General features: G+C 40.4%; 1 protein-coding gene across 1 annotated transcript; it reads right to left on the reverse strand.

The window, feature by feature from the left end:
* Nucleotides 1–8,563: 8,563 nt before the first annotated feature.
* On the reverse strand, nucleotides 8,564–57,773 carry LOC108708763 (NADPH oxidase 4-like). The gene is made up of 9 exons (XM_041581308.1): nucleotides 57,403–57,773; nucleotides 56,513–56,608; nucleotides 38,228–38,338; nucleotides 36,890–36,974; nucleotides 27,490–27,587; nucleotides 21,468–21,495; nucleotides 9,912–9,984; nucleotides 8,906–8,988; nucleotides 8,564–8,577 (listed from the first exon to the last, which is right to left on the reverse strand). The coding sequence occupies exons 1-9, from the start codon at nucleotides 57,457–57,459 to the stop codon at nucleotides 8,564–8,566; spliced, it is 645 nt and encodes a 214-aa protein (XP_041437242.1). The 5' UTR covers nucleotides 57,460–57,773.
* Between the last annotated feature and the right edge of the window lie 460 nt (nucleotides 57,774–58,233).

The following is a 58,233-nucleotide window of genomic DNA, read 5'->3' on the forward strand; positions in this document are numbered from 1 at the left end:
AACTGCAAACGTGCTCATTGATTCGTTAGGCACATACAACACAAATAATTAAACTGATTACGGAATTGGTAGATGCAATGTTTAAGAATTATTCCAGTAGGAACCCAACTTCCATAGCATCATAGAGAAAACTAGCATTTGATACAACCTACACATCCCATATATGCCAATGTCAATGGGGTAAATTCACTTGAGTAGAGTATATTCCTTGCACTGATCCTTGTAGTCAACCTTCCATGGTTCTTCAAAGGCCATTGTTCCAGTGTTGTAGTAAAACTACTCATAATGAAACCATCTTATTTGTAAGTTTAAGATGCAACTTTGGGTTGCAAGTTTGCATCCGATTCAATGGGCGCAAGTCTCCTGCACGTAGTGATTCAATCCACTGTGGGAACTCTGGAGCTACCAGGGCAGTGGTAACTCCAGGGTTGCGAAGGGTCAGTAGCCACCATTGTGCTCCATTAATCAGAAGAGGCAGGATGGAGGTATGAGCAACCATGTTGAGGTGCAGCAACATGAGGCAGCAACATGGAGGCAGCAACATGGAGGCAAATACCTTAATAAACGGTGTTTTTGGAGCATCCATTCTAGCTATTGCTTCTGTAATCATAGACATACCACCTCAAGCTCACATCATTGCCCTTCATCTCCATTAGGCAGAAAACCCCCACTCTGAATCATCCACAAGAGTATGATAGTTTCCCTTAAATTGTTACGGACATGTCAATATGAGGGTATAAAATAGGCAAAATTGGCAGAATACCCCTTATATGGAAAGGTACTTAAACAGAAAAGATCCCATATCCAAAAAAAAACCAAAAACCCAGGTCCGAAGAATTCTGGGGAATAGATCTTATACCTGTATTTTGTTTCGGAGGTATTTTTATTTGATGAATAATTACGCTGAAATGTACAGCTGTGCCTCTGGAGGTTGCTACAGGAAAAGTGTGGCCCTTTACTTTCTAGACATGGTATGGTCCATTAGACTGATAGTATTTAACAACTGTAAATATCATTAAAGGTCTCCTTGTCTCACCTAATAACTAATTAAATATTTTTTGACTAGTTGATTACTTTACCCCTGGCCTTTTTGTTTCCTTTTTGATCTCTACCAAACAAGAAGTAGAGTACAGATTGGTTAGCCTATGACTAAGTGTTGGAAACACGAAACGCGTAAGGCTGTGTATCTATATGTGACATAATAAACTATTTAACCTATATCTACTGCCTGGAGAATGATTGCCTTTACTTGAGTGCCTGCTCTTCTATATTCTGTTTTGAACAGATTGAGGAGTAACCCGGAAACAGAAATTCCTGCAAATAGCTCTGAAGCTCTGCTTATGCTTTGTTTAGATCTAAATGAACTGAAGATGGCCATACAAGGTTAGATCTGCTTGTTTGAGGGAGATCGCCACCAAAAGAACAGATTTCAGTCTGGGCCAATATGATCATTGGCCGAGGGGATAATATAGGTAGGTCTATGGCAAACTGTTGAAGGAGGACCACATTGATGGGCTAGTATGGTCCTTGAGTGCTAATATGGTCCTTGAGTGCTAATGTGGTCCTTGGAGCTGCACAGTTTGCTTGATGGCTTCCATGTTTAGCCATGTCACATGCTGTTAAAAGTGATCACCAACCAGGAGGGGCACTTAAAGCTACAACTTTAGTAAAGTTGATGTGACATGGCCAACTCAATGTGTAGCCCCTACATTGAGTCCTCGAGTATGGGGTGCCATTTGGGAGTATGGGTGATGTGGCTTAGGCCTTGTGAGGGGGGGGGGTTATTTTAATACTCCTTTAATATTGTGGGAGGTGAGGAGGGCAATTTAGTTCTCCTTTAATGAAAAACTTGAAATTCTAATGCCCTCAGATATTCTTCTACCCTTCAGCGTTTAAATGTTCCTTTAATACTCTTCACGTCTCCAGCCTACCTCTAACATCTTTTTCCTGGGTCTTTAATTAAGCCTTTACCTCTCATAAGGAAAGCTGTAACGTCAAATACTGTATCACTACTCCCCTTTGGGTGGTTAGAGGTCCCCATTAACTAACGTCTGTCTCAGTGTCAGTTGTACTGCTGAGTCTGCTGTATCACAGAGGCCTATAAATCATAAGAGCTACCCTTTGGCACTAATGACTATATCTTGTATTACATTTACAACTTTCAGCCTTCTGTATGGATAAACCCAAAGTACAGCACTGAGCCCTATGCTGGGGCTTTTAAAATATAAATAAAAGAACTGTGGATATACCTAAAGAATGTGCTGTGAATAAATCAAAGTTACTGAGGAGTTTTCATGATCATATAAAAACACGAGACTCTGAGGTGACTTCTAATATCCTCATATTTTGCAACTGGGGGTACTTTATTTATTATAATACAACAAGTTTCAGTGAGTCATGTGACAGAAATGACATCAGAACTCACACGTTTATAACCGATGACAATCACTACTCACCGTTTATAACTGATGACATCAGAACTCACCGTTTATAACTGATGACATCAGAACTCACCGTTTATAAGGATATCATTTACAAGATATTCATAGCTTTTGTTTATTATATATATATATATATGGAGGTTTTCTTACCATTGTGAGAGTAAACGGATGGGCTTCCAGAGTGGACACACTTGGGCACAGCAGAGTGATGTACTTAAAAGGAAACAATAGAAACATGTTTGAATGAATCTGCAGATCCCAGCTGGGCACCAGTACATTTGCTAATAAAGGATGGTCCAAGTTAACTTTTAGCATTTATAGAATGACTAAACCTAAGCAACATTTCAATTGGCCTTTATTTATTTATTTTTTTTCAATTTCTTCTGACTCTATTCTGCTTTCACTGACCCCATCCAAAAAAACAAATGCTATGTAAAGCTAACTGTATTGTTATTGTTACTTTTTATTACTCATCTTTCTATTCAGGCCTTTCCTATTCATATTCCAGTCTCTTATTCAAATCATTGCATGGTTGCTAGGGTAATTTGCATCCTTAGCAACCAGATGGCTGAAATTGCAAACTGGAGAGCTGCTAAATAAAATGCTCAAAAACTACAAATAATAAAAAACGAAAAAAACGAATTGAAACTTGTATCAGAATATCACTCTCTTCATCATACTAAGGGGTAGATTCACTAACGGGCGAATTTTCGCAAGTGTCAGCTTCGCACAGTCATCCCACTTCACCAGGCGCAAATGAGCTACGACTACGTCAATTCACTAAAATGCAAAGTTGCATCCTTGGCGGCCGAATGCTGGCGACTACTTCTCCAGTATGAGCCATTTCATAGCGAAGATGCGCTAGCGTTTGTTTGTGCGCCTAGCGAAAATTCACTAGTGATCTTGTGCTTAGGTCAATTTGCATACGGCGGGTAATTTAAAGTTGTAATGGACGTCTTTATTATAATGTTGGTGCAAACGCTTGAAGTTACCATTTTTTATTACAAATGTCCAGGGAACCTTAATAAAGACAAGAGAGTTAATATAATGCCCTACACATGAGCCCACTGTAAAATGAATGTTCCATATGTTATAAAATGTCTGGAGAAAACTGGTTACCCAAAAAATGTTTTAGGACTTTTGCAGCCAATCCCGCTTCAAAAAAGGAAAAGTCGCCAGCGTGTTTTGGAGCTTTAATGCATTTTCGCACACAGAATATGGGGTCAGATTTATCAAGGGTCGAATTTCGAAGTGGAAAATACTTTAAAATTCGACCATCAAATAGAATCCTCCAACATTCGAAGTCGGAGGATTTTATTCATCGTACGATCATACGATTTTCCTTCAAATATAAAAACCATAGAAACTTGCTCTGGAAGGTCCCCATAGGCTAACATAGCGAATCGAAGTCGAAGTAAATTCGAAGTCATAGTATCCTTTTCGATGGTCGAAGTATTCAAAAAATTACTTCGAAATTCGAACTTTTTGTACTTCGAAGATTCCCTCGAACCTTAGTAAATCTGCCCCATGATGTAAGTGACAGAAGATTGAGGAAGATCCAGCTGCATTATAGCACTTTGTCTGATCTGAGGTGGCAAAGACAACTCTGGAGAAAGAGGTAACGTTCAGTGAGTAACAACCTTTCTCCAGAGCGAAAAGTTGCCAGACGATAGAGTGCGAACGAACGCTAGCGACAGTCTCATTCGCTAGTGAATTGGCGCCTGCGCCTGTTAGTGAATTGGCGAATTGCCGCTAGCATTAGCCACTTCGCCCTTTAGTGAATCTGCCCCTAAAAGTTAATTTAAAGGTGAACGACTCCTTAAAGAATAGTTGTTGGAGGCTCTGGGGCCACAGAAAACAGAGGGAGACGTTGGTTGTTAGTTGATGTAGAAATAAAGACAATAGGAAAACAGGACTAAATATAATACAATAGACAATATACAGACAATAAAAATAATAGAATAATAATATACAATAAATAATAAATAAATAGTAAATAAAAATTATAAATAAATAATGAATAATAAAATAAATAAATAAATATAATAAAAAATAATAGACAATAGGACAAAATATTAACTCAATAGCTGTAGGTTAGGGGGGTACTAATCTCACAGCAGGAAAAGAAATCTGTTCTATTTGTAGTTTGGTGCTCCTTTTATTAATCAGTATTTTATTACTGATGCTACTAAGCACTTACCTGGCCGGCCTTGCGCTGAATTTCTCTTTGACCATACGGATTTCGAGCACATGACAAGGGTGAGTGATTACAGCGGCAATGGTCACAGCTTTACTGCTCCTGATATATCGGTACAATCTTTCTGCGCAGTATAAACACAAGGGACCCGATATCCACAGCCATGTCTGCAACACACAAACACGCAACTGTCACAGGAGAGCGATTATGAACGGGAAATGATTGTGAATTGATGACAGGGATAAGTGCAGAGGCAGAAGGTGAGTATGATTTGCTGATCCCGTTTAATAAGATACCGTTGGTGGAGCAGGGGAGAAAAGGAAGAAGAGCTCAACCCGCCCCGCGCGCCACCCACAAATGGAGGTGCGGGGTCGGCCTGAACCCGCCCGACCCACGTTTATCAGGCCTACCCGCTCATCACTAATTCCAGACACTGGAATATAAATAGGAGAGGCCTGAATAGAAAGATGAGGAATAAAAAGTAGCAATAACAATACATTTGTAGCCTTACAGAGCATTTGTTTTTCAGATGGGGTCAGCGACCCCCATTTGAAGCTGGGAAGAGTCAGAAGAAAGAATGCAAATAATGCAAAAACTATGTAAAATAAATAATGAAGATCAGTTATTGGAATCCATGGCACTACTAGGAGGATGCTCCAAGTGCAAAAGTAGGTCATAAGCACACTCCTTAGGGTTCATTAAAACAAAACAGGGTCCAGGCACTGGACTGGCAATGCCAGTGGGTGTAAGGCAGGTCTGTTCTTACTGCCAGCTTTATGGAGCAGGGCTATATTGCTGCCTGTGGCCAAACAAAACTCCCTAAGCTGTGCATTAAGGGGCATTAATGGTGCCTATGCCAATGTGCCTCCAAATTCCAACGAGCCACCATCCCCGCCAAGCCCTCATGAATACAGCACTGCCAAAATCAGGGAGCACTGTATCCATGATGCAAATGCAGGTCTCTGTACTCAACTTTGTAGCAGACAGCATTTCTTCTACTTGCACTGCAGCGTATGAAGTGTAAAAAACATGGAAAATAATGACCATTTTTTCTCTACACAAAGTAAATGATCCCCTTTCTCTTCTCCCCGTGTCTACGTGGTTTGTTCTCCGAGTGCTCCAGTTTCCTCCCACACTCCAAATACAGGCAAGGTAAAGGGGTTGTTTACCTTTAAGATAACTTTTAGTTTTATTTAGAGAGTAATATTCTGAGACAATTTGCAATTTGTTTTCACTGTTTTTATTTGTGGTTTTTGAGTTATTTAGCCTTTTATTCAGCAGCTCTCCAGTTTGCAGTTTCACCAATTCAGATGCGAGGGTCCAAATTCCCCTAGCAACCATGCACTGATATGAATAAGAGACTGGAATATGAATAGGAGAGGCCTGAATAGAAAGATGAGTAATAAAAAGTAGCATTAACAATAAGGGGCCGATTCACTAAATTCGAGTGAAGGATTCGAAGTAAAAAAACTTCGAATTTCGAAGTGCTTTTTGGGCTACTTCGACCATCGAATGGGCTAGTTCGACCTTCGACTACGACTTCGAATCGAAGGATTCGAAGTAAAAATCGTTCAACTATTCGACCATTCGATAGTCGAAGTACTGTCTCTTTAAAAAAAAACTTCGACCCCCTAGTTCGGCAGATAAAAGCTACCGAAGTCAATGTTAGCCTATGGGGAAGGTCCCCATAGGCTTGCCTAAGTTTTTTTGATCTAAGGATATTCCTTCGATCGTTGGATTCAAATCCTTCGAATCGTTCGATTCGAAGGATTTAATCGTTCGATCAAAGGAATAATCCTTCGATCGTACGATCGCAGAATTTGCCGCTAAATCCTTCGACTTCGATATTCGAAGTCGAAGGATTTCAATTCCTAGTCGAATATCGAGGGTTAATTAACCCTCGATATTCGACCCTTGAATGAATCGGCCCTTAATGTGTAGCCTTACAGAGTATTTGCCATTCGAAAGCTGGAGAAAAAGGCAAATAAATGCAAAACGATCAAAAACAAATGAAGACCGATTGAAAAGTATCTTAGAATTGCCCGTTCTATAACATAGTCAGAAAAAAATGCAAGTAATTCAAAAAGTATAAAAAAATGAAGACCAATTGAAAAGTTGCTAAGAATTGCCCGTTCTATAACATACTAAGAGTTAAGTTAAAGGTGAACCATCCCTTTAATTGGCTCCTGATAAAATGCCCCTATTGTGTGTGTGTAGATTGTAAATTCCATGGGGCAGGGACTGGTGTCAGCTATGTAACAATATAATCTGTAGAACATGTGGGATTAATAAACGATAATAATAAATTATAATTAAAATGAATCACTTAGTGAGTTTATCCAAACAATATTCAGTCTGACCATGAGTGTTACTAGGTGTATGAATAAAATACCTCTGGGAAATGTGGCCGAAACGTAGGTCCTTGGTGCATATCTTTTCGGAGTTATTTCTTATGAACATGTCCCGTGAGCAAAAAGCTTCCTGTCTCCGTCCTCGGGAATCTGCCTGGAAACACTTCGCCATCAGCCGCCGGCAGGGGTACATAATCCTGAGCGCTTCTGTTTAGATAGAGACAGCCAGGAGGGTGCTCCTCTAAATTACTCTGGTATTTCAGGACACCTCTAGAAGAGAAATGAGACTGGATAAGTGTCGCCATCCGCGGGGTAAAGTGCTAATTAACTTGACTCGAGAGAACTTCAACTGCTGGTTATGTGGCTGATTATAAGGGCTTGTACTGCCGAGCGGTTGAAGCTGCGCTCCCCTGCATTCCGTATTTCTGCGTTCAGCCGCAGGGGAGAGCAGGAATAGACGCATTGTTTTCTTTCAATGGGGCTGTACTCACACAGGCGCATGTAGACGCCGAACTCAGGAAAAATGCAGCATGTTTGCATCTCAATCTGCATTCGGCGCCTACATGCGCCTGTGTGTCTATTCCTGCGCTCCCCTGCGGCTGAACGCAGAAAAACGGAATGCAGGGGAGCGCAGCTTCAACCACTCGTCAGTAAGAGCCCTTAAGCAAGTGCTTCTGTGTGTGTATATATATATATATATATGTGTGTGTGTGTGTGTGTGGTGTGTATATAGATGTGTGTTTGTGTGAGTGTGAGTGTGAGTGTGTGTGTGTATATATGTGTTTGTGTGAGTGTATGTGTATATATATATATATATATGTGTGTGTGTGTGTTTGTGTGAGTGTACCTTGCAACTAAGTTGCCTCTGTATTTTCTAACATAATCTATCATAATAATTTTTCTACTTACACTACAGCCCCTATTCCTATCATTATTACAGTTATGGGATCCATTATCCGGAAACCCGTTATCCAGTAATCTCGGAATTACTGGAAGGCCAACTCCATAGACTCCATTTTAATCAAATAATTCAGATTTATAAAATTGATTTTATTTTTCTCTGTAATAACAAAACAGTACCTTGTACTTGATCTTAACTAAGTGTGAATGATCAAAGAAGAGTGTCAGCAGGTGACGTTTGCCTTTAATTTCTCCCCAGTTGGACAGGAAAGTGCAAAGTAAAAGTTATTAAAAAGGTTTCTCTGTTTAAAGGATATTGCTGTCTGGCCCTGGAAGCTAAAACAACACAGAGATGTGTTTAAAACTTTTCATAACCTGCCAAATTTTGTAAAATGGACATGGTAATTAGGGGGTGTGGTCACAAAAATGGGCGCGCTCACATATTTTTGCTGCACGGCAAAACTTTTTTTATTTTCCAAATGTTGGGAGGTATGTTATAGTGTTTCTGGAAGGAACAGGTGATCCATTCCAGTGATCCAGTTCACATGTTGGAGCTCATTTCCATAGGAAAGCTGTCCTGTGTAAAGGTATTTAATAGTAGTGAATAGTTGGGAATATGTCTCAGAGCAGGGTGTAGGAAGGTTACCTGTCTGTTTTAGGAACTCCCAGAGGATCTACTGCCTGAAAACTGCGAGGAACAGAGGGATATGTGACCAGGGGACTTAATGAATGCAGATCCACATTATGAAAAGATCCCTTGTCAGGAAAACCCCAGGTCCAGAGCATTCTGGATAATAAGTCCCATACCTGTATTAATTATTAATATTGATTTTTAAGCATTTGTTAAAGTTTTCCACTTCATTCTACTAATTAAGGGCAATACACAGCATTCTGATAAATTATTCCCAGCAATAACAATGGGCCAAAGTGATCCCCGCTTCAGTAACTGCCTGCATCATATATATCTAGAGTTTGTAAAAATGACATCATAAGACATCAATACTGAATGTACTTACGCACAAGCAATGAACCAGCAGCAAACAGGTAGAAGATGAAGAAAAGGTTGTGGGTGTGCAAAAAGATGCTATAATTGGAGCTCCTGTAAAAGAAAAGAAACACTATTTTATAATATTTAAATATATATATATATATATATATATATATATATATATATATATATATATATATATATATATATATATTTATATCATTTGAAGAGGTCTCCACTCACAGGTGAAAATAAAAAAAACTTGCATCACAGCAGTAAAGCGTGACTGAAGGAAGTTTATCAGAGCAAAAGTCACATGGCTAAGGGCACCTGGGGACTGACAACATGTTGTAACAACAACAGAACAATGGTAAGGTAACCAGATAGCAGCTCCCTAACACAAGATAACATCTGCCTGGTAGATCTAAGAACAGCACTCAATAGTAAAATCCAGGTCCCACTGAGATACATTCAGTTACATTGAGTAGGAGAAACAACAGCCTGCCAGAAAGCAGTTCCATCCTAAAGTGCTGGCTCTTTCTGAAAGCACATGACCAGGCAAAATGACCTGAGATGCACCTACACACCAATATTACAACTAAATACACTTGTTGGTTCAGGAATGACATTTTATATTGTAGAGTGAATTATCTGCATTGTAAACAGTGTCATTTAGAAATAAAAAGGACACCATAAAAATCATGACAGAATCCCTATAATTTTACAGGGGGTACACTATTCCCTCTATAACAGCTTTACTGCATATATCAGAGGATTCCCAATGTAAATGGTGCCCAATAGTTTGGAATAAATAATAAATACGCCTGTGTTTAGGGCAGAACACTAGTAAGAGACTCTTTCTTTAATGCAAAGCACATCCCTTGGACACTTTGATTCAATGACATTGTTACTGTTTCTCTTTGATGTTTATATTTGAATAAAGTTCATTATGCTGCAGCTATTGATATTCTGAGACAAGAAACATTGGTTTCTCTGGTTTTTCTTGGTGGAACATGGAACAAGCAATGGATTACCTGATTGAAGAAGTAGAAGCTGTACACATGAGAAATAGAATCAACACCATGAGGACGCCGGTCACTCCAGGAACTGGAAATAAACACAAATAAACATGAAAATCCCTGGAAATGTTGTTTTGTATTTGACACTGAGGGCTGTACATAATGTAATAGATCTCTTATCCTGGGTCATAATATTGGGACTAAGATCTTAGGGTCCCTGTTACTCGCTCCCCAATCCAGGACTTGGACAAGTGCTTTTTTTATTTAGTTATTTGAATATAGTGCAGGTATGGGATCCGTGATCTGGAAACCCGTTATCCAGAAAGCTCCGAATTACAGAAAGGCCATCTGCCATCCATTTCATTTTATCCAAATAATCCCATTTTTTAAAACTGATTTCCTTTTTCTGTGTAATAATAAAACAGTAGCTTGTACTTGATCCCAACTAAGATATAATTAATACTTATTGGAGGCAAAACCAGCCTATTGGGTTTATTTAGGGGCCGATTCACTAACTTCGAGTGAAGGATTCGAAGTTAAAAAACTTCGAATTTCGAATTTTTTTTTGGGCTACTTCGACCATCGAATGGGCTACTTCGACCTTCGACTACAACTTCGACTTCGAATTGAATGATTCGAACTAAAAATCGCTCGACTATTCGACCATTCGATAGTCGAAGTACTGTCTCTTTAAAAAAAACTTCGACCCCCTAGTTCGCCATCTAAAAGCTACCGAAGTCAATGTTAGCCTATGGGGAAGGTCCCCATAGGCTTGGCTAACTTTTTTTGATCGAAGGATATTCCTTCGATCGTTGGATATAAATCCTTAGAATCGTTCTATTCGAAGGATTTAATCGTTCAATCGAACTATCTGCGCTAAATCCTTCGACTTCGATATTCGAAGTCGAAGGATTTTAATTCCTAGTCGAATATCGAGGGTTAATTAACCCTCGATATTCGACCCTTAGTGAATCGGCCCCTTAATGTTTACATGATATTATAGTAGACTTAAGGTATGAAGATCCAAATTACAGAAAGATCCGTTATCCAGAAAACCCCAGGTCCAGAGCATTCTGTATAACAGGTCCCATACCTGTAGCATGGAATGCAAGCAATGCCTGTCGGTGCCAGAGAGGGCTATTATAACATGAATTCATATACAATTATGGTAGGATCGGTTGTCTGGAAATCCGTTATCCAGAAGGCTCCTAATCACAGGAAGAACATCTCCCATAGAGTCCATTTTATCCAAATAATTAAAATTTTTAAAAATGATTTCCTTTTTCTCTGTAATAATAAAACAGTCGCTTGTACTTGATCCCAACTAAAATATAATTAATCCTTATTGGAAGCAAAACCAGCCTATTGGGTTTATTTAGTGTTTAAATTAATATTAAGTAGACATAATGTGTAATGATCCAAATTATGGAAAGATCCCTTATCCACAAAACCCCAGGTGCCAAGAATTCTGGATAACAGATCCCATACCTGTATATACATTTAGGGGCAGATTTATCATTGGTCGAATTTCGAATTTAAAAAACTTCAAAATTCGAATTAAAAAAGACCAACCAAAATAGAAGTTTTGTTGTTTGTGTCTGAATAGTTCAGTTTTTGATCAAATTTGAATTGTATAAAGTACATCCGTATTGTACGAATCAAAGTTTTTCCCAAAAAAAAACCCTTCGATATTTCAAGGTCCACCAATTGACTCCAAATAGGTTCTAGGAGGTCCCCCATAGGCTAAAACTGCAATTGGGCAGGTTTTAGATGGCGAATAGTCGAAGTTGAGACAGTACAATACAATTAAAAAAAATTTCAAATTCGAATCGAATTTGTTCTATTCCCTAGTCGAAGTACATAAAAATTAGCTTGAAATTCAATTTTTTTTAATTAGAATTTTCACTTCGACCTTTGCTAAATCCGCCCCTTAGTGTTTATCATGAATGCTATCATTTTATTTGTACTACTGAGAATGATAAATACTCAGAGCACATTGGCTGATTATGCAGACATCGCTTTTCCCCAGGGAGTGCCTATCTGTAAATTCCCTGCATATTGGAAGAAAAATTAATAAAAGGAGGAAAATAGAACAATTAGCCTCTGTGCTGTTGCATGCGGAAACCCTGGAGCGTTGAGCTCTGTTTCAAGCCATATGCGGATATTAACTTGACCTTGGAAAACACCAGGTTTTTGCAGTTGTAGAATTAGAAAATCTCTGTTGCTAGGATATGCGCTCCATGGCGATCTGTGGCTGCTACGTGCCGTTTCCCACTTCCAGCACAGAGAAGCCGGATTCATCCCTCGCTCTGCCTCTCCTGCTAATTCCCATGCCCTTTCTTCTGAATGGGAGATGTGCCGAGACTGGCTGATCTATGTCTCTCCGGCTGAACGGCACCAGGTGCCAGATGCATCACTCAAGTCCATTTCTATTTAGCTCATTACTTCATGTTGTTTCAGTTACTGATAAATGTATTCTTTGTAAGGGAACCTTTCACTTTGGCATTATCTTTCCAGTGCAAAATGTATACAGCTAATTTATTGAGTACAGGCTGCTGCAAAATACCAGAACTAACAGCTCCATGCACTCCTTCTAGCAATGCAATCTGCTCTCTGTGCCTTGTGCCAGTTTAAAAAGCCAGTGCACAAGAAATTGTCCCATGTGTCAGTTGTCTAGGGGGTCCATTTACATGGCAGCATAGGTATTCCCCTGTACTAAGCTCAATAGAGCAGGAACAGCCCCTAGGTTTGCTCATAGTCTGTACAGAGAGATCCCATAAAACTATGGCAGCATAGGTATCCCCTGTACTAAGCTCAATAGAGCAGGAACAGCCCCTAAGTTTGCTCATAGTCTGTACAGAGAGATCCCATAAAACTATGGCAGCATAGGTATTCCCCTGTACTAAGCTCAATAGAGCAGGAACAGCCCCTAAGTTTGCTCATAGTCTGTACAGAGAGATCCCATAAAACTATGACAGCATAGGTATTCCCCTGTACTAAGCTCAATTCAGCAGGAACAGCCCCTAAGTTTGCTCATAGTCTGTACAGAGAGATCCCATAAAACTATGGCAGCATAGGTATTCCCCTGTACTAAGCACAATTCAGCAGGAACAGTCCCCTAAGTTTGCTCATAGTCTGTACAGAGAGATCCCATAAAACTATGACAGCATAGGTATTCCCCTGTACTAAGCACAATTCAGCAGGAACAGCCCCTAAGTTTGCTCATAGTCTGTACAGAGAGATCCCATAAAACTATGGCAGCATAGGTATTCCCCTGTACTAAGCACAATTCAGCAGGAACAGTCCCCTAAGTTTGCTCATAGTCTGTACAGAGAGATCCCATAAAACTATAGCAGCATAGGTATTCCCCTGTACTAAGCACAATTCAGCAGGAACAGTCCCTAAGTTTGCTCATAGTCTGTACAGAGAGATCCCATAAAACTATGGCAGCATAGGTATTCCCTGTACTAAGAACAATTCAGTAGGAACAGTCTCCTAAGTTTGCTCATAGTCTGTACAGAGAGATACCATAAAACTATGGCAGCATAGGTATTCCCTGTACTAAGCACAATTCAGCAGGAACAGTCCCCTAAGTTTGCTAATATCCTGTACAGAGTTGCAGTATACATCTGAAGCACACATTTCAGCAAGAAAATGTTAGGCCTTTTAATCTTGTTTGCTCCATTTGACAATAAAGTGTCATTTTAACAGATGAGATAAACAGAGAAGTCAAAGTAATTTGATGTGACAGTTGCAAAACAACCTCACGGGAGACAGATCCAAACCTCATGAACCAGCTCGCTTATCTCTAAGAGCAACGCAGAATATTAATAGGCCCTAATGCAGTTCCTAATTAATACAATAGCGCATTGCATTAACATGTTCATCTTTATATTCCTGTTGTTCTTAATGGCTTTGAACTCAGAAATAATGAATTCTCTTCCCTCACAACTTACAGTAATTATAGATGACTGGGAAACAGGAACGTTACAAGGCACGGCCTGATATGAATGGAGAGAACGACATTGTGCAGCAAGGAGACCATGAAGAAGTGGAGGTTAGTGGTTGGTGAATTTCTCCCATTTCGCTTTGCCGAAAAATTCACGCATTTCCCACGAAATTCGAGAAATTCGAGAAATGGCAACAAATTAGCGAAACTCAAAAAATTATGCTTGCTTCAATTTTGACGCTGGCGTTTAAGTCAATGGGCATCCAAATAGTGTTTATACACAACGGTTTTGATACGAGCGACTTTTACGACGCGCATCTAAATCTTTTTGACTCCGAAACACAGAAATCTGGAAATTCGACTTTTGAGCTATTTTTTGTGTACTTCGACTAGGCAATAGTCCAAATTCGATTCTAATTTGAAAAAAAATACAAAATTCGAATATCTAAATTTATCATGTACTGTCTCTTTAAAAATTCAACTTTGACCATCTAAAACCTGCTATAGGCCTATGGGGGACCTCCTAGAACCTATTTGGAGTCAATTGGTGGACTTTGAAGTATATAAGCTTTTTTTAAGAAAAAACTTCGAATCGAAACGCTCGAATGTGACTTCAATTCGTACAATTCGAATTTGAACGAAAACGGCCTATTCACCTGAAAAGAAAACTTGGTCTTTTTTTAATTCGAATTTCGAAGTTTTTTTTTATTTGAAATTCAACTTTTGTTAAATCTGCCCCATAAATGTGTAGCCTTACAGAGCCTTTTTTTTTTTTTAGTTTTCAAAGCTGGAAAGAGTCATAAGAAGAAGGCAGATGATTAAAAGAAAACTATAGGGAATAAATAATGAAGACCAATGGTGCATCTTAAAAAATCTCTAAGACTAGAGACTAGCTTTCCCCTTGGTGGGATACCCTTGTAATAAAATCCCAACAATGAAGATGATCCAACGATATCGGCCACTAACCAACACTTGTCAATTTAGACGAGTACCGCTAGTTGGATCTTTGGTTTCTTTCTTTCTAATATTTATCAAGGCAGATTTATCAAGGGTCAAGTTGAAAATTCTACATTTTGAATTCTAATTTTCGCGGTTTTTTTCATGGCCAAAACTGTCAAATTCATCTAGGAAATTGTTAAAACTAGATTCAAGTTTTTTTTAAAATTCAAATTCGATTTTCGAAATTTATCATACACTGGCCGTATAAGAATTTGAATGCGACTATTTGCCACCTTAAACCTGCTGAATTGCTGTTTTAGCCTATGGAACACGTCCTGGGATCAATTTGGAGTTCAAGGATCTTTGGTTTCTTTCGTTCTAATATTTAAATTTAAGGGGCAGATTTATCAAAGGTCGAGGTGAATGTTTTCTAATGAAAAAAATTCAAATTTCGAGCTATTTTTTGTGTACTTCAACTAGGGAATAGTCCAAATTAGTGTGAAAATTTGAATATTGAAATTGTTCTATCTCTTTAAAAATTCGACTTTGACCAGTCCCCATCTAAAATTCCCCTTTAGGGCATATTTATCAAGGGTCGAATTTCGAATTGAAAAAGCTTCGAAATTTGAATTCAAAAAGACCAACCAAAATTAAGTTGAAGTTTTCTTTGGGTCAAATAGGTCCGTTTACAATCGAATAGGCCTGTATTCGGCTGAATTCGAATCGTATGAATCAAAGGAATAGTGTATTCGATCAAATTCGATTCAAAGTTTTTCCCAAAAAAAACTTTGAATTTTCAGAGTCCACCAATTGACTCCAAATAGGTTCTAGGAGGTGCACCATAGGCTAAAACAGCAATTCGGCAGGTTTTAGATGGCAAATGGTCGAATTTTTAAAGAGACAGTACATGATTAATTTCAATATTCAAATTTTTTTAATTTTTTTCAAATTAGAATCAAATTTGGACTAATCCCTAGTCGAAGTACACAAAAAATAGCTCGAAATTCGAATTTTTTTCATTCGAAAATTCCCCTCGACCTTTGATAAATCTGCCCCTTAATGTAGAAAGAGTTGGGGAGCATCCCAAGCATGAAAAAAGTTCCAAATAAAGGATATGATTGGCTATTCAGTTGACCGATGAGGACTGGCAGCATACAAGAGTCTCTCTTTGGCCATAAACCTGGTTTTTATAAAACCAAAACTTGCCTCCAAGCCTGGAATTGAAAAATAATCACCTGCTTTGAGGCCACTGGGAGCAACATCCAAGGGGTTGGTGAGTGACATGTTACTCATGAGCCACTGGTTGGGGATCACTAGGAAAAAGACTCCTAAGCACTTGCAATATTTTCAAATAAGAGTCAGTAAAAGAAGTGTGGAGAATTCTAGGAGCAATTTATCTGTACTGGGAATGTCTATCGTTGCACTCAATGGCTGGCGCGTCTCCCCGCTGTGTGTGGATGGAATCCAAGGCCCATTGGAGCTACTAATAAGAAGTTAATAAGAGGCAAAGTGACACGTCCCCTGCAGTAACCAGTGAGATCATTCCCAGCGTGATCTTCTCCTGTGATTTGCTTCTGAAAACATGGCTGGGGCTCATCAACAACATGAACAAGTGTCTCATTTCCTACCAGTCAAGAGCAGTAAAAATAACCCATGCCCGTGTGCAACAGGCGGAAGGACAAAAAAAACACTCTCTGCATTCCGACGCCCTTGCGTGGGGCATTGGTTGGAATGATTCGGATACTTACTATTAAATGGACGGGAACAAAAAAACAAAAAGCTGCATGTTTTCAGTTCCAGATTATATAATGAATAGGGGAAGCTTTGGGGAATATTTAATAGTAATTCAACAGCTTGAACTATTTTCATTCATTCAGTAGGTCCTGCCTAGAAACCAACAGATACAGTCTTACTGAATGAATGAATCCGGAAAATAGTCAGAACCTAGAAACCAACAGATATTATAGTATATATATATTAATATATTATAGTATTTGCCATTTTATTAAAGGGGAAGTAAAGTCTAAAATAGAATAAGGCTTGATTTTTCTCATCCTTCACTTTTTTGTGTGTGTTATTTTTTCATTTTTAATTTTTTCTCTTTATTTTATATTTATATATATTTTTCCTATTTTCCATTTCTCGACTTTTCTATTTCCTATCTTACATTCTCTCTTCTTCAGTCAAGGTACCCCGAAGCTCTTACAATTAATTATTAGCCAACTTTGTTATAATTAAGGACTTGATATACAGCCTGAATACATAAACCCTTTGTCTTGTTTCCGTTCCTACTTATCTAGCCTTTCCTTTTGCTACCCCCAGTCCTACAACACTCGCTTGCAACATAAAGATTAGGGATGCACCGAATCCACTATTTTGGATTCGGCCGAACCCCCGAATCCACTATTTTGGATTCGGCCGAATACCGAATCCGAACCCTAATTTGCATATGTAAATTAGGGGTGGGAAGGGGAAAACATTTTTACTTCCTTGTTTTCTGACAAAAAGTCACACAATTTCCCTCCCCGTCCCTAATTTGCATATGTAAATTAGGATTTGGATTCGGTTCGGCCGGGCAAAAGGATTCGGCCGAATCCGAATCCTGCTGAAAAAGGCCGAATCCTGGCCGAATCCCGAACAGAATCCTGGATTCGGTGCATCCCTAATAAAGATATAATGTGTAACCCCAGATGAGATGCATTATGAGATACCGACTCTAAATTTGTTACACAATAACATACGATACTGACTCAGTAGCGATTTAACGTATGAACACACTATAGTATATATATTAATATATTATAGTATATGCCATTTTATTAAAGGGGAAGTAAAGTCTAAAATAGAATAAGGCTAGAAATGCTGTATTTTGTATACTAAACTTAAACATGAACTTACTGCACCACAAGCCTAATCAAACAAATGATTTATGCTTTCAAAGTTGGCCACAGGGGGTCACCATCTTGTAACTTTATCTCTGCAAGACCAAGACTGTGCACATGCTCAGTGTGTTCTGGGCTGCTTAGGGATCATCATAAATTATCAAAACAGCACAAATCAAATAATATCTGACAGAAGCCGATACAGCAAGACTGATTAATAATCAGAATATACAGACTGCACTGGGTCCTGTGTTGTCATGTGATCTAATCGGGATTTTATAGTTTCTCCAACTCTGCAGAACCAGTGGCTGCAGCAAAATAATCCTCCAAATAGAATCCCAGTTTATCTTTTTAAATCTGGCTCCATGATCTTTGTCCCTGCAGCTGGAGTTGGAAACAGTAAAGAGGATGTAAAGGCAAAAATAAAATCCAATACAAATCTCTACACAGTCACCAACTGCTCTACAGGGAAACAAACAAAGCTGCTTGAGTTCTGCATGGCTGGGAAGTAAGGCGGGGGCTCCCCCTGCTGTTCATAAGTATGATTGTTTCCCTGCAGAGCAGTTAGGGACCGTCTGACAATTCCTATCCACAGCAGTAAATAAAGGGAGAATTTCACTGCATACAGTCAGGTTTCTTATAAAAATTGTACACATTTTTTAATTAAAGTATATTGGAGATAGGTTGCTTTTTCATTAAAGAAAGTAAAAATAGGAATTTTTTTTTTGCCTTTGCATGCCCTTTAAGGCTTGTGTTTCAGGGTCCTAGTATATTGCCCCTATGCTAGTGTTTACCATGACATTGACTTGGCAGTAATGAAACTATAGATATAGGTAATAGAACCGTAAGTTATCCCCAAACCTGGATTTGTTGGAAGGCCACAAAGACCCTGGTCTAGGACGGTAGAATTCTGCACCAGCCTAGGGTCATCCAAGCATCAAATATGGATCTACTTCCCCAACCACCCACCTTCACACTAGTACCCACGATCCTCCTTACCTAAAAGCCAGTTTAGAGAGCACCCTATCCCTAGTGGGGATAGTCATACCCTCTGCTCCATTGGTAGTTACACCAATGTGTCTTGGCCATTATAAAATAAATAATTTCTGCCTGAAAGTAGTTTTCTGACACATTTTTTTTTAAATGCTGGATGACTGGCTACAATGCTTCTATAGGTTACAATGGCAATGACAAAGGTTTTAGGTGTTCTGAGCCCATTTCACATTACAACTGCAACTCTTACTGAGATTCTAAGGCAGAGGTCCCGAACCTTTTTCACCCGTGAGCCACATTCAAATGTAAAAGCAGTTGGGGAGCAAGATGAAAAAAAGTTCCTGGGGTGCGAAATTAAGGCTGTGATTGGCTATTTGTTAGCCCCTTAGTGGACTGTAGCCTACAGGATGCTCTGTTTGGCAGAACACATTTTTAATGTAACCAAAACTTGCCTCCAAGCTACGAATTCAAAAATAAGCACCTGCTTTGAGGCCACTGGTAGCAACATCCAACGGGTTGGTGAGCAACATGTTGTTTTCTGAGCCACTGGTGGGGGATCACTGGTCTACCTCAATTGGAGGAGTGACCAAGCCTAATAAAGTAGTCGACATGTGCTCTTTGAAATATAGTATGTAACATAACCAGATAGAAAGAACTTTAGGCTCAAGCAAAGATAATAAAGCCATCACGGAAAGGGGGAAGAAACCAAATGGCGAGATCATTAGTGCATCAACACACTCAACAACGAGCCAATTAAAGATCATTGAACTACTTTATCTTCAGAAACAGAAGCTCATACAGAGACCACTTTGTGGTGCCATGATTCCCATGATTGTGGTAGAACTTTTTCCAAATAAAAGTCAGTGCCCATAATGGCTCTTTTACATGACCTTTATCGTCAGGGTTGCTGATCCTTTCTACCATTATACTGAAGCAAAGTTCAGGATCAGGAAATCAGTCAGGACAATATGGCATCAGGTTTTTCAGGCATCCTTGAGAAGTCATTCAATTCATGCTATACCAATGACTAGGAACAACCAGGAGAAGTGCAGTACAAACCCCACTATCCTAACTAATCCTCCCTTGCGGATGCCAAACTCTGTATCTGCGCTCAACCCAGTGATCAGGTAAGTGATTATGTAAGTGTCCTGTGTGCCCAGCTTGTAGAGCAGTAAGAGGTAGATCTGTAGACAATGCCCACTTGCATTCCTAGATATGGAGACCCAGCTTGAAGGTCACATTAGGTTAGATTTCAGATTAACATATATTTATTGCCCTAGATACTTTTGGAACGATCACTGTATGACTAATACTGAAGTGATTTCATATGTCTGTAACCTCTAATAAGTGGTTTTAGACCACTTTAAATGTTTTTTGCACCTTAAATGAGGCTTAAACAAAAATTTGCTTATCTGTGAACTTGTTTGCACCCTAAAAAAGTCATGACTCTATATTTTTTACTCACAGTCATAATTTAATTCTAATCCACTAAATTATTCATTATCCAGTTTTAGAATGCGTTATTAAAAGATATTGTCGAGTACCACCCGTCTGTTACATACAATGCTGTTCTAACATCTTCACCTCTGCGTTTTCACAAAACTTCACATCTCCATTCATGCAACTCTCACAAGTAATTCGACTGGCACGAATTTGCAGCGAATTTCCGCGTTTCGCCGAATCTGCCGTGAAAATTCTATTCCGATTTTCATGATTTTTTTGTGAAAACGTTCGAATTGCTAGATTTTTTCGTGAAAATGTTCGAATTGCTCGATTTTTTTGGTGAAAACATTCAAATTGCTCGATTTGCTTGTAAAAACATTTGAATTGCATGATTTTTTTGTGAAAACTTTAGAATTTCACGTTTTTTTCCTGAACTTTCAGATTTCGTGATTTTCTGCTAATTTTTCAGGAAATTTGGGAATTTTTCATCGAAGCAAAACGGGAGAAATTCGCCCATCTCTACTCACAAGTAACACCAGTGTCTTTGAGTGGCATGACACATGGGTAACTATTGCACTAACTACACAGCATTCACAACCTCTGTAAGTTTTAGTTGTCACCTCTATGCACCATTGTGATTATTGGAAGAGTTTGTATGCCCAGGATTTCCCATACCAGTCAGTTAAACTGAAGATGCTGCCCAGATGAGTAGTGAAACGTCTTGCATGATTGACTTCTACTAGATATACCAAGACCTGGATGAGCAAAACCCTTCATAGACACCCTCAGGTCTGTTCCATCATTTGATGAAGGATCAGTTTGCTGACCTGAAATATTGTGTTGTGTGTTCCATTATGGGCATTTTCCCTATTTCTGAATAATCTGTTTTTGGTCAGGGCAGAGAGGGCTTGCGAACAGTATAAAAGTGCAACCCTCCGTGTCTAACCCCTCTTGACCAAGTTGGCTTCTTACTGGCCTTGGAACTTCCTGTATGATTGATATCTGGCTGAAAATTGGCCAGATATCTATTGGGCAGGCTTGAAATTGTGAGTAAGGACTGCATTGGTGTGTTGATGCCCCCACACATTGGTAGAACTTTCCTGATTTTCCCAGCAGACCAATAAACGCTACATGTTGATTGGTTGCTACGTGTAACTGGACCTGAGACTGTCTCTCTACTTGTCATGAAAACATTCCATTAAAAAAAGGTGGTCTTTTAATGGAAGACCAAAAGACCAAGACCAAGGTGGTCTATATGCAAAACAGAAGGTTTCCATTAAAATGAACAGCCAAATGGGGAAAGTGATTCTCCCACCCAAGAGCACAAGGTCTCTGTAATGTTATTTAGAAAAGATTTAGACTTACCAGAAGTGAAGATGATTTTTCTGGGATCCTGAAATGAAAACACATGAAATATATTCAAATGAAGAAGCAAGTCTTGAATTCTTTAAACGGCCTGAACAAAATGACTAAGGCACAACAACACTCTAGTGAACGACAAATGACTCATTTCAGCTTATGAATCTTCATTTATCTGACACTCGGGAATTCAATCTTCCATCAGTTCAGGGATAAAGAATGTGACGAGAGTTGTTTTTTCCATGAGCCTCCTGAAAAAGGAGTGTTAAGAGGAGCGTTGAGCTCAGTTGCAGTAATAAGGAAAAGGAACAGCCACCAATTTAGCACTTTTATTTAATATTCCGATTATGTGATGCTGTAAATCGTATCTGTCCTGCCTTTCAGACGGGGGCTTGTGAAGGATTCTGCTTTACAGTTTAGCATCGCTAAATGCTGTTCTGTACGGTGGAAACATGCGGTGTAGATTTTTTTTAAAAGGCACAGGTATAGGATCCATTATGCAGAAAACTGCTATATAGAAAGCTCCAAACTACTGTCTCAATTTTATCAACATTTTAAAAAACAATTTCCTTTTTCTGTGTAATAATAAAACAGTACCTTTTACTTGATCCCAACTAAGATATAATTAATCCTTATTGAAAGCAAAACCAGCCTATTGGGTTTATTTAATGTTAACATGATTTTCTAGTAGACTTAGGGGCCGATTCACTAACTTCGAGTGAAGGATTCGAAGTAAAAAACTTCGAATTTCGAAGTGTTTTTTGGGCTACTTCGTAGGTGGTGGCTACTTCGACCTTCGACTACGACTTCGAATCGAAGGATTCGAACTAAAAATCGTTCGACTATTCGACCATTCGATAGTCGAAGTACTGTCTCTTTAAGAAAAAACTTCGACCCCCTAGTTCGCCAACTAAAACCTACCGAACTCAATGTTAGCCTATGGGGAAGGTCCCCATAGGCTTTCCTACGTTTTTTTGATCGAAGGATATTCCTTCGATCGTTGGATTAAAATCCTTTGAATCGTTCGATTCGAAGGATTTTATCGTTCGATCAAAGGAATAATCGTTCGATCGTTCGATCGCACTATTTGCGCTAAAATCCTTCGACTTCGATGTTCCCAGTCGAATATCGAGGGTTAATTAACCCTCGATATTCGACCCTTTGTGAATCGGCCCCTTAAGGTATAAAGATCCAAATTATGGTAAGATTCCTTATCTGGAAAACCCCAGGTTCTGAGCATTCTGTATGACAGGTCCCATACCTGTATTCATATTGCTATTTTGTGGACACTATACTTTTTTCAAAAAAAATTTTAATTATTTTTATTTTATTTTGAGCTATGGCACATGGGCTTTGGGTGGGATGTTTGTTATCAGGTCCCATACCTGTACCCAATGGGCCTGAACTTTTACTATACAGCGGTAGTGCTTTCAGGCAGTTGCAGTTTAAATATATGGGAGGTGGTGGTCTGATTTTAGGGCACAGTAGGCCTAAAGTCATGCAGCATAAGCCTTACAGGTGAACGTGCCATTGACTATCTGGCAGGAGGATCATGAGCTTCCTGGTCATTGCTATTTAGTCTCCTATTGTGATGTGATGGGGTTGTTTTCTCTGGAAAAAAGGCGCTTGCGAGGGGACATGATTACACGTTACAAGTACATTAGAGGACATTATAGACAAATAGCAGGGGACCTTTTTACCCATAAAGTGGATCACCGTACCAGAGGCCTCCCCTTTAGACTAGAAGAAAAGAACTTTCATTTGAAGCAACGTAGGGGGTTAATCACAGTCAGGACAGTGAGGTTGTGAGGTTGTGGTTGTGATGCGGATTCAGTTAATGACTATAAGAGGGACTTGGATGATTTTTTGGACAGACATAATATCAAAGGCTATTGTGATACTAAACTCTATAATTAGTATAGGTATGGGTATATAGAATTTAATTAAAAGTAGGGTTGGGTGTGTGTATGGATGCTGGGTTTTCATTTGGAGGGGTTGAACTTGATGGACTTTGTCTTTTTTCAACCCAATTTAACTATGAAACTATAACTATGTAATAGGAACCAGTATCATGAAAATGTGAAACTTTTTTTTTTTTTACAAGTATCAGTTTTTAGTAACCTCCCAGGGATTAGCCTTGCTCATTCAGTTGCAAGTAAAACAATGAAATCAAAAATATGATGATTGTTATGGGTCACTGCTCAGGAGCAAGTTTGCCAGTGTAAACAAACCGGTCCCCTGGATTTTTTTAGTGCAGACAGATACTGAGCTGAAATTTCAGTCATCCAATCACAATTCTGTATCCTCCAACTCTTATCTCCTGACTCCATGTACTGTCTTCCTCATTAGCACCAATGCCAACAGCAAAATACTAGTCCAGCCAACACCAGAGTAGCAGACACAGAAAATCAGGAGGGAATGCAGCTCACTGGCCCAGACAGCAGCACTTCCAATGGTAAATTTCGTTGCCACAGGAATATGTGTCCAATGTAAGGTTGCCAGCTGTCAGCTTTTGACCTGGACAGAAGAGCTGTTTAGCTTAAAACTGCCTGCCCAGTTTTCCAAATTTGAAAGACCAGGCAGGATTTGCCTAGATTGACACTGTAATTGACCAATCACCCATTGCCACACCATAGCCCTGCCCCATGATATCACTGGACCACCCTTGTGATGTCACAGCCCTGCCCCATGACGTAGTTGCCTGCCCTCCTTTCCTATAACAGAAAGCTGGAGACCCTAATCCAATGTCAGACCATCAAGCACTAAACAAGCTAATTTTCTATATAAGGGAAACTTGGATCCAGACATCGAAAGAATGAAGCAAGTGCCAAAGGTAGTGATGATTAACTTTTCATCCAAAGTATTATCACTGGGTAAGCTAAGTGCGTTCAATAAGGGTCCTTCCGTTGGAAAATATGATCCTAAGTAATCACTGAACCCATGTAAATTAAGAAGTGGCTTTGTCAGGACTGATGAGAAAGGAAACCAAAGCCTCCAACTCTGAGTCTCAAGCTTTAAATGATTAAGTGAAGCATGTGCAATTGCTGCAATTGATTATTAGAGCGGTCCCTTCTGTATTATGGTTACCTGGTAGTGAACTTATTAATATTAGGCCCCCCTAAGCTCCAGAAATGCATTGCAAATACTCCCTTTAAATCTGCATGGGTTCATTTACCCATAGTACAAGTGCTAGAGCCTTTTGCAATTTTGCACCACTTAGGGTCCATGCTGTGCACATACTATTGGTGCAAGCAGTGCTTTGATGCAAGGTGCAGAACATTGCTCACGTGGGTTAAAGGTAACCCTGCATTTATATCACTATGTGTTCCCCAGTTTGTGCATTCTAAAAGAAAACCAGCTCCATTCTAGGGAATGCCAATGTGCCGCCAACCTCCCCCTTCCGCAAACAGTGAACATGTATCTCCAACCAATGAGTGTGAACAGTGTAAAGTTCTGTTTCTAAAATGTTTTAAATGAAATTTCAAAAGGTCTTGAGAGAAGTAGCATCTCACTACATGAACCCCAGTCTACGGGTTGTCAAAGTTAGAAAAATCATTATGGTATGGAGACCAATAACAGTGAAAACAGTAGCAAAAGTATTTATAAAAATGATAAGTTGTTTATTAGGACATGTTAAGCCTAACGCGTTTCATGCCAATGGGAACTATAAGTAAGTACCCATTGGCACGAAATGCATGAGGCTTAACATGTCCTAATAAACAACTTATCATTTTTATAAATACTTTTGCTACTGTTTTCTCTGTTATTGGTCTCCATCTATAATGATTTTTCGACATGTTCCTGTATCTCCGCTGCACCTGCTCCATTCTAGGAGAATCAAGGGAGCAAGTTCTTCAACCTCTTTCATGGAGACCATCTATGTAGCTCTGACTCTAATTATTTAGATGGAAAGAAATTGTTGCGATGAGAAGATAGAAGACATGACCCCCAGGTTTCTTACTAGAAAGGATGACCCTGGATGCAAACAAAGATGTTTTAAAGGGAGCCCAAAGGGAAGTTCTTTTTTAATTTAGGGCTCCAGGTTCCCTATGAATATTTATGTTTGTTTGTATACAAGTCAATGGGAGGGTTCCCGATCTTATTTGGAAGTTTCTGTGGTCTGCGCTGGAATTAGCCCGAGAATCCGACTATTTTGAGCTCTTCAGACAAAATCTGAAAAAATTTTGGGAAAAAGTCCAGAAAAATCAAGGGATTCGGGGGAAAAAGTCCGAAAAAAACCTAGCGTATCGGGGAAATAATCTGAAAAAATTGTACGATTCGAATTTTCACTTGATTTTTTTCTGTGTTTGTCCCCAAACCGATAAAATTAATAACAAATATGGTCCAATGGTTTGGTCGGACTTTTTTCATTAAAATAGTCAGAGGTGTTGCAAACTATATTTTATATTGTTGTGTTCTGTCTTTTGCACTTTTGACCCAAACCCAGATGCAATTTGCAGGTTGCAACCTGATTCATGATTTCTACAATGGTTTGGAAAAGGTTGCACCACACTTTAAATGCATCACTGTCTATGTTCTGCAGCACTGCATAGAGAAGGGGCAGGAGGTGGGTGGCACGTAAGTGAATACCGTAGGCTTGGGAATCATTAATGCATAAGGAATACAAGGGTACAAAAATAGATACTGCTCATGGTAGTGAAACATAAATAGTTATAAGGACCTACCCATGTGCAGGTATGAAACCTGTTATCCAGAATGCTTGGAACCTGAGGTTTTCCGGATTATGGATCTTTCTGTAATTTTGATATTCATAGTCTACTAGAAAATCATTTAAATAAACCCAATAGGTTTGCCTCCCATAAGGATTAATTATATCTTAGTTATGTTCAAGTACAAAGAGGAATCGTTTTTTAAAAGGTTGGATTATTTGGATAAAATTAAGTTTATAGGAAATAGCCTTCCTGTAGAATGGGTTTCCTGAAAATGGATCCCATAACTGTACCTGGACCTCATTTTTTCTGTTGAGCCACAAGGAGGTTTGTGAACGTGCCCTTTTGAATGGTTCTAATAGCTCTAATAAGTCTTTTAATTCTGACATTGTGATATCCACCTCTTAGTTTAGACCAGCTGCTCCTAATTGTTTAATTTGGGGTCTACAATAAGCCTGTGTCAACCTATTAGCAGTTGCTTGGTCATTAAACTTCTAAGCTGAGATTCATCCTACTATGATTTATTGAGCTTCAGATTCCCTACCTGGTTCCTGAGTTCCTGTCCTGGTTCCTAAATCCCTGTCCAATGCTCTTTTTGTTGTATACATTTCTGGTTCTGATATATGGCATGTTTATTGGATCCTGCCTTGCCTGCTGCTTCTCCAACTTTGGCTTTTTTATGAGATTCAGCCTTGCCTGCTGCCTGCCCAGACCTTGGCCCATTATTAGACTCTGTCCCAGTCTCCTTTTATTCAACATGAGTGACTTCTTCTCTCTTCCTCTTCTGCAGGGGTTGGTGGCTTTTTAGGGAATACAGGTATATGGGAGATAGCTCATAGTACAAGTTGATCCAGGGACTGGTCCCATTGCATCTTGGAATCAGGAAGGAAATTTCCCCCCATCTCTGAGGCAAATTGGAGAGGCTTCAAATGAGTTTTTTTGCCTTGCTCTTCATCAACTAGCAGTTAGGCAGGTTATATATAAACTTAAAAGGTTGAACTTGATGGACGTGTTTTGAACCTAACTTACTATGTTACTAAGTATGTAGACATCTCTTGGCCTATGGGCTTTAGCGTGTCTACACTCAGCCTGTCCCCCACGATAATGGAGATTTTTTTAATTAATATTGGCTATTGCACCAATATTCTGATCTTAGGGGGAAATCAAATGGGTGGAGAAACCATTGTATGATACTCAATTTCCACATCTATCATCATTAAGGGTTAGAGGTCACTAAACATTTCCCCTGTAGTGATCATCAAGACTTGTCTGCCATAACCCTATATTAGCAATGCCATGGTGCGACATCGATATTAATGCATCAAAGAAGTTAAAACACACATTAACAATTCACCTACCTCATTTTTGTAGCGTGCAACATTTAACACAGTAAATTCATGGTTGTAATTCACTGAAAAGTTCACCGCGTTGAGCACGTGAGCTCCAACATGTACAGCTGCAAAAACCAGGAATACAAGTCACATGCTATTCATAGTAAACTTCACAGCACCATAAAATATCTGACTTCCAATGGTAGATGCCAAGTTCCATTCTAATGCTAACGGTGAGTTTATAACAGTGATCCCCAACCAGTGGCTCAACATATTGCTCACCAACCCCTTGGTTGTTGGACCCAGTGGCCTCAAAGCAGGTGCTTATTTTTGAATTCCAGCGTTGGAGGCCAGTTTTGGTTACATAAAAACCTGGTACCAAACAGAATCCTCTGTAGGCTGCCAGTCCACATAGGGGCTACCAATAGCCAATTTACAGCCCTTATTTGGCACCCCAGGGACAGTTTTCATGCTTGTGTTGCTCCTCAACTCGTACAATTGAATGTGGTTCATGTGTAAAAAAGGTTGGAGACCTCTGGTCTATAAAATAACATATATAAAATAGGAGTAAAGCTGACTATACATGTAAAGATCTGATCTGACCTAGTCACCAAACTGAGCGGGTCTTTGCTTGGTTTGATCTTACAGGTGGTGGCCAAATAAAGTCTATACAGCCTGCCTCATCACATTCACTGTGGAGTGTGATATAAATGTCTACTAGGGACTTGGTTTTTATATTTCATTATACTTTCATATATACATCCTCAGTTTTGGGACCTGTTATCCAGAATGCTCGGAACCTGGGGTTTTCTGCATATGGAATTTGTTCTGTAATTTGGATCTCCATATCTTAAATCTACTAGAAAATCAATTAAACATTAAATAACCCCAATAGGCTGTTTTTGCTTCTAATAAGGATTAATTATATCTTAGTTGGGATCAAGTACAATCTACTGTTTTATTATTACAGAGAAAAAGGAAATAATTTTTAAAAAATGTAATTATTTGATTAAAATGGGGTTTATGGGAGAGGTCCTTCCCGTAATTTAAAGCTTTCTGGATAACGGGTTTACGGATAACGGATACTATACCTGTAATTGCTGCTTGGCATTGATTGTGACCTACAGATTAGCTGTCAGTAGGGTTTGATGTTTTGGGGAGATCAAGGTAATATAATAATAAAATAAATAAAAGGCTTCTTAGATCAGTTGGTCAAGCAGAAAATGTATGGGCACCTTTAGGACTTATCGGTTGATAAGGAAGGAATATATACTAAACTCTCTGATGATGTATGAATTATTTTAAACAATAGATCTATAAAACATTTAAGTATATTCACAAACCAGAACAATGTGTAGAATTTCTCAAGTTCCTCAACATGTCACTACCATTCCAAAAATGTAAATGACTTGACAATGTCTTACTATATCAACTAATGACTATCCTAGGTATGCCTTCCAAGGGTAAGTCAATTACCCACAAGCTTAATATTTTACCGTTGCTTCCACTAAGGTTAATATCTACCCAGTTCCCATGGAATTAACTAACAAGTAGTTAAGCATTTGTACCACTTGAGAAGGAATATGGATACTCCGTGAAACTTGCCATTGGCCACCTGTTAAGCCAATCTTCACTTAAACCCTAGCAACTCATAAACACAGTTTAACTTTAAAAATGGAAACTTCTCTATAACATTATGAGATCAGGAAGCCTCATATTACCGTAGCTGATGTAGCAGCTTAAGGCAACAGGTAATTGTTTCTACCTATTGAAATGCTATGAGCAGGCCCGGACTGGCAATCTGTGGGTTCTGGCAAATGCCAGAGAGGCTGCTATAAGGTCCCATAGAAAGTCACTATTTAGTGGGCTGGTGGAGGCTGTTTGGGCCTCTGCATGGGCTGATTGGGCCTCTGTGTACCTGAAATGCCAGGGCCTATTTTCATTCTCAGTCCGGACCTGGCTATGAGGGTACAATAAAGTCTCTGGTTGTTAAACTCAAACCCATCCCAAGGATCATATTTGGGAAATAATTAATTGGAATGAAAAATGAAGTGCTGTTCTCAGGGTCGGACTGGGGACCGGGAAAAACCCAGTGGGCACTGCAGGCCCAGACCCGAACCCTGCCGGTGCTCCCCCAAACCGATGATCTCCCTCCCCCCGATGCGCTGAGGGTAGATTTAATTTACGCACGCTTGAGGGAGGACAGTGGCAGGGACCACTGTAGGGGGGTGTGGGGGCATGGTAGGGGCCCCCGCACCCCCAAGGGGCCCCTGCACCCACCAGTCTGTTCTAGATGTTCTTGGAACTATGTAAATGACATATGATATATATATGTCTTTGTTATATGATAAAGGGAGTCTGACCAAATGCTGTATTCCAGAATAGAACCAGACAGCCTTTAAACCAATAGATCTGAAATCTCCCCAACTTAGCACACTCCCAGACATTCTTAATTGTGGCCTGGACAATAGTAGAGTTAGTAGTAAAGGTTGGCATTGCTTGACGGCAGCTTTAGGGTAATGGTTCAAGGACACCTTGACTTGTCCTCTCAGAAGAACCACTGTTCCCACATTCATCTGAATGGAAACTCACTGACCAGGTTAGACATGTAGATATAGAAGAATCCACTGGAAAACTAAATTATATTTGAGAAGCATAGCAATACACATTATGGACCTCTTGGGTCTTTCCTCTCGTGCAATTTTCTTGACCAGGGAAGACCCTACAGTTGGTGGGTTGGGATCAGTCAGCAATGCTTGTCTATGTCTTCTCAAGTGAACTCCACCTACTGACAGAGAAGTCTTCATGGTTTTATGGTTCTCATGGAGTGATTTTAAATATGTGTGTGCCATTACCCCTTAAACATGGAAATGTTGAGTGCTTTGCCTCCTGTATCATTTCCAACACAGCAACAAAGTGAGAACTCTCTAAAATCACTACGCTTGCCATTGCTTTAGAAACTTCTTTATTATTTCACTCTTCACGATCACATGAGCAACTTGTTACTGTCCTGAGTAATTAGGCTGACAAAATAGTCTCCCGTTTAAGCTGCGCACAGCAGAAAGTGTAAATAGAAGCAGGATTACACTGTCCTCCCTTGAAACCCTCTCCCTTTCCTACATGCTAATACCTCGTCGGTGTAATAAATACAGGGAATTAATGCATCCGATAAGACTGCAGATCCAGCAGAAGAATTCATCCTGGAATAGATTACAATCAAAAGAAGAGACAGGGAAGGACTATACGAGACAAAATGAGTTTGGGGGAAGCTAATAGTATAGATAGGTTGCAAATTAATATTTCTGGAAACGCGAAGGCAGCTAAATAGGCCAAGGAATGTGTTAATTTAATACTTGATTTGCACTCTTAAAGGGATAGTGACACTTCTCAGATTTTAGCATAATTGAATTCTTCAAAATATGCCAATATGTCCTTTAGAACATTTTCCTCAATGTGACCTCTTTGTATGTAAATTGGACATAGGTCGCTTCTCCTTTAAGAGAGTGCCGGACTCCGACAAAGTTCTTATGGCCCCTAGGGGCTCGTCAATCAGAGCTGCAAGGCCGGAAGTTAAATGCTTGAATGGCACTCAGGGTCCTTATCACAGTACAGCTTCTTCCTTTCATGTTCAGGTATGTGACTATACAATAACAATCCTCCGCTGCTCCACCGCACTGCAAAACTCCTCTTCTGCACCGCTCTGTGCTGCTCATTTTTTTGATGGTGCTTTTAACTTATTCTGTCTTACTTCATTATGTGTGGCCCTTGCCTGCCTTCACTGCAAAAAAACAGAATGATCTGTGCCAGGACTGCTTAAGATTAACCTTTTAATCATACCTCCCAACTCTCCCTTTTTCGGAGGGACAGTCCCTCTTTTGACAGCTCAACCCACAGTCCCTCATTTGTACTGGAAAGTCTCTCTTTTCTCTGCACTGAACAGCCAGAAAAAGAAACAAAGTTTCTCACTTAATTGGCTTTTAGCAGAGAGCCCAGAACAGCTAACAGGTGCAAATAAGATACTTTGTAACAATTTTGAGACACAAAAACACAGTTTAGATAAGGAGAAATATTTTCAAACTTTCATAACCTGCCAAATTTTGTAAAACAAACATGGTAATTAGGGAGTGTGGCCACAGAAAGGGGTGTGGTCATAAAATTGCTGCGCTACGTGCGGAAAAAAAATTTTTGTCCCTCTTTTTACTTCCAAAATGTTGGGAGGTATGTTTTAATCCCCAGAGCCGGAGTAGATGTAGGTTTGGCATCTGTCTGGTTTTGACCAGGGCTGGATTTTGGGAGGCAGTGCCCCAAGGCCGCAGTGCCGGGCGCTTCTTGTGCGCCCGCCGCAGCATGTTCCTATCACTGGCACCGCCCGGACCCTCCCCACACGACCCGCACTCTCAAGCATCCAAACACTGGGGAGCTTTGAGTCCCCAGTGCTCCTTAGGGAATTAGCTGGGCGGCATGACACCCCTAAAGTTTTGCCACCCTAGGCCCAGGCCTTACAAATCCGGGTCTGGTTTTGATCCGGACAGCCTGGTATTTGGAAGGGCTGCCCGGGTCAAAACATCCTGCCCAGTTTTCCAAATAAGGAAATGGCGATCGGCCAATCTGTCATGGCCCCGCCCCTCTATGTCACGGGCACACCCCTATATGACACGGCCCCGCCCCCTGCCCGGTCTAAAGTGGGGGAAAGGGTGATTAGTGCAGGAAATTCAAACGGGCAGGAAAGGGACACGCATATATGACCTAGTAAGAGGGAATGAGTTTAAAGCACCATCTGAAAAAAAAAACAAACAAACCTGAGCAGTGCGGGAGAGGAGATATTCTGAAAGAGGAGGCTTTTATTTTTTGCAGGAGTGGGTGTGAGATAAGAGAGGCTGAAAGCAGTAGTACTCGCCCCCTACAGGGAGTATTATCCTTCTACATATGAGGAAGTGGAGTGTTTTTTTAAAGCAATATATTTTACTAGATTGTGGGTTTACATCAATCATTTTGTGATTAATAGTTATTATTGCCATCAAAGTAGAGATCTAAGCACAAAACTAGAGGTGTCACTATCACTTTAAAGTCATCAGGGATGTAGCGAACTGCCGTTTATGTGTTCGCGAACGCCGTTCGCGAACACCGGCAAAAAATGCGAACAGTTCGCGAACTGTTCGCGAACTTCGAACATCCGAAAATCATTCGATTCGAACGATCGAAGGATTTTAATCGTTCGATCGAAGGATTTTCGTTCGAATCGAACGATCGAAGCCATTCGATCGAATGATTTCATTCAATCCAATGGCTTCGATCGTTCGATTCGAACGAAAATCCTTCGATTTTAGCGATCGAAGGAATCGAATGGTCGAATGGTCGAACGATTTTTGACGCGAACGCCTATTGGCGAACGTCGCGCGACGTTCACGAACATTCGGCGGACGCGAACAGTCGAAGTTCGCGCGAACTAGTTCGCCGGCGAACAGTTCGCTACATCCCTAAAAGTCATTGCCCAGGAGTGAAGCAGAGCAGCAGCAGCAGCAGCAGGGACAAGAAATGACAAAAAGTTGGTCGAGAAAAGATGAACGTTGAACAGGTATGGGACCTGTTATCCAGAATGCTCGGGACCTGGGGGTTTCTGGATAATGGATCTTTCTGTAATTTGGATCTTCATACCTTAAGTCTAGTAGAAAATCATATAAACATTAAATAAACCCAATAGTCTGGTTTTGCTTCCGATAAGGATTAATTATATCTTAGTTGGGATCAAGTACAAGCGACTGTTTTATTATTACCCAGAAAAAGGAAATGATTTATAAAAATTTGGATTATTTGATTATAATGGAGTCTATTGGAGATCCGTAAGTTGGAACTATCTGGTTAACGGGTTTCCGGATAACGGATCCCATACTAGTATAAAATCAGCATAACTTGAATAATGGAGGAAAGAATGGTGCAAATTGGCAAGAGAAAAGAAGATACAAGGTGCCTAAGGTGTTACGGTTTAATTACAATTACATTACAATTATAATTTAGAGTCTTTTTATGACCCATTGTATGAGTTCTTTTTCAACCACCAAACACTAAGGGGGTCATTTACTAAAATCTGATTTTATATCACTTTTTTAATAAAGAAAGCTCAACTAAACTCCCATCCACAATTTTACCTTATTTTTCATTATTCATTTATTTATAAATCGAGCAAAAACATGAATCATGCAAATTTTTTCGGAGTTTACACCCAAATCGCTCGATTTTTTAGGGTTATCGCTGAAAACCCCATATTTTTTGGATTATTGGGCCAAACCCAGTGCAGAAAACGATATCTTCAATTGACCTTGACCGTTTCGAGATACAAGATTTTCAGATTCTGGCTTTTTGCAGCATCGGGGTATAATAAATCTTGAAAAAATTGTGGGGGGGGTTTTCACAAAAAATTCTAGTTTTTGCCCCTAAAAGTTTGACTAGAAAAAAATCGTGCTTTAGTAAATAACCCGCTAAATTATATAATATTATGGTCACTATTGCCATATTAATAATTAGTAATTACAGTTTCTTGCTTCATTAAAACATGCATAAAATACAGATACATTAATAATAATATTTTACAAACCGGTGATCAGTAAGGCGTTGTGTAACTTTCCAAGAAAAATTACATTCAAATCCAAAAACAAAATATATATATATATACACATGGTACAACCTATGATTAAGAAATAAAAGTCTTTGGTGTAATTGTAAATTTGACAATGACTGTTTCCATGGCAATTATTTTCTTTTTTCCTACTTATAATTCTTCCCACCTGCTCTATTCTCTAATGTCAACCTCACATCTTGTTTGCTGACGAACAGAATGAGCAGAGAGAGAGAGGGGTATGTTCGGGACGATGAAGATGATAAGAAAAGGGTTTAAGAGACATTAAAGGGATCCTGTCATCGGAAAACATGTTTTTTTCAAAACGCATCAGTTAATAGTGCTACTCCAGCAGAATTCTGCACTGAAATCCATTTCTCAAAAGAGCAAACAGATTTTCTTATATTCAATTTTGAAATCTGACATGGGGCTAGACATATTGTCAGTTTCCCAGCTGCCCCTGGTCATGTGACTTGTGCCTGCACTTTAGGAGAGAAATGCTTTCTGGCAGGCTGCTGTTTTTCCTTCTCAATGTAACTGAATGTGTCTCAGTGATCAGGGGCAGCTGGGAAATTGACAATATGTCTAGCCCCATGTCAGATTTCAAAATTGAATACAAAAAAAATCTGTTTGCTATTTTGAGAAATGGATTTCAGTGCAGAATTTTGCTGGAGCAGCACTATTAACTTATTCATTTTGAAAAAAATTTTTTTCCCATGACAGTGTCCCTTTAAACTAAAAATATGACTGCAGTGAATCAAGTAAAGCCTTTGCAAAACTCTTCAATGTTTCATTTGGATATTTCCAATTGGTGGATCTACTAGTGACCACTGAAATAACGGAGTTGTGTCTAAATGAGAAACACAAAATATTCCTAAAGTAGATACTGCCAAACAATTGTGTTAATTCATCGGTAAACATCCCTTTACTGCTTACAGTTCTGTATAAAATACCAGGCCCGGTGCCTTGGGGTTATCCGAGATTCTGCCCTGTCCTTCACTCTCACATCCAGTCACTTATTAAATCATGTCACTTCCACCTAAGGAACATATCCAAAATACCATCATTTATCACCCAAGATGCCACCAAAATTCTTATTCACTCTCTCGTCATTTTACGTTTAGGCTACTGTAACTCTCTTTTAATTGGCCTGCCAGAAACTGTCATCTCTCCAGTCCATAATGAACACTTCCATGAGGCTCATACACCTCAGCAACCGCTCCTCCTCTACCATGCCTCTCTGCCAATCCCTGCACTGGCTTCTGTTACCTTTCAGAATAAAATTCACACTAATGACCCTGACATTCAAAGTCCCTCCCTACATCTCTGTAACAGAGAAGCGTGAGGGCGAACGCCATTGTAGCACTTGATAGAGAGGTTGTATAACCTGATGACGGAATGCACCATCCATCTCCGCTCTGGCTGCGGACGTACACATTCAGAGGAAACTTGATAGTATGGAAGGCATCCTCAAAACAGGAATAGGGGAAACCGAACTTCTATAAAATAGTAATTCTTTATTGCTCCATATTAAAACACAACATGTGAGCAGGCAGGGGAACCAGCTTTACGCGTTTCATGACTGAATGTCACTTCATCAGAAGCTTTGTTACATACCCTGGTGGACTAGTGGGCCGGCGGGATTGCCTCTTCCTAGTGCAATGTTCCTATGGTGCTCGCAGCTCGCACTTCTGCATTTTACGCACCGAGCATGGTGACGTCATCACACGTTGGCACGAGATTTAAACTATTTAAAGGGGCTTTGGGTTAGAAGTCTTTGTCCGTTGTTAGGTCTAACTCATTAGTTCCTGGGAAGTGTTTAGTCTGTTTATATTCCTGTTTTGATCCCTGCCTGCCTGTCTATTTTGAACTCAAACAATTCTGACCCTTGCCCGTCTGACTATTCTGAACTCTGCCGATATTGACCTTTGCCTGCCTGACTACTCTTGAACGCTGCCTGTACCGACCCCGGCCTGTCTGACCCTGTTTGAACTCCGTCTGTACGGACCCGGGCCTGCCTGACTATGCTTTTTGTCTACTCCTTGAACTGTTGCCTTCCATCCAACCTTGTTAACATAAGTGCCCCTGTGCCAGTTCAGAACATTTACTTGGCTCCTCTCAAGTTTAAGATCTGGTGGCATCTGAGTAGCTGAGGGCTCCTACCAAAGCCAAAAGCAGCTGTTAAAGGCAGAAGATTGACCAGGGAGCCTAGCACTTGTTCTGAATTTAGAGAGCCGTACGAGACAATCTCTGGACTCCTCTGTAGATACTCACCCAACTGCTTACTACTCTCCTCTACTGAACTGCTCCTTAACTCTTCTCTCATTACCTTCTCAAGACTTTGCAAGGGCTGCACCCCTCCTCTGGAATTTTCTCGAACAGTCTGTCCGACTTTCTCCTAAACTTTCTGCCTTCAAAAGATCTCTTAAAACTGAGTCATTTAGAGAAGCCTACCCTCATTCTGTTTAGCTACTAAATGCAATATCATATATACCATATATAAACCATATGCTACATCTCTTACCTGCTTATTTCTGACCTTCCCCTTTAGATTGTAAGCTCTTTTACACAGTGCCTTCCTCACCTTTTTGTACCAGAACTGGTCGTTATGTATGTAACTCGGTATCTTCTATGTATGTAATTCACGGGATTTATTTATAAGCACATTAATTTTACAGCACTGTGCAATATGTTGGCGCTCTAAAAATACATGTCATTATTATTATTAATAATAATAATAATAATAATTAAATTATTTGCAGTGCGTTCACAAGATAAAAATGGGGAAAAAATGATGGAAAGAAAAGTCCATACCAGAAAATAAACATATTGCGAAGCCACAAGCAGCATGGAATGTTCTGTGTTTGTCCAACATCCTTCTGGTTTTCCTGCTCCAGACCTTTATAAAGAGAAAAATGATGTGTGTCACAGATACCATAAACCCATATAAATCTCTACATGGGGTCGGACTGAAAAAGAAATGGTGGGCCTTGGTCCTCAACGATCCTACCCCGCCCCACCGAGCCAGACCTGCTCCTTGCCCCTCCACCCTGACCGTTTTTTTTATCAAATGAATATAAAATTGCTCAGTGTCCTTCATTTTTACAGTTTATTTTTTTTTCTCTAGTTTTCAAGATATTAGACTATACTTGAAGTTTTTAAACTGCTAACATATACATGAATCTGAAACAACTGCACCGCCTGCTGTTCATTTCATCCGACTGGCCACAGTCGTCTGAAAATTGATTTCATGAGAAAGGTCACGTGATTTTGCTTTGCTTAGAACTCACCAGAGAGACATCACTTGACTCTTCTATGCGGAACAACATCACAAGACATTGCTTTACTCGCTAAACTGATTTTCAGTCGAGTGTAGCTTGTCGGACTAAAATGTACAGCATGTGGCTCTGTTATTTGCAAATTCATTCGAGTAGCAGTTTTCTGAACTGGTAATATCTTGAAAAGTAGAATAAAAGTTATGTTAATTGAAAACATGCTTAGATGAGCGCTCTGAGCAATTTTACATTCATTTGTTTTGAGGATTAACTTTGCTGACCACTTTTGGAATTATTTTTAAATTTATTGCATCATAAAGAAAAATCAGTTTAGTGAAGATTGCCCTTTAATAAATTAAACACTGTATACAGGTAGGGGACCTGTTACCCAAAATGTTCAGGACTTGGGGCTTTCTGGATAAAGGATCTTTCTGTAATTTGGATCATCATACCTTAAGTCTACTAGAAAATCATGTAAACATTAAATAAACCCAATAGACTGGTTTTGCTTCCAATAAGGATTAATTATATCTTAGTTGGGATCAAGTACAAGTTACTGTTTTATTATTACACAGAAAAAGGAAATAATTTTTAAAAATGTGGATTAAAATGGAGTTTATGGGATATGGGCTTTTTGTAATGGAGCTTTCTGGATAACAGATCCCATACCTGTACTGTTTTATTGTTACGGAGAAAAAATAAATCATTTTCAAAAAATCTGGATTATTTGGATAAAATGGAGTCTATGAGAGATGGGCTTTCTGTCATTTGGAGCTCTGGATAGCAGGTTTCTGGATAACTGATCCTCTACCTGTATCAATACATTTCACATTAAACTTAAACCAAAAATGCCATAGATTAACCAATAAATCTTTACCATTTTGGGTCTCCGGAGCAGGCCAATGACAGTGCGGCACATGGGCAAGAGGACCAGACTGCAGTTGAGGTTGAGGACGGACGCGGAGGCTCGGCTCACACACAACCCTAACTGAACAAATACAGAAAATGAGAGAGACACAGAAATCACTGAAAGCGAGATGACAATTTCCTCAACTAAATGGTTGTATTAGGCAATATATATGGATATAGAAATGGATAAGGTTAAAGGGGTGGTTCACCTTTACGTTAACTTTAGTATGTTATAGAATGGCCAATTCTAAGCAACTTCTCCATCGTCTTCATTATCTATTTTTTATAGTTTCTAAAGTATAAGCCTTCTTCTTCTGACTCTTTCCAGCTTTCAAATGGGGGTCTCTGACCCCATCTAAAAAAACAAATGCTCTGTACGGCTACACATTTATTATTATTGTTACTTTTTATTACTCATCTTTCTATTCAGGCCTCTCCTATTCATATTCCAGTCTCTTATTCAATTAATTGCATGGTTGCTAGGGTAATTTGGACCCCAGCAACCAGATGGCTGAAACTGCGAAACTGGAGAGCTGCTGAATAAAAAGCTAAATAACTCAAAAACCACAAATAACAAAAAATGAAAAACAAGAGCAAATTGTTTCAGAATATCACTCTAAAAGTTAACTCAAAGGCGGACAAAAGAAAGAGGCTGCTCTGATGTTCTTCTGCTTAGGAAAAAAATTAGAAACCTTTCTCACATCTTTCCTAAGCAGAAGAACATCAGAGCAGCCTCTTTCTTTCTCCTGACAATTTCCTTGACTACTTGGTGGTCAGACTGGTGGGAAACTGACCAGCAGGTGGCGATGTTGTAACAAAATTCATTGATGTTAATAATACATGTAACCTTAAAGGGATATTGTCATGAGAAAACATGTTTTTTTATATTTCATTTTGAAATCTGACATGGGGCTAGACATATTGTCAGTTTCCCAGCTGCCCCCAGTCATGTGACTTGTGCCTGCACAGGATGGAACTACTTTCTGGCAGGCTGTTATTTCTCCTACTCAATGTAACTGAATCAGTCTCAGTGGGAATGGCTTTTACTACTGAGTGTTGTTTTTAGATCTACCAGGGAGCTGTTATCTTGTGTCAGGGAGCTGCTATCTGGTTACCTTCCTATTGTTCTGTTGTTAGGCTGCTGGAGGGGGATGATATCACTCAAACTTGCAGTACAGCAGTAAAGAGTGACTAAAGTTTTTCAGAGCACAAGTCACATGACTGGGGGCAGCTGGGAAACTGACAATATGTCTAGCCCCATGTCAGATTTCAAAATTAAATATAAAAAGATCTGTTTGCTCTTTTGAAAAATGGATTTCAGTGCAGAATTCTGCTGCAACAGAACTATTAACTGATGCATTTTGAAAAAAAAACATGTTTTCCCATGACAGTATCCCTTTAAATATCTTGGAATTAAATAGAAATAATTAATAAATGTACATTACAAAAGTGCTTAGAATAACACCCTCATCAATTTTACATTCACTTATTTTTAAGGTTTACTTATCCTTTAATGGAATCCCATGCAACAAGTGTACACTATCTTCCCATTCAGCTTTTTCATGACTGAGATCATTGGCCCATGTAACTGTCTCCATTCCTGACTGATACCTACTTGGGCTTCAGCTTGATCCAATCGGCTCAAGACTACAGCAGTTTTAGGCGCAGCAGTTTTAACTAGAACTCAATGCCCAGTCAGCCAGTTAGTAAGTGATCCACAAAACATAGGGCCAAATTAAATGAAGTGAGAAAAATTTATCTCATAGTTTATCACGTGAAAACTCATGGACGAGATTCAATTTATGGAGAAAAAAACGTTCCTCCAAATTCAGTTCAAGTTTTTTCCCCATAGACTTAAATACAGTGATAAACTGTGAGATCTCATCTCAATTTGAATCCCATCGATGGGGCAGATTCACTAACGGGCGAATTTTCTCCAGCCTCAGCTTCACACTACAAATATATTAATTCACTAAAATGCAGAGTTTTGTCCCGGGCGTCAAACACTGGCGACTTTTCGCTAGCGTTACTTCGGCTGTATGAGCATTTCATAGTGAGGTGGCAAAGGCAACTCTGGCGAAAGAGGTAACGTTCAGTAAAATCCGCACTTCAGTGAATTTGCGGAGTAACGTCAGTTCTCCAGGTTGAAAAGTCGCCATGGCAATAGAGTGCAAACAACCGCTAGCAATGGTCTTTGTCACTAGCGAATTGGTGCCTGCAACTGGCGATGTCCCTGTTGGTGGCAACGATGGTCGCAAGCGTTAGCCACTTCGCTCTTTAGTAAACCTACCCCTGTGACTTTTTTCACTTTTTTTCTCTCCGGCCATTATGTGAGCTTAAATCTACATCCTAGGGGCTGATTTACAAAAAGTTGAGTCTGTTTGCACCCACGATGAAAGTGCTAATGAATCTTAAGGTGGCCATATCGCCAAACGAGCGGATCTCCCTCCGATATGCCCACCTTGAAGTGGACAATATCGGGCAGATCCGATCGTGGGCCCTAGGGCCCAACGATCGGATCCTAGCAAACAGGCGGTCGGATCGCGGGACCGCATCAACTAACAGATGCGCCCGCGATCCAACGGGATTTTTAATCCCATCCGATCGAGATCTGGCCGACTTTCGGCCAGATCTTGATCGGGGAAGCCCATCGGGGGCCCCCATACACGGGCCAATAAGCTGCCGACTTGGTCTGTCGGCAGCTTTTATCGGCCCGTGTATGGCCACCTTTAGGGGCAGATTTATCAAGGCGTCAAATTTCGAATTTGAAAAACTTCAAATTCTAATTCAAAAAGACCAACTGAAATTAAATTGAAATAATAGCGCTTTCGATTCGAAGATTTTTCAAAGTCCACCAATTGATTCCAAGTAGGTTCTAGGTGGTCTTCCATAGGCGAAAACAGGAATTCTGCAGGTTTTAGACAGCAAATGGTTGAAGTTGAATTTTTAAAGAGACAGTACATGATACTTTTCGAAATTAGAAAATTTTCCATTTTTTTCTTCAAATACAAATAGAATTTGGACTACTCCCTATTCAAAGTACACAATAATTAACGGTAGCTCGAAATTTTAATTTCAAATTTTCACTTCGGCCTTGGATAAATCTGCCCCTATATGAAATATGAAATCTCTTTTGTTTTGGCGCAAGACCAGTTTCTACTTTGCAAATACAATTTCCAAGATGTATTAAATTATGGGAAAATATCGATAGACAAATTGCCAAAAAAATTTTGGCATTAGGATTAATTTACTGATAATTACTGTCTATGGAAAAGCTTCACTTGCGGGTGAAAATGAATGGGCCGACTAAATAGGAAAGGTGGATGGATGGGGTCATGGCAAGACAAGAATGGGTTCCTTATTGGAGTTTAGTTCCCAGGGATTGTGGGAGATTTAGTTCCTAAGAGCCTATGAGTAAGTGCACATTTAGACATGAAACGCATTAGGCTTCTTGCATGTCCTAATAAAGTCTTTTTATTTTATTAAAACCTGAGCTACTGATTTACAAGCAAATGATACTCAACCCACTTTGAATTCTACAGATTTAGTTCCACTAGTGGGTGACCAGTGGGTGGCAGGCTGGAGTAGGGGAAGATACATAGGCTTGATTACAGATTATTGGGGTGCATTCAAGCAATTGCAGCCAGATGGGATTCCCCACTGAGAGGGGGAGTGGAGGAAGTTCAGATCTAAGCATAGGGGGTACGGCTATAAGCTGGTGAGGGGGTCGGCCAGGCAGTTTTAGTAAATCTATCCCTACAAATAAAATCTTAATAACTAAACAATTTATTTATAAAATTGTCAGAAACAGAATCCAACAAAAAAAGCAGTTTAGGGAACAATGATTACTTTTGTCTGGCGGCACAATAATAAGTATCGCAGGTTTCCTTCTGACCTTCGCATTCAAATTAAATCAGATCATAAAAGTTGGCTGCATGCTGAATAATTCCTTGAAAAGCACAGAGAAATCCTTCCAAAAGGTCAATGTGTCCTTTATTTTCTGGCAGCCAGAACTTAACTAGAACCAAAGAGGTTGCGCGAGGACGTCCGTCTGTCAGACTAATCTTCCTCCATTTGTATTTAACATTTCACTTTCGCTTTTCATATACTGCTAAGGCTGAAAATATCTATTTGCGCGTTCATGGGAAATAAAGCCGAAATGCTCTATATGAGCAGCGAGGCTCTCGTGCCGGTTACGGGGCAAATTGTCTGCCTGAAGAGTTGCCGTAAGGAGAAGCGGCTGATCGAATGAACTGCATTCTGTAGTGCACTGATTATTAAAAGAAATCTGTACCCCCAAAATAAACACATAAGCAACAGATGTTTATATCATATTAAGTGGCATATTAAAGAATCTTACCAAACTGGAATATATATTTAGGTAAATCTTGCCCTTTTACATCTCTTGCCTTGAACCACCATTTTGTGATGGTCTGTGTGCTGCCTCAGAGATCACCTGACCAGAAATACTGCAGCTCTAAATGTAACAGGAAGAGATCACCTGACCAGAAATACTGCAGCTCTAACTGTAACAGGAAGAAGTGTGGAAGCAAAATACACAACTCTGTCTGTTAATTGGTTCATGTGATCTAACATGTATGGTTTGTTGGTATGTTTGTCTGCACTGTGAATCGTACGGTCCCAGGGGGCGGCCCTTGTTTTTTTTAAAGTTTTCTATTTATTATTAGCCAATGGCACACAACAGGGTTTTACTTATAAGCTGTTGTATGCAATATCTTTTTATAGAGACCTACATTGTTTGTGGGTATAGTTCTCCTTTAAAGGGGTGGTTCACCTTTAGGTTAACTTTTAGTATGTTATAGAAAAGCTAATTCTAAGTAGGGATGCACCGAATCCACTGTTTGGGATTTGGCCGAATCCTTTGTGAAAGATTTGGCCGAATACCGAACCGAATCCTAATTTGAATATGCAAATTAGGGAAGGGAAAGGAAAAAGTGGGGGGAAAATATTTTACTTCCTTGTTTTGTGATGAAAACTAATCTGATTTCCTGCCTCCAAATTTGCATTTGCAAATTAGGATTCTGATTCAGTTTGGCCAGGCTCAAGGATTCGGCCGAATTCGTATCCTGCTGGAAAAGGCCGAATCCTGGCCGAATCCCAAACTGAATCCTGTATTTGGTGCATCCCTAATTCTAAGCAACTTTTCAATTGGTCTTCATATCCTTTTATTTAAATGTTTTTTATTATTTGCCATCACCTTGTGACTGTTTCCAAATGGGGGCTCACTGACCCCATTTAAAAAAACAAATTCTCTGTAAGGCTACAAATGTATTGTAAGGGGTGAGTTTTTGACCTCCTTACACTTGTGTCCAGAGAAGAGGTTGTACATGACCCCCACCATCAGTGTCTAGGGATGTGCGAATAAATTCGCCTGGCGCGAAGTGGTGGCAAATTTTGTGTTTCGGCGCCGGCAAATTAATTCACGACACTCCCGCAAAAATTTGCTGCGTCAAAAAATTTTGTACGCAGGCATCTCGAGTTTCACAAATTTTTCGTTGTTTCACTAATTTTGTGGGAAATTCGCTAAATTTTCGGCGAAGTGAAACGGGAGAAGTGTCGGACTGGGACACCATTTAATTTTTTATCATTTTTTATTATTTGTGGGGTTTTTTTTTGTTATTTAGCTTTTTATTCAGCAGCTTTCCAGTTTGCAATTTCAGCAATCTTGTTGCCAGGGTCCAAATTACCCTAGTAACCATGTGTCCTCCCTCTGTTCTCTGTGACCCCAGAGCCTCAGTTATTCTTAAAGGGGTTGTTCACCTTTAAATTAACTTTTAGTATAACGTAGAGAGTGATATTCTGAGACAAGTGGCAATTGTTTTTTGTTTTTTATTATTCGTAGTTTTTGAGTTATTTAGCTTTTTACTCAGCAGCTCTCCAGTATGCAATTTCATCTGGTTGTTAGGGTCCAAATTCCCCTAGCAACCATGCAGTGATTTGAATAAGAGACTGGAATATGAATAGTAGAGGCCTGAATAGAAAGATGAGTCATAAAAAGTAGCGATAACAATACATTTGTAGCTTTACAGAACATTTGTTTTATAGATGGGGTCAGCGACCCCCGTTTGAAAGCTGGAAAGAGTCAGAAGAAGGCAAATCTTCAATAACTACAAAAAAAAGAAAAAAATTAAGGGCTATTGAAAAGTTGCTTAGAATTGGCCATTCCATAACATACTATGGGGCCTATGTATTAAGCCTCAAAATTTTCTGGTCAAGTTTTTAAAGGGGAAAACTAGAATTTTTACAGATTTATTATAACCCAAAGCTTCTAAAAATCCGAATACGAAAATACTCCATCTCAAACCCGTTGAGGTTATATAGAAGTCAATGGCCCCTAAAGTTGTTTCTTACACATCGTGATTCCTGATGGTTTTTGTCTGATACAGTCGCGGCAATAATCCGATAAAGTCGGACGATTCGAATTGATGCATGAATTTGTTGCAACCTTTTTTAGCATCTACTTTTTCGACAAGAATTATTGAAGAATGAGTTCAGTTCATGTATGGGAGTTAGGTTGACTTTATTATAATAAAAAAAAAATTAGATTAGTAGATTAGTAAATACCCCTCTGAATTTTGACTTAAAGGCTTTTACACCATCTGCAGGAAAATGTAAGGGTATAATTGAACCTCTTATAGGGATGTCTATAGACAAAAGGCTGTACAGCTGGGGGCTGCAGATTAGAGGTGGCCCTTAAAGGGGTTGTTCACCTTTAAATTAACTTTTAGTATGATGTAGAGAGGGATATTGTGAGACAATTTGCAACTGGTTTTTATTTGTTATTATTTGTAGTGATTGAGTTATTTAGATTTGTATTCAGCAGCTCTCCAGTTTGTAATTTCAGCAATCTGGTTGCTAGGGTCCAAATTCCCCTAGCAACCATGCATTGATTTGAATAAGAGACTGGAATATGAATAGGAGAGGCCTGAATAGAAAGATGGGTAAGAAAAAGTAACAATAACATTACATTTTCAGGCTTACAGAGCTTTTGTTTTTTAGATGGGGTCAATGACCCCCATTTGAAAGCTGAAGAGAGTCAAACAGAGAAGGCTAATAACTGAAAAATGATACAAAATAAATAATGACGACCAATTGAAAGTTGCTTAGAATTAGCCATTCTATAACATACTAAAAGGTAACTTAAAGGAGAAGGAAAGCCTAAAAGTAAGTAAGCTTTATCAGAAAGGTCTATATAAATACACCAGTAAACCCTCAAAGTAATGCTGCTCTGAGTCCTCTGTCAAAACAAAACCCAGCATTTCTTTCCTTCTATTGTGTACTCATGGGCTTCTGTATCAGACTTCCTGTTTTCAGCTTAAACCTCCAGGGCTAGGGTTTGAGCATGCTCAGTTTGCTCCTCTCTCTCTCTCTCTCCCTCCCTCCTCCCCTCTCTGTTGTAATCTGAGCCCAGAGCTGTAAGTGAGCAGGAGAGACTCAGGCAGGAAGTGATGTCACACTAAGCCAATATGGCAGCTGCTATCCTAAACAAACAGAGAGCTTCTAGGGCTGTTTACTCAGGTATCTTAAAGCATTCTGCAGAATAAATATACAGTAGTTTTATATTTTGCACTATTGTGGCTAATCTATTAGCAATGAACTGCTTCACTAGCTTTCCTTCTCCTTTAAAGGAGAATTCTTCGGACAACTGCACTTGCAGTGAAAGTCGCAAACATTTTTTTGGAAATTTTCGTGACTTTCTTCACATGCGCAGTTGCTCGGGACCAGAAGATTATTCCAACTGTGCATGTGCCAAAACTCCGCTCTGCTTCTGAAGTTTACAGAAGAAAAGAAAGTGGCTGCTGTGAACTCCCGAGAACAGAATCTGCACGGAGGGGTAAGTAAAAGTTAGGGGCATTTACCCCGGGTACCAGGTAGGCGGGGGGGGAGGAGGGAGGGGGGTCTAGGTAGGGTCGGGGGTAGGGGGGTTTTACGGTTTGGGTTGAAGTTCTCCTTTAAAGGTGAACAACAAGATTCTCAAGACTCCTGCTTGGACAATTGTTCTGCTTATTTTATTTATTTTTTATAACATCATCTTATGTCAAAAAATATCCGAGACAGTTGGCTTGGTGATGGGAAACAGCTGGACGCTGCTGCCTTAGGAGGAAGTGTAAAGGAAGTATAAAGAATAGATTAAATAAATGTGAGGAAACGCATGGCCTTTAAATAGCAGCCTTATTAGTGATGCATCTGCATTCCAGCTGTAAAGGTAGTTTTGCTTGGTTATTTGATTGTCCCTATAAGAAGAGCAGATAGAAAGCGAGTGCAACAGCTGCTTGAGAGGTGAGACGTGTGAGTCACAAGTGTATCCTGAGGCTTCTTGGCCCATTCCCACGTTTACATAATGAGGTCACTGGAAAGCCGGGATATCGGAAACATTCCCCCCCCCCCCCTCCCATTAGCAAAGATCAAGTTTATCAAAATGCACGGGGCTCTCGTGTGTCCAGGGCCATGTGCCAGATGACTAAGCAAGAGTCACCAGCAGAGCCGTTTATACCTAGTTATTCCCTACTAGTGACTTTGTAGCACAGACTCTCACTTCCACAAACAGTTTCTATAGCATTTAGGGTCAGGGTACACGGGCAGATTCAAGGAGATTAGTTGCCCAGTGACAAATCTCCTCTTCTTCAGTAGGGGCGATCCGTGGGCTGCTGCCGCTTGAGGCAGAAACCCCAATGTCGCCCCACTCTCCCACTCCGCACTTAAAATTTTAGCGTCGGAGCGGGTCAAAAGGGGCTGCATCGCTTGCGCAACAAGCGCATACTATGCTTTCTGCACTAGCAGAGCCGGATTTCCGGTTTAAAAACAGGAAATTCTGCTCTTAAAGTTACAGGAGGCGGCTCTCTGCCGTCCCTTGTAACTGGCCGTTCACTGCCGCCTAAGGCAAGATGCTCACCTTGCCTCATGGCAGGAACGGCCCTGTTCTTCGAGGCGACTAATCTCTCTGAACTGCCTCCCACCAGCTAGAATGTAAATCGTCGGCAGGATCAGGGCCGGGCCAGGCCAGCTGGGCACCCCAGGCAACCCAGCCAGCCACAATGCCCCTCTGCCGAACGCTACTACATGAGCGCGCGCATGCACGCTGAACCACCGCACCAACCCCTCCCTCTGACACGAGTTACTCATTCACCTCATAGGCGCACAGGAACAAGTCGGATTCAGAGGCCCGGACTGGGGTAGGCAGTATTAGAAGGTACGTGCCTGGCGCCCCCCAAGCTTTGCGCCCTAGGCACGTGCCTACTCTGCCTACCCCTAGTTCCGGCCCTGGGCAGGATGGCAATTAAAGCCCACTTGTTTTCCGAAGTTGCCTCACGGGGAAACCCTGGGTGACTTCGGAAAAACGAAGCACTCTGAGTTCCACCCCACCCGCGATTTACATTCTAGCCGGTGGGAGGCAGTTCAGGGAGATTAGTCGACGGTCGATTAATCTCCCCGAATCTGAGCGTGTGCATGACCCTAAAGGACAGGTAAAGTATATTTAAGCTTAGGCCCACTATATTAGAGATCACAACTGCCACTTGAGTGGTGGAAATTTGGGCTAAAAATTGGGCTAAAATTTTTCTGGTACTCCGCTGGTCCAGTCCATCAGTATTTGGTTTGGTTTCCTCACCACTTTCCTCTATTGTTTTTTTGTTACCTAATGGGACTGCGATATTCTTCACTTAATAACAAACTCCACAAACGGACGGCACTTCTGGACAACGGTTTAGTGTAGCAGACTGCTGGAAATTGCCTAACGTGTAGGAGCCTATGATTACGGGATTCACATCCGAAACGCTTTAAGCAATTTCCAGCAGTCTGCTACACACTAAACCGTTGTCCAGAAATGCCGTCCGTTTGTGGAGTTTGTTATATGGTCACAGCCGGGAACCTGAGGACTGAGCACCTGGCCAGGGGAATAGTGGTGAGCTGGAGCTGTCTCTTTCAGGTTTTTCTCTACTGACGATATTCTTTACTACTGCACACATTATTCTATCCTTCTTACTAAAATATGTCTCCTGTATGACATTCCTCTAAAGCTTCGTGCACAACATGTCTGAACTGATCTGACCACTGCTTCAGTTAACAGAACATATTCAGTGTAGCACAAAGTACTGGAGTGTAACCAGGGCCGCCATCAGGGGGTGCAACTGTACCAGGCCCGGGCCTAAAGGAGGACCCGGCTGTGCTGCACTTTTTAAATTAGCCGGGCCCCCCTTACCAGCGAGGAAGTGATGCGAAAGAGCCGAATATCCCCAATTGCTGAAGCCCGGAATTGCCGAAGTCCTGAAGAGCTAAAGTCCCGAAGCAACGAAATGAGCCGAAGAAGCTGAAGAAGAACCAAAGATAAGTTCCACTGAACACCAATGTGTTTTGATTTTTTTGGTCACCAATGTTTTTTTAAACTATTCTATGACCACCAATGATTTTTTTTACTTGTAGGAGGGCCCTGACCACCAATTGTTTTTTTTTTTAAATTTATAGGGGGGCCCTGACCACCAATGATTTTTTTAACTTTTAGGGGGGGCCCTGACCATTAATGTTTTTTTTAACTTTTAAGGGGGGCCCTGACCATCAATGTTTTTTATAACTTGTGAGTGGGGGGGTTACCGTTTTTAGCATTGATGTCTGTGGTGTGTGCGCAGGATCTGCGGTGGGGCTTGGGTGCTGGGCTGGGGTGGTCGGGCAACAGGGGGCCCAGAAAATGTTGCTGTTCGGGGTTCCAAGCAATAGGTTTTGATGTCCACGTGGGCCCCAAGATAGTCAACCATCTGCAGGAACACAGGAGATAAAGAGCCCTAGAGTGGGAGAGTCCTGGGCGATATCTCTAGACATGAATTAAGGCCCCATGTAACGTTCTCGTACTCAGGAACCTTGAACGATGGTGGGTACACTCTCATGCATAGGCAATCCCTGTGGATTCCAGTGTTCACCAACGCCTTCTTGGGGCCCCGGGCTTTCTGCTGCGGAAACCAACAAGGAAAGTACGTATAATAAAATGTCTGTAAATGAGGCAGGACAAGACAAGACGTGGTTGAGAATCAGGCAATGGGTCAAGGCAGGCAGCAAGAATCGGAGTCAGAAGTCAGGCCGGAGTAAAAAAGCAGGAATACAAATCACAATATCAACGCTTCAGCAGGAACAGTAAACTGAAACCAGCTTGGGCACTCACAAAATGGAGGACTGGCTTTTTAAAGGTGGTGCCAAAAATTCTAATTCGGGGCCTTTATGTGACGTCACAACACGTGACGTCACAACGCGAGTGTCATGGCGTTCTGCGTCCAGCACCAGAGTCAATTTGGCCCTGAACCCGGAAGTGCGTGCCTGCGCATAAACAACTTTGGAGAGACGCGCTGGGAGGTAAGGTATTTCGGCAATCTCCCGGAGCGTCTTACACCCCATACACGGGCCGATAAAAGCTGCCGACAGACCAGATCCCATTGGATCACGGCCGCAACTTTTCTTTGATGCTGTCCACCGATATGTCCTCCCCGTTTGGCCTCCATTCAGATCCAATCGTTGGGTCCTAGGGCCCACGATCAGATCAGCCCGATATCGAGGAGAGATCCGCTCGTTTGGCGACATCGCCAAACAAGTGGATCTCCCTGTGTATGGCCACCTTAACATTTCAGTCCCATTCCCTGATAGGATCCAGTGTCTGGAGGTAAAGACGTAGCAGATACACCACATTATAGGGTGGGAATCAGACATTGATGCTTGAAGTTGAGACGAGAGGCAGAGAGAGGAGATAAAAAAAAGTCCTCTCCCCCAGGAAATCTGGATGAAGACCTGAAATGAGAGACATTAAACTGAAGATAAGCCCCTGCTGTCACTGCTGTGATAATATGAAGTTCCTATGGACAGGGGGCTCCAGGCATGTTATTGACAATAAACCCAGCTGTTAATCAGATAGTTCTTCTGTCTGGGGATAGGAACGTGCTCCCTACAGTGTCTTACAGTCGATCCGCTCACTCCCTGATGATATAATTTACTGCCAAATTCTTTGGTTTTAAGATTTACTATAGGCCCCCAGGGGGTGGTGCATAATTTAAATGTTTGTTAAGTCTAAACTTTTAAAGGTACACTTACGTTGTTATACAAATAGCCCTGTTGAAGTTACAGATATGCAGCATTGACTGAAACACCCATCACTTAAAGGGCCAATTATTTTTTATTTGAGAAATTTCCGTGGTTTTTATTATTTCCAACATTGATCAGTGAAGAGCAGTGAAAGTACTTTTATTCTCAAACCCCCTTTGTCCTGCAGAGCAATTGTGGGAGAAGGAGCACAATTAAAATCTGCTATTGCATGCAACGTCCGTATGGGGTTAGGTAATAAAAGGCCCTGGTTCAGTAACCCATAGCAACCCATGAGCAGGTAGAATTTATTTTCAAAACACATCAGTTAATAGTGCTGCTCCAGCAGAATTCTGCACTGAAATCCGCTTTTTTAAAAGAGCAAACAGATTTTTTTATATTTAATTTTGAAATCTGACATGGGGCTAGACATATTGACAGTTTCCCAGCTGCCCCCAGTCATGTGACTTGTGCTCTGATAAACTTCAATCACTCTTTACTGCTGTACTGCAAATTAGAGTAATATCACCCCCTCCCTTTCCCCCCAGCAGCCTAACAACAGAACAATGGGAAGGTAACCAGATAGCAGCTCCCTAACACAAGATAACAGCTGCCTGGTAGATCTAAGAACAACAGCCAATAGTAAAATCCAGGTCCCACTGAGACACATTCAGTTACATTGAGTACGAGAAACAACAGCCTGCCAGAAAGCAGTTCCATCCTAAAGTGCTGGCTCTTTCTGAAAGTTTATGACCCGGGACAATGAGATACACCTACACACCAATATTACAACTATAAACACTTGTTGGTTCAGGAATGGACTTTTATATTGTAGGGTGAATTATTTGCAGTGTAATTTAGAAATCAAAATGACATCATAAAAATCATGACAGAATCCCTTTAAACAGCCACCTTGTTTATACAGAGCTCTTCCCCTCTATTAAAACAAACACTCCTGATAAGAGGGGATGGAGATGGAGTAGTTGTGCAAATTGAGTCTGTCTTGAACACACTGGTAACAGGAGCAACTGTGTTGAATGAAAGGAACAGCTTTGGGCGCCCCCTCTTTTTAGAATCTCCAGCAAGTGTGCTTAAAGGGGTGGTTGACCTTCAAGTTAACTTCAAGTTAACTTTTAATATGTTATAGGATGGCCACTTCTAAGCAACTTTTCAATTGGTCTTCATTATTTATTTATTTTTATATAGTTTTTGAATTAGTTGCCTTCCTGACTCTTTCCAGCTTTCAAATGGGTGTCACTGACCCCATCTAAAAACAAATGCTCTGTAAGGCTACAAATGTATTGTTATTGCTACTTTTTATTACTCATCTTTCTATTCGGTTCTCTCCTACTCAATGCATGTTTGCTAGGGTGATTTGGGCCCTAGCAACCAGATGGCTGAAATTGCAAACTGGAGAGCTGCTGGATAAAAAGCTAAATAACTCAAAAACCACAAATAATACAAAATGAAAACCAATTTCAAATGGTCTCAGAATATCACTCTCTACATCATACTTAAAGTTAATTTAAAAGTGAACAACCCCTTTAATGAAACAGGGTAATACTGCTCTGGGTTCCCACAACAGGCTACATTATAAGGGTTTTTATATAGGAGAAAAGAAAGAAAGTATCCCCATCTTTTTGATCAGAAAAAACACACCAAAAAATATATGTTATCACTATATAATTTGATTTCAGTTAAACCATTTAATCCCGTGATTCTATGTATATTAGTTCCCCCCTTGATAAGTGGTCCCACAAAGCGCTAGTGCTTGACCTTAATTAAATAGAATAAAACTAGGACTCAATTGATTTTTCTTTTAAATATTGTGTATGCTTTGTCATTTCTAACTCATAAACAATTCATTTAACATTAATTGATTGTTAAATTACTAAAAATCAACTAAAACACTAATAAGTGTGTTTTAGTTGATTTTTAGTAATCCTCTACTGACCCCCCTATGCGTACCTTCTCCTTTATTTGGCCGCAACTGGGGCCAAGGAGGGAGTTCGGGGCAGTGGCAATGCTTTGGGCAGTCCGACCCCAATCATGGGACAAGACTTAGCATTTTGGGTTAAAAAAAAACATAAAGGAATTGTGCCCAATATTGAACTTGCAGCCAAAATTGACCCTAATTGGCGTGCGTAGATGCCTTCTCCTTTAGTGTTCATCCAATTTGCATTGATTTGACTGGGTTATGGTGCATATTTATTCTTCTGTCAGGTTCCAAGAATTCCTGCACTAAACATCAGTTCATTATTCCCCTCCATGTTCCGCATGACAAATAAACCTCAGGGGCCCCATAGATTAGACGCCGCTCCTACATGCGTTTAACTAAATCCCATTTTAATTAGTTCCCAACAAGAAGCAATTGGTCGGCTGCTTTAAGTGGTGACATGGGAGTCATTTCCTTAGCTTTTAGCATGGGTCAGTTTGTTTAGCCGGGACCCAGGACCTGGAACCCCTTCTGCATGTAAATGTAAGCTTTGCTAATAATAACAGGACAGCAGATGCAAATCATTAATAGAATGTTATAAGCCCCCACCGCTCGTTGTTTGTTTGTTGTTAGAATTTCGGCTCATCATCAATTCAGAGGCTGAAATTTTTTTTTTTAGGATCTCACTGGGACACTGTTCTGTTTTAGGTGCTGGACACCCTGAAAATGTAACCCCTTAGGTAAATAAGGGTGCTGTTCTGTTGTAATAACTCCCTGTAAACTTACTGTAAACTCCGAAATCTAAGGCAGAGCCTCAGGAGTTGATACAGAAACTCGGGAGTTGATAAAGAAATGGGAGCCAGTTGTTCTTAAAGGATAGGTAAACCCTTAAAATAAGTGAATGTAAAACTGACAAGATTGCTATTCTAAGAAATGTTACAATTTACATATATTATTTATTTTCTTGTAATTCCAAGGTATTAAGGGATACATGTACTGTTAATATGAATGAATTTTGTTACAACAGCGCCACCTTCTGGTCATTATCCCACCAGTCTGACCACCAAGTAGTCAAGGAAGTTGTCAGGAGAAAGAAAGAGGCTGCTCGGATGTTCTTCTGCTTAGGAAAAGAGTTAGAAGCCTTTCTCACATCTTTCCTAAGCAGAAGAACATCAGAGCAGACTCTTTTTTTTCTCCTGACAACTTCCTTGAATACTTGCTGGTCAGACCAGCAGGTGGCGCTGTTATAACAACATTCATTCATATTAACAGTAAATGTATCCCTTAATATCTTGGAATAAAAAATAAATAAATAATGAATGTAAATTGCGAAAGTTCTAAGAATAGCACAATACTCACAAATGGTACCTCCAAAAGCATTTGCCCAAATCAGGGGCCAGTAATCAGTCTGCAGATGGTCTTAAAAATGTCCAACCACAATCATCAAGCTTTCCAATTGAAACTTTGGTGGGAACCCATCTACCCTTAAGTCTGTACACTTGGATCCCTGACCTGAGGGTGGTACACCCAGGACTCTTATCCTTTTGCTTTCCTCTTAGGGGGATCAGGCTGCTAACTAACTTCCCTAATCCTGGCTCTCACTCCTTGCTCTCAGCGTGTTACTATAGAGATATTGTTATGATTAGCTTATGATTAAACAGACAGGAGCAGATGTGCTAAGTAACTATTCAGTTCAATAAAGAAAAAATTTACACACCTGCAGAAAGCACAAATGAGGGAAGGTTAATTATGAGACTCACCAGGGCAGTAAAAAATAAAGTCCTGATTTGAGTAGTAATTAGTCCAGGAACAATTCACTTACTATTTTGGGTATGACCTGGCTGCTTATCTGCTGTTGGGGTTTCCCTTCCCTTCCTACATGTCCGTCTGTGCAGTTTTGACAGGAACTTGCAGGTGTTATATAAATAAATGATGATGATGATGGAAACTGATGGACTCTTCAGCCTAAATCCAGTCTTCTTTCCATCAGCCCATGTATGGCCCCCTTTAAGGAGAATTAAACCCTATAAGCCAATATGGCTAAAAATACCATATAATATAAACTGAACTGACTGCACCAGCTTAAAGTTTCAGAAACCCTTTAGCATTAATGATTCAGGCCTTCAAAGCGGTGCTCAGGACAACCCCATCTTGGATTTTGTTAGTAGTGTCGGTGACACTCCCGTACCCTGCACTTCTGCTGAATATCTTAGAGGTTGTCGCAAATTATCAAGCAGAATATGAGGTTCACATGTCATAGAAGCTGATGTCAAAGCACTGATTAATCGATTATGATGCATAATGCATTGGTTTCTGAGCTGCCATGTAATAAGAATCTGACTATATATTGTAAGTGGGTCCCTAAACTCAGGTAAGGGGTAGCAACCCAAAGTATGTGCTGGGAATCAGCAGAAAAGAAGATGGGGAGCTACCAGGGCATCTTCAGGGGTACATATCTTCCCTGCTAAACGGTCGTAGTCACGTATGGCTGTCACAGTGTTTAAAAAAGATAATGTGCAACTTTTCTAGGCTACTACTTTGTTAAACTTTAGTTCTCCTTATTATAGACTTATTATTGGTTTCAGATGAGAGTCATTCAAAGATTCACTTCACCATCTAGAATATGCCGTACAGTTTTGGTCTCCATCACTCAAACAGGACATTATTGTATTAGAGAGGGTACAGAGAAGGGCAACTAAGCTGGTAAAGGGAAAATCTTAGCTATGAGGAAAGACTGGCCAAATTGGGGATGTTCGCGCTGGAGAAGAGGCGCTTAAGGGGAGATATGATAACTATGTATAAATATATAAGGGGATCATATAATAATCTCTCTAATGATTTATTTACCAGTAGGTCTTTCCAGCTGACACAAGGTCACCCATTCCGATTAGAAGAAAAGAGGTTCCGCCTAAATATTGGGAAGGGGTTTGTTACAGTGAGAGCTGTGAAGATGTGGAATTGTCTCCCTGAATCAGTGGTACAGGCTGATACATTAGATAGGTATAAGAAGGGGTTGGATGGTGTTTAGCAAGTGAGGGAATACAGGGATATGGGAGATAGCTCATAGTACAAGTTGATCCAGGGACTGGTCCCATTGCCATTTTGGAGTCAGGAAGGAATTTTTTCCCCCTCTGAGGCAAATTGGAGAGGCTTCAGATGGGGTTTTTTGCCTTCCTCTGGATCAACTGGCAGTTAGGCAGATATAAAAAAAAAAGGTTGAACTTGATGGACATGTGTCTTTTTTCAACCTTACTTACTATGTTACTATGTTCCTGTCCCACCTCTATCCCACCCACATCCCGCCTTCACCTAGGGTTGCCACCTTTTGGTTTTGGCCCTACTGGCCGGTGACTTAGAGGATGGGGGCGGGCCAGAGAGGAGCGGGATTGTGCAGTTTCAGGGGTGGGCTTGTGATGTTTATATATGTATAATATAATAATGAACTTGATGGTAAGGTTGCCACCTAGCCGGTGTTTTAGTGGCCTGGCCAGTAAAAACGATGGTTGATCCCAATGTTATAGGGAAAAAAGATAAATCTATAGCTAGGCCGGTATTTTTTTCCAGAAAAGGTGGCAACCCTACTTGATGGACGCGTGTCTTTGATCAACCTAACTTACTATTTTACCAGTGTCCATGAAGCTTCCACCACCATAGTTGTCCATGGTCAGAAATATTTGGGGATCTCAGGGCAACATTTTGAGTTTTAGGGGTAAAAATAAACCCTCCCACAGACTACATCAGCCATTCAGAAAGGCAAAGGTACCAGGTCGATAAAGACTGTTTCCAATCAAGAGTAAACAGAGTCCTGCCATAGCATGGACATTACCTAATATTACACAATCGGCTCATATGGGGGGGGAGCCAATGCCTTCTGTAGCTCCAGGCTCTTAGTAAGCTTTGTATATTGTATAGAAGAGGTATCAGAGGTATTCAACCTGCAGGGAGCTCAATGGCACCTCTTGCTGTTGCTCATTCCATAGCCTGATGGCTGAAAGTTGGAATGGGAACTCACAGCTGTTGGGAAAGGGGGTGGGTGCCTGCTGTCTGTCACTTCATTTAAACCAAGCCAGGGGCACCTACTAAAACAAACAGGAGATTTCATTCCTAATGTGTCAGCTCTTTTCCTCCCCAAACAAAAGAAGAAAAGGATTCAGCTACGGGGAGGGGAGAAGTGGGGAGGGGTGGGCTGTTCCTGTCCAAATTAACTTAAATAATGAAATAATTGCCTTTCCGTTCACTTACCCCCAACATCTGGTGTAAATAAAAATACTGGGGTCCGCTGTAATACACCGTAAAGGTTTTACAGAACAGCCAAATGTTGAGCGCCAGCCAGGACAGCTACAAAAAGAAAAATACAAAAAATAAAACCCCATTAATGGTGAGTCAGAATCTGTTCAGACGGGTGCAGCTCTATTTAACCCTTTAAAGGGTCCTTTAACCTCCAGCTGAAGTCGTGCAGCTGTTCAGCTCCCGGATGTCATGGAAGCCTTTAGGGCTCTTAGGGGATGCTGGGAGTTGTAGTTAAACAATAGCTGGAAGATCACAGATCAATAATTACTCCTCTTTTTTATCCTAACTGAAACAAAACCCATACCAAGACCTTCACACTAAAGTATAAGCTCTTTGGACAAGGATACCGTCTCTTAAGCCAGTTTTAATTCACACATCCAAGCTGCCTTCATTAAACTGTAAGCTCTTGGGAGCAGTGATCATTGCCTTTCTACTGACGGCACCAGTTATGGATAAAATTGTAGACTGTAAGCTCTTGAGACCAGCACTAATTGCCTATTTAATGACAGCGCCACTTATGGATAACACTGTAGACTGTAAGCTCTTGGGAGCAGCATCTATTGATGGCACCAGTTATGTAAATGCATTACAGAACACCCATGTGCAAGAGCCCTAACTGGTGCCATAAGGATCACACTTTAATCCATTTATATAGAATAATTAGCCCACTAGGGGCACTCTTTCATCACACATGCACAACGTATGGCAGATCCCACCATAAAGCATAAACAGGGCATAACTAAGCAGAACTAGATGTGTTTTGGGTATAGGTATCCCCATTAATTGGAAAGGGGGGATAACAGATAAGAAAGAACATGAGTTTAAAGGGGAAGTAGCCTTACCAGGAAGAGGTGTTTCAGGGCTTCATTGGAAAGCCAGCTGGCGCAAGGTAAAGCCATTGTACAGTAGTAACTCTATCCGGCTGCAGCGAATTCCACAAATGCTGAGAGCAGTGTCCTTATCCCATGTACAAGCAGCCTCCTGCCTTCTCCTCGCTCATGTCTATTTACTCCCACCAGCAGCACCGGTGCTTAATGACCTGGGACCCAGGGGAGGAAACTCAGCAAAGCCCCCTTGGTGACTCTACACAAAGCAACTTTGGGAAACTTTGTGCAGGGCTAAAGTTTTAATTCCAGCACAGGCAGGGAGCCCATGGGCATTTTACTGAGATCTCCTGCACTGCCCTAAGACTATGATTTTTAGTGGGGGGGGATACAAAACCCAAACTCATCATCATTATCCCATCACTGGATTCCTGCCTAAACCTTCTTTCTAGTGAGACATTGTTTTACATAGAGGAGGGATTAGGATAGGGGGGGCTAAAAGCTACAGGAGCCCAGACGGTACATTTCTAGCAGATACTGTATGTTTGCCCTAGCCAGACAAAGGAATATTTAATGGGAAAAACAAAATCACAGGGATAAAAGTCTGGAGCCTGGTTAACAAGTCCTTGGGAGATTGGGGAAGTCTATTTGCCTTGGGTTTTAAGTTAAAACTTGTGTTCCCTACATGAGTAAACATGCAGCCCCCTACGCTATTAGCAGTGCTAGAAAAGAAACATGTTAATATATATACATTTACATATATAGTATTGATAATATTATTGGGTTTTAAGTTAAAACTTATGTTCCCTATAGGAGTAAGCATGCAGCCCCCTACGCTATCAGCAGTGC

Source organism: Xenopus laevis, chromosome 2L (genome assembly GCF_017654675.1).
Source record: "Xenopus laevis strain J_2021 chromosome 2L, Xenopus_laevis_v10.1, whole genome shotgun sequence".
NCBI classification, from domain to species: Eukaryota; Metazoa; Chordata; class Amphibia; order Anura; family Pipidae; genus Xenopus; species Xenopus laevis.

What these genes read in the sequence shown, in the direction of transcription:
- LOC108708763 (XM_041581308.1), bottom strand. Translation starts at nt 57,459, where the DNA reads ATGGCTTTACCTTGCGCCAGCTGGCTTTCCAATGAAGCCCTGAAACAC. An exon ending in AAAAATCATCTTCACTTCTG is followed by an intron (nt 9,985 to 21,467) that starts GTAAGTCTAAAT and finishes GTTTATTTCCAG; the next exon opens with TTCCTGGAGTGACCGGCGTC. An exon ending in GCTTCTACTTCTTCAATCAG is followed by an intron (nt 8,989 to 9,911) that starts GTAATCCATTGC and finishes TTTCTTTTACAG; the next exon opens with GAGCTCCAATTATAGCATCT.